This window comes from Passer montanus, unplaced genomic scaffold, assembly GCF_014805655.1.
Source record: "Passer montanus isolate IOZ18808 unplaced genomic scaffold, ASM1480565v1 scaffold108, whole genome shotgun sequence".
Taxonomy (NCBI): Eukaryota; Metazoa; Chordata; class Aves; order Passeriformes; family Passeridae; genus Passer; species Passer montanus.
In genome coordinates, this window is record NW_024357392.1 from 562,951 (window position 1) to 635,039 (window position 72,089).

Consider the following 72,089-nt stretch of genomic DNA (forward strand, 5'->3'; position numbering starts at 1 on the left):
CATCCTCACATCTCCTTTAAATGTTCACACTGCCTCTATTTCTGGCAAAAATAAGCTGTTCAACCTTCATAGCCAAAGGAAATTCATATAATTTAGTCAGAATCCAAACTTCTACTCTTGCCCAGCAATGTACCTCGTTGTATTTGCCTCTATTCATCTAATAAAGTGGAGGTGTAATAAGGGAAAATATAACTTTGGTAGGGAGTAATATTTTGAAATATGAAATGCCTGTACATTTCTTGAGTACTTGAGTAATTTTTCTTGAATAGTTATAAACCAAACTTCAGAATCTGTGTCTCAAACTTTTTCAAAACACTTTGTTCACACCTTAAAGCAAAAAGGGATAAAACAAAAGGGATGGGGAGGAAAGAAGGAGGAGAAGAAGAAGGATATACCAATGGAATTGAACAGCTGGATAAGTTGTTCTCATCTGGATCTGAGTATATCCAGATACTCCAAGTGCCAATTATGCAGTAAGCTTGGTAATAAATCTAGCACAGAAGCACAAGAGCTAATACAAGAACTAAGACTTCTTCCCTCAAGAAGTGGACTGTAAGCACTAAGAACTTTCCTAAAACCACTAAGTAAATAACAAGCACATAGTTCTATGAGCAAGTCTACAGAACTGAGCACAGCTCTTGCAGGTTATACCTCTCTGCTTTCACCCAACTGTTATTTTTTTATTACTTTCTACCGTTGTCTGAGGGAATTAACTGAATTAGCCTGGGGGGTGGGGGTGTGCTACATCCCACTTGTATAAAAGACCCATTGCCCTCTTGTGGCTCCCCCACTTGGGAGCAGACTATGTCCACAAGGAAACTGAGAGTAGTCCAACACAGTCTTTGTGTACCTTTTAAGATTTGCCTCACAGAAGAAAACATTGGCTTATGTCCAGGCCCATGATTTACTGTAACCTTCCAAAGGAACATCCAGTTGACTGGAGCGATTTATTAGCCATGCCAAAAAACAAAGGCAGGCAATATTTCTGGCATGTTCTGTTTCCAAAGGCCCAAGCATAATAGGAAGGGTTACGCCTCTGTCTGCTATTTCTACATTCAGAACCTTAGACAAGTTGTTCAGTTCTCTTAAGATTATTTGTAGTTCAGCATTTTTGATGTGACTCGCTGATGCGTCAGAAATTGAAACCCCATCATTGGGAGGAAATTGTTATTATTCTCCCAAGTAAGAAATGCAACTACCTTTGGTCATACAAGCCTTATTGTACACGCTTTCTCAATGACAGAAATCATGTTATATTTTTGTAGAACCAAACATGAAGCCTCCAAAGACTGGGAAAGTTACCTCTTAAAAACCAAATCAGAATACTTGGAAATACTGACTAATTCAGTATACAGGCACATGTGTAAGTGTGTAAGTACAGCAACATGAGAAGCTGGAATCTTGCTTTTAAGTATGTCAGGGTTATTTGCTATTCTGTGGGTTCTGATCAGCACAAAGATTTGTGTCAACTGGCATGAAAAATTGTTTCTGTTTATCTCTTCTCTCCTCCTCCCTCATGTCTCATCAAGGAACTCTTCATACTTTGCTTGGCACACCTAGATTCTCTGCAGCTGTCCCCCACACAGAATTACCCACCTTGCAAAAGTATTTTCCAAGTGATAGCCACGAAAACAGCAAGATGAAGTGGAAAACAGCAACATGAAGTGAAAGACAATCAAACACATTATTTTTCCATACCAATGCTGAATTCACACAGTAGACAAGTATAACTAAGAACTACTTTATATTATCTCCATAGTAAAATTTCCCAAAATATTGTGACACCAAACATATTGTTTATCAGATTTCATGTCATCTTATTCATTTACAAGTTGGTCATGCTTAATCACCATGACCTTCCGGAGATCAGAACTTACTCATCTAAGTTGCTTCACTTCCATTAGCTGACCATATTAATAATATGTACAAAAGCACCATTGAAATGCCTGGATTAATCTGTGGGGCCAAGCTAAAAACACTTCAAATCCATCCTCTTACATCAACTGAAAAGTCTGAGCTGAAAAATAAAAAAGCTTGGCGTTTACAATGTGTCAAAAGAATCAACAATTAATTTTTGCTTCTTAAATTTGTGCTCATCACTGCGTCAAAACTTTAGATGTAGAAATCTGTCAGATGAAAAAAAAGTTTGGTTTAGACATACTGAGTTCAAGAATGTGAATAATCCCACAAAGTAAGAAATTAAAATAATAACAACAACTAAAAAAATTTAAATTTTAAAAAGAGATAGACAATTGATAGCACACAAGTCAGGCTTGGTTTGCAGGGTACTTAGGATACAGAACATGCTGCTCGATCTCACTGTTTGTGATTGCAAACCTTAACATCTGGCACTCAGAGTAGATGCAAATTTGATGGCAGATGTTTGCAAGAATCACAGAGGACTGTTTTTGCAGTTAAAAGTGATTAAGGCAAGTTGTTCATTTTGCCACATTTCTGTCACCCTTCCATTTTGAACTATCACCCTCCTGCCTCTTATCTGTCAGTCTTGGACAGGACAAGCCATTTGGCAATGGCTAACTCAATTAAACCTACCTCAAATGTGCCTTCATCATCCCAAATTCCTGATCCTTCCATCCATTCTCCAGTTCCAATTCAGAGGTCACAGATTACAGCCAAGGCCACCTCACATATTCTGCCCATGTAGGCTCAGCCCAGATGTGACCATGGAGATTGAACCTCCACATGGCATTTTTCCCTCCCATTTTGCCCTGGTGGCTGCCTCAAGCTCTGCAGAGTGACCCCAGAAGAGTGGTACATTCCTCCATCACACCTTAACACCATCCAGAACCTACAAAATGGGAAGCTACTAATGCTTAGCTAAGAAGAAGAAGGGTGTCAATAACCTCTTCTCTGTTCCCATCCCAATGAATCCACACCCAGGATATAAACCACTCAATGTGACATTTCCCATCTCATTCTGTTGGTGTTAATGTGTTAATGTTCTCTTTCCCTCCTTGTTCTGGGAATACAGCCTTTGGAGAGACAGCCCCTGCACTCAAAAGTCAGTTGCTAGCACCACAACATTCTTCCAGTCTCAACCCTCCTTTCATTTATGAATATACATCTGTTTCTAGGCAAGAAAAAGTTTAATTTCACACAGTATAAAATAGATCAAGGCAAGGTTGGATGGGGCATTAAACAACCTGGTCTAGCAGAAGGTGTCCTTGCCCATGGCAGAGGGTTGGAACCAGATGATCCTTAAGGTCCCTTCCAACCCAAACTATTCTGTGATTCATTCTCTGACCAAGAGCTTGTCTCAATTTTAGGAGCCTGATTATAACCATTTCCTACATTCCAGCCTTAAAGAAGGGGAAGAGCACACTCTGTGCTAAAAATGTCCCAGCTCATACATTTCACTCTTGAATGAAGCTTTTGACACAGGAATCAAAGTATGCTAGATGCTAGTTGGTGCTAGTAAATCAGGATGACCTCTTTCCCCAGCCTTTTTTTTTGTTTGTTTGCTTTTGTCAGCGTCCACCTTCACTCCCTAAACAAGCAAACCAATATGCAAAACACTCTGTACCAAAGGGGCTGCAGACAACCATAAATTTTAGCCAGCTTAACATCCTGAGCTGCACTTGAATTCATAACCTGCAGGCAGATGACTTCACACACTTTACCAACCCCGCACACCATCTGGCCCCCGCTTGGCACTGCCTTCTAGGAGCTCCCAGCCCTGTGGCTCTCACACAGCTGTTGTATTCATAGCCTCAGAACTAAACAGAATTGCTGCTTCTGCTGTGATTACCCCTAACTTTCTGTTGCTACTCAATATGCCTCCTGACATTTCCAGGCACCATGACTCAGTCAGTTTCAACAATGTCCTATAGACATATGGCAATAAATAGCAAATTTTCCAGAAAGTAACAAAGAGCACCAGATTCCCGAATGCCCTTTTCAGCTGCAGCTAGAAATGAGGGCTGTTCAAGAGACTCTTAATTTTGTGGAAACATGCATTGAACTCCTCTGGATTTCAGATCTGGTCACGCTGTCTCTAAAGTGCTCACCTGAACTTCGCAGGATCATCTCCCAGGCTAAAGTCACAAGACCTTTTTCCTTCAGCAGGAGGCTGAGACAGCTCTTATTCTCCCCAGAAAATGGCCTGAGGCACATCTTGGAGCAGTACCTGTTCCATGCAGGAGAGGGCAGCGATATACACGTGTGCACGCTTGGCAAATAAATTGACAAACATCTGGACACACTTCCTTTGAGTGTCTGACTCCCCTGGAGCTTCAGATGCTGCTCAGGATCACGCACTTAAGGAAAAATTCCATTATGGCATCTGACAACCTCAAAATTAATGCAGGTAGATTGATAAGGAATCAAAAGTGTGAGGTGGAAAAGCAACTGCAAAAGGCACAGGATATGCTGGTGGGAGAAAGAGGTTGAGCTTAGGAGAGATCCACAGCAATTTACCTTTTCTTTAAGAGCTGACAGCACAAAATTTTATTTAAATATAGGTTACTACAAACATTAGATGGGAGACGGGGGGGCAGGTGGGAAAAGGAGGTTCCTAAAGCATCCAAAGCTGAAATCTGCAAGCCACTTTGTCATTGGACACTGTAGCACCTTGACATCTAAACACCAGCACGTATTCAGAGCTGGAGTATGTTTCAATAGGAAGTTAGTGACACTTGAAAAACCTGAAAATACTTCCTCCTAAAACTCTGTTTACTAAACTTTTATGAACACCTTTGCTTTTATTTTTGGAAAATATCCCAATTTCTTCCCATAGCAGAATTATTTCCTGAAGACATTCCTGTGGATTATGGCTTTTTTTCCTTTTTACATGGAACTCACAGAGAAAACTTGAAGACAAAAATAATATACCTCAATATAAAATGCCAGAAATTTAACAAGCACGATTTCAAGTGGACTACTTCACAAATAGAAAGGAGCCAAGATGAGCTAAAACCAAGGAAACGCTCTCCAGGCACCTCTAGTGTGCTTAGTACAAGCACTACCAAGATATATTTAATACACACCTTATGGAAAATTTAATAACAAATTAGTTTAACAACAAATTTTTACTCAGCCAGTTTATAGGGGAACCCTCACAGGTGCACTGAGAAGCCCGGCACATCCCACAAAACCTTGTTAGGGGTGAAGCTTCCAAGCTGGGGGAGGCAGGAAAACCCATCACCAGGAATGCTCACCTCATTGCTAGAACAAATGCAGCCCTTGAGGCAAACATGTTCTGCACAACTCCAAAAACTGCTGCTCAGAAGTAAAGGAAGGAAAACTGGAGCTGTGTTGATGTTCACCTGCCTTGTACATGGTCACGAAGCTGAATGGCATAAAGCTAAGTGAATGTTTAAGCTAATGTTCACAGCCTACTCATTTAAAACAAAAATACAGTAAAACAAAAACCAAAAACAACTACCAGTAAAAGGATACAATGAAAGAGCAGCTCAAATATGCAAAGAGTACACAGAAAGATCTCTATTTCAGGAACTAAACTGTGGTAACTAGAGCTGTATCAACAGTACCTCTTAGTGGCCACAGTAATCCGCTACCAAAAAGAGGGAGGAAGGGAGGAAAAAAAAAAAACAACAACAAAAAGAAGAAAAGCAAGTCATGAGTGGAAACATAAGGGAGCTAGAGGAAACAACAACAAAAAAAAAGTAGAATGATTTGGTACCCTATCCCAGAATAATCTTGCAGACATTGATCTAAAGACAGTGCCTTTTCCCCTTCATCTTTAAAGAGATGTACGTGAACAGATATCACTCAGCCAGTGTTCTGTGTGCCACATGCCTGCGCTTTCCAGAAGCCCTACTAACAAAAAACCCTTGGCCTTGAAAACTCATATTAAATATGCTTAAAAGTATAAAACCCACTGGAAACATTTCAGATATGTAAAGTGAGATCCAAACCAAGGTAAAAAAACTTTGTATTTCTTTCCATGTGGGCTAGGGAAGGGGTAAATGGGGAATGGGATACATCTATCCATTTACAGTGTATCTAGACACTTAAAAATAACAAAGCATATTTTTGATATCCCTGTGCTTCACTTCTGCAAGCTGTGAAAGGTTGCCAGGGAGCTGGAGCAATGACTTGTGGCCAGAAAAAGGTGGAATCTGAAGATGACAGAGGCAGGGGTAAAGGAACACTTTTCCTTGTCCTGCCTGGGCATCAGTATACGGGTCATGAAGCAGGAGGCATGGCCTCCAGAGCACAGTGCTAAGGCAGAGCTTGTAGGCACAAGGGATAAAGAACACTGTGGCTATTTTGGGAAGATCATGAGTGTACACTACATGACAATTAAAGTAATGAAGAGGGGAAACAGTAAGAACCCCAAGTAAAATCTTCCCAGATGTAGCCACATAATTAGTGGAAGACATGGAATTTAAAATCAAGACTTCTGCCACTCTCCACCTCATCAAGACAACTGAGGACACCCTTTCCAAAGGGCAATGTTCTCGTCTGACATCTTCCAAACTTGACAAGCTTAGAATTTAAATTGAACATATTTGGATTTGTTCAATTTAATATAGAAATAAACATGTTGACCACTAGCAAAGTTTAAATTAGTATTTCTTTGGAAAATTGGAGCATTCAAATGCCCTCTACCTATCATTTAACTGCAGGCTGGAGTGCTAAATTTGCTCTGACTCTACCTCATGCCTGTAAATCTTCCAGCCAGTCATTAACTGCCTGGTAAAGGACTGGCACCTCATATATTGTCACTTAATTATGCTATGCTACATTGGGCTTCCTAGGAGGCACTCATTTAGCACAAAAACACCTCTAAAGAAAATGATGCAGACAGACTGCCCGAGCCAGAGACGATGTAGAATGCTGCTGACAGGGGAATAGAAATGACAACTAAAACAGCCTTTGGAACAGAAGGAGAAACCGTAGTGACGGGGAAAAAGAAACCAAGCATGGACATTTGAACCGTCAGATAAACAGCAGCTGACAGGACATTTTAGATCTGGAAGGAGGGGGCAGAGGAGGAGGAGGAGAAGTGCACCAAAGTGGAAATAGAAAATTACTCTCCTGAATGAACGAGATGTGTTTGGAATGAGTCACAGGGGAAGGCGAGTGCAAGCATCAGCAAGTTGAGAAGCTGACTGCGCGGTACCTTGCTCCTGAACCCCGTCCTCAGAAACGAGAGACGGCTGAATAAACACAATGAGAAAAACAGCCTGTTCTCACTTCCTACCTTTGCCTGCTGAAATGAAAACACTCTCTGGGCACAGCCCTACGAGCACAAGGTAGGCACTGCCACTGCTGACTTCAACACAGGCAAAGGACATTCAGGACCTCAGAACTGCCCTTCCTTCTTCTCACTCCAAAGAGATGCTTGGATCACTCCTGCTATGGAAGGAAAACCAGCCCTGCTCTTGTACAATACACACTGGCTTCAGGACCTATTGCCAAAAAAATCCAGACCAGAACTGAACATAAAAGAGCCAGATTGGGATATGAAACAATACCAACGCTGCCACGTGGCAGTAACACACACACACTTCCCTCAGCCCCTAGAGCCACTGTGGATGCTGCCATGGATGGAGCATTTACAAGGAAGTGTATGGGAAGGCACAATTGGATCTTTGGCTGCTCCACAGTGGAGAAAGATTTGGAGTATTTATGATAACAAATGGCTGCAGCAGAAGCTTTCCTCCCCTCCCCTGGCTAAGCTTTATTTCTCCTCCCCTTTGTAAACATCAGCATTTCTCAGCCCCAGTGACATCTCCCAAACTGGAAGCCACCACTCTTCAAAGCACAGTTGCTACTGCTGTGCTTGGCAGCTTTACACTTAACTCTGCTGCCATTGAGCTACATCAAGTCACTGGACAAAGTCAGGAATTACATGGAAATTGCCAGTGATTGCTAACATTCAAGTAAGATTTTTCCTCCCCTCACAAATTTGATATTACCAAATTTAGGGCGGTGCAAATTAAGGTGGAAATTTAGGCTTAGGAATCTAAGGTGCATACACCCATATCCCTAATTGGACTGAAAGAACTGTCTCAATCTTTTCCCCCCATTTGTCATTGATAAATTCATAGTTTCTACTTGGGAAGAAATCCCACTTCTTAAGAAACCACAAATAATGTGGCGGGCAGTGAGAAATTTGGCTTGCTCCATATTTTTCTTTGATTCATCTCCCAAAGACTGCTCAGGAAAAGTCTGCTTTGAGTCCATGGATAGTAAGGAATTAGGGACACAGCTTGTCCATATAAAACTGTATGGTTACTAATATCACTGCAGATAAGGAGCCTCCTCAGTACTGAAGGTGTTTGCTGAATGACTTTGTGTTGGTACCTGTGCAATGAAGCAGGCACTGCTGGACATGCAATTGTCTTATGGGCTACTGAAATAATTACTACAAACGGTGCTTAAAGGATTTCTAAAACAAGAGGCAGCACCCGTGTGTGTTCCTCCGAGCTGGAGAAGTGACTTGAAATCTATCCTTTCCCTTTCCTTATCTCCACATCACTTTGCCAGCAAAGGTCAATTACATGCTCACAAACAACCAGCTCATAGAATTTGCACTATTAGCGAAACCTTAGTCACCAGTTCCGGCTGCCTGCAAGTATAAAAAGCAGCAGCACTGCAAGTCTGTGTTAGAGCTGGTCAGGAAATTATACCCCCACTTCCCAACCCACACAAAAGCATTTTAGGAAAATGAACAATTTCCAATTTAATCGGAGTTTCCAGTTTACATGCAGAGTTAAATTTTGTTTGGTTTTGGCAACTAAGCCCTTTCCTCAGTTCAGTAAGTTTTAGTGTTTTTTGAAGACAGGCTAGAAATTCAACCCAAGTGGAAAGTTTTCATTTAAGTATTTCATTTCATCAGAAAGTTTTATTTCTCCCATCCCACAGATTTTTGACCAAATTAACCAACCGGCCTCACAGGAAAAGTCCCTTTCAGCACACAGGACTTCTGCCTTCTTACTTATTATTACATAGTCGGTTCACATTCTACTGCTCACATCCAAGAATCAAAACCCTAAATATTTATCCTGGGCTTCTTTACATAGTATTACTTGCAAAGGTTGAAATCAATTTGTGCAACTTATTCTAAACTAGTGCAAATATGTTTTGAAACTTTCATTGTAAATGTCATGGAACAATGCAGATACCAACATTTTGGACAGCTTTTTACATGTACTAACAGTACACAAAATCTGAGGAGATTAGCATCTCACTGCAAAACTAAAAGCAGATGACAAGGCTTCAAATAAATTACAGCAGCATAAATCTGTTCTGTTTTCAGGTCACTGAGATCTCTGGACACACCCAAGCATTGTCTTTGTTTTTTTATTATAGGGAAAGAAAAATTCACACAAAGGTGCTTAATACAGGAGTTTCCAGATCTTAGAGTCTTAGAGTAGTTCCACTTTTAAAGAAGGTGAATATATATATACATATATATACATATATATATACACACACACACACATATATATTTATTTATTTATTTAGGATGCAAACACAGTAATTGCCAGTTGGACTTGTCTATCAGAAGATATTTGTGTTCCTCCTTCAGGGGACAGAAATGTCCTTTAGTACCTGGTAGTTTTCAAACATAACTGTCAAAAACTGTGCAAAGCAGAATCTACAAGTTTTAACAGATTAAAATAAGATTTGTCTGATCCACTCACTGCAACTTTTACCTCCATTTTGCTCACAACCCCAGCCTACAAAATGAAAATGGAGTAAGATAATAAAAGTCAGAGCAAGAAACTGTTCTGTGTCTACTCCCTGACATGGATCCCAATTTCATGGATCCCTATTCTTTTTCCATAAATTAATGTCCCCGACACCCCAAACTGCAGTTGAGTGTTGGAGGTAGCCAAATGTTTTGGCCCAGCAACTTCACAGCAGGATGGGATCTTCAGAGCAAGCACATGCTGGGCTGGGACTTACTGTTAATGGAACAAATCCTCAGTGGTCAAATCCCACCATCCCTAATGGAGCTACGTCACTAAGGATTTGGCTACATTATTTTTATGTTCTTCCTCTGTTGCTTCCTTAACCACAGTTTAAGTCTCACCTTTTGGTAGAAAATTTCTACTTGGAGAAAATCCAGGCCCTGTTTCTAAGGAAAGATAAGGACTGTGGCCTTAAATGGTGTGAAAATAAATCATTTTCTGCAGTACTTCCCTCAAAGTCCCACTGTGCCCGTTAAAAGTCCAAATGACACCTGTGGTATATATCTGAACTCAACTGTTGCCTGTGATGGATACACATAAAGCAGTTTATGCAGTTTTTATAGAAGGCAAAAAATTATATATTTAAAAGAGATTTAACAGCGCCATGCCAAGTTATATGTTCTGTAAAATACTGTTGTATGGAATATGCTCAGGTCATCCCAATGGGGAGAAAATCATAACTATTTTTCCTTGCTTTGTTTTGAAACAATAAATATTTTCACCCTGGAAGTCATTAAAGTGCTCACTATATATAGATTACTTATTTCAGCAGCCATAGTTAAGGCACATATATATTGTACTTTATCCTTGTATTTATCAATCCTCTAGAGAAAGTTGCACGTTCCTATGTAAGATGACATTTTATTAACCTGTGCTGGAAAATATGCACTTCATGTTTGGCAAAAAATTAGCCAGGTAATCACTTAACAAATTGCACCATATTTCAGAATGGTCACAGATATCACAAATACACTTTATCTCTAAACATGGTTTAGCCCAAGTCTCCTTGTCTCAGCAATGATTTATTAGGTACTTCCAAAAGGGTTTCTCTATCACAAATCCTAATCAAACACACCAGGAGGATAATACATTTAATGTTATCACTCAGGAAATATCATGCCTTATACCAGTAAACCAGGACTCTCGGGGACAAAAGGAAGGAGGGAAGAGCCCTTAAACCTTTAAAGATATGGTAAATAAATCTCATTATTATAAGAAACATGGCATCGCAAATGAGCCTTTGATAGAAGCAATATTTCACTATGGATACTTGCAAACTCTGTAATAAGAATCAATTTTGACTTTCCAAAAGATTACTATAGAGTGGATATGAATGAGAATTAAGGACAGCAGACTATTAAATCCTGTCTCTAATACATTCTAAAGAGCAGAATGTTGTAAGTTGAGTGTAAAGCAAGTGCATAATGGATTTATCATCCAATAACTACTTAACTACTCACAGCATCAAACTGCTTGGAGAAGAAGTCCTCTTGGAACCCAGATCAACCAAGAAAACTGCACACATAGAAGTATTTTAGTGAAAGGACAGAGTAATTGCATTGCATTCTTCCAGAAATCATAGTGGCACTTGGGCAACAGAGATTTTTTTTTACAGCATATACTCAGTGGCCTCAGGATAAACATGCTAACCAAGGTTCTTTAATCTGTTTGAGGAGTCTTTGTTTCATCATCAAAATAAAAATAATAGTAATAAATCACTGTTTTGTGGCGATATTCCTACTTGCTCATGGCAGAGGATGTTTTATCTGGCAAAAAAACTAAAATAACCCACATTGAGTAGAATGTATAGGCTTGTATAAAGTATCACAACACAAAAGCAGAAATGTCTCTGTGCTCGGGTTCAAACTGAACCTCTGTGGGAGGTCAAGTGCAAATTATGTAAAATACATTGGTTAAGGTCTACATTCCCACATTACTACACAAAGCACAAGCGAAAACAAACTTGCACTATCAACTCAGCACCACAACTTTCCAAGGCTGGGGTCCTCCTCAGTCCTTGCATCAGGAACTATAGGAAACAACAAGGTACTGTGGATTACAGAACCATTATCCTAGAACCATGTGATTGGAAAATACTGTGCTTCAGCTAAGGTCTTGCCAAATCCCAGATTGACACATGCCCAAGGGGCTAGATCAGTTAGCACAGATTTAGCAAACCACCTGGAGACATCTTCATGACTATGAATTTTTTCTTCAGAAACCACCAAGGCCACATTTGAAAGATCCCTACCGTGATTAAACTCCATGGTACAACCTGGACCAACAGAATTTGAACATGTCTAAGCAGAGAATTCTGCTCTGGTTTTCCCTTACCTATTCCTCAGGTATCGAGTATCATGCCTTGCTTTGTGCCTCAAGGCTTCAAGTAAAGTTTCAAATCTAGCCTGGGAATCAGTCCTTCCTCTGCTAGGAGAAAATTCAGAGCCTGTATTTGCATACAACCTGGAAGGATACAGTCCAGACCAGGGTATCTCCACAGCATCCCCTACTATGTGATGTATGCTAGATCCTTCCCTGAGACCAACAGTCAGGAGACAACCTTGGAAAAACTGTCAGAAGGAATCTGGTATACCCGAGTCCGTTTTGGAGAAGCAGCAGCCCAGGTCACTCGCTGCAGGTCAAAGCTTCCAGCCATGATTGCTCTAAGTCCAAGATATGCAACAAAATGCACGAAAAGTGTTCTCATATGAAGTCTGTAGAAATAGGGGTGTTTGAAATGTTCATGTCAAAATCAAAACCGAGCTTCTCTAGTTTAAAGTTCTTCTCCACAGCCAAATAGAAATATAAGCATATCATGTGTGAATGAATTCTGAATTAATTAAACTGGCTTACAAATTTAAAATAAAAATCAACCACCCCTGTGCAAAAACTAATAGCATCTAAAGTTTCACAGGAGAAAAAGCTTTACTTCCGGAAACTTGGAAACAGCCTTTGGTATTTTTGGTTCTTTTTATCACTTCATGACAAACAAATCCCTTTGATTTTTAATAAGCCCAGTTGTATTTTCCACAGTTTGCATGACTGACAATTCTTTGAAAAGAAAAAATCAACTTCAAATACACCAAGCTCAAAATAGAATTTTGGAGAAGATCATTTTTATATGGAAGTCATCAAATCACATAGAAGACTGTTTTTGCAGCCTGTTGTTCTCCAGGGCTTGTTCTTTGAGCAGCTTTTCCAAGAGCAACATTGGTTCTGTTTGCAATTCGTCTCTCCAATGAGCATTTTTAAACTTGAAGAAGTGGCAGTGGGGAGGGGGGTTGGGGAAACAAGAGGCCAGAAGACAAAAATGTGGACATGTTTAAAGCAGGGTTCCTACAGGAACGAGAGGGTTCAGCTTTGCGTGCATGCGAATGTATTTTAGATTTAAAGGAAGTCTCGCTTACAAGGCAAAACCGCTGGCGGTGTGAATTATACAAGCACAACTTCCTCCAGTTTGGCAGGGTGGTGAGAGCAGCCACTGTGGTTTGACTCTCACTGATAATAGCCGACCCTCCCTCCACCCCCTGAAAACTCAGTGCTCTAAAAATAAGAAGGAAGCAAAAGGAGAGCCATTTCCTTGCCAACACCAGTAGCTGGGAGGCCTGGAATGATGCCATTAGATACCCTGCTATTTATTGCCCATTTCCACCCCATAGGAAGCTTGGGGAAGTAGTTGCCAAAAGGAAAAAAAAAAAAAAAAAAAAAAAAAGGGGAGAAAAATAAACCTTCCTGTTTGGCTTAACATTTGACAGGACAAAGTCAGATAATTCTAGCTCTACATTTTGCACGTTCTTGCCCACAGTTGTTTTCCTCCAGAGGCTCCTTCTGAAAACAAACAAGGATTTTTATACATCACTGCTTTCAAAGCAAACACAGGAAGTATCTTCTCCAGTCTCCTTTGCTGCTTCACTCCCTCTTCACTGCGCACTTGCATTCTGGACAGCACAAAACCAAGAGTATTAAGATAGATATGCTCATTAGTTCAGTTTCCTTCAGAAATTACTTCTTCATCAATACCAAAAGTTTTGCAAGTTAGTTGTAGTTTTAACAAGTCTCAAATCAGAGATATGAATTAAGGATTAATTAAAAGGACCAAGACAAACTATCACCTTGTAGTGTTAAGCTAGTCACCCAGCTCAGGCTCTGCTCCTTTGAGGAGTTACAACTTACATCAGAAATGACAATAAAATAGAAAAGCTGTCAAAGCTGAGATTAGGTGAGTGTCTAGGGACCTATTTTAAGTGTCTGGTCCTGATAGAGCCCAGTTCCCAGCGCAGAGGCAGTCCAAGCAGTGATGTAGAAGGATAACCACTCACCTTCTCCAGCCAGGCCACCAGTCTGAGTGATCAGGACTGGGCAGATTGAATCCTGCCTGACCCACAGCCTACAAACATGCCACAGGACAGTAGAAGCTGCATATGGTGGGAACATGTGAAAATGCATCGCTAGGACAGGGTGGGAAGCGTGTTTATTGTCCTGCTAACATTTTTAGGATTACAATAACAAATTCTTCTGCACTGGGACACAAAAGAGGAGACAGAGTGGGAGACGTAGACTCCAACCCCTCCTCTGAAAAAGAGGCATCCATACAGGACAGCCAAAAGCCCAGTAGTCAGAGCTTGTAACAGTGAAGGAAAAGGAACCTGAGAATCAAGACCTCATGTTTGGCAGGCACATCTCCCACATTCCCAGGAAAAGCTTTACCCTCCGGGGTATTGGCTATTCTGAGCTCTCTGCTCTGGCTTTCTACAGGAACTCGGTGCCAGATCACAGAAATTTTTCCACGTGAAAGTTTCATCCAAAGCGACAAGTTTCCATTAAAAGTTTTGATGAAAAAAATGTTTTCTTGGAAAATTCCTAGCAAGCTCTAATCTTCATGTTAAATCATGGCCATGGATTTACAGCAGTGTGCTGCACACATGCTGACTGGAGCCTAGTAAAACTGTACTGAGCTCTGGTTCCTCCTCCAGCCCTCCTCTGGGACATATAAAATCTTGCATCCTCTGGGTCCTATATAACATCCTGGTCAAAATTGCAGTACTTTTTCTGTTCTTTTTTTATTATTAATCAAACTCCTGTTATTTCTCAGGAGCAAAGCATCAAGACCTGAGTTTTTGTAACTTTCCCTTTTGTTTTCACCTAGTCACACCAAGCAATTCCCCCAGCAGGGATCATCTCAGATGTCCTTCCTGAATGGTGTGGCACAGACTTTACAGGCACAGAAGGTTTTCTGTTACTTGCAAAGGGTTGCAAGCAGCTGAAGATTCTTCCCTTGCTCCCTGCTGTTTTGGAAGAGAAATGCCATCCTCAAAATAAGCAGGGACAGCTGAAAACAGTGATGAATCTCCCTCTAGTGCAGGGCACAATATCATGGAAGCTGCCTTTGTAAATGCAAGTGTTTGAATTGTAATTCTCAGCTTTAGTAGGATTTCTGCTTGCACAGAAATTAAGTTATATTCTCTTGGCAGCTTTCAGTTTCAAGAGGAAATGACATCTTTCTTTCATAAGCAGTAAAGATCAGGAGGCAGTTTAGCCCCCCACACTTCAGGTTTTTAGAAGGATTTTCTTCTGTTCTTTCCAAAAAGCCTGCAACCTTGCCACTCACAGTCCCATTATTTCCTTCTTTCAAAGGACAGCACTGGGGACTCAGCACAAAGGTACCTCTGATTGAGTGTCATCCATATTAGAAACTGCAGATCCAAGTTAAATTTGGGCTGAGGTACAACACAGTTGTCATATTGGCAACTAAAAAACTTATGAAAATCATACATTTCTACGTGCAACAGACAAAGAACAGACACTGATGGCTAATCTGGCTTGAATTATCTCATATTTGGTACAGGCCAAGTGCAAGCACGTGGACAGTTCCCCTGCAGCAAGTGCTGTGCAGTAAAATGTTGTTTCACAGCAACTCATCTGCATACTAAACCTTTTCACTTGGAGCTATGGCTCAGGCAACACACAGAGTCGACCTGACCTTGACAAGAAGGAGCTGAAGGAATTGTGAGCCCTCAGTCTCTGAGCAGAGATTTCTCCCTGGCTAGGTATTAAATCCAGGAATGTTCATTTTTATGCATATCTCTGAACAATCAGTGTGCATGTGAAACATACCTAGGAGGGGAATATACATGAGAGCTGTTCAAGTTTCACGTAAAGCCAACACCACTGACTCCACACAGTTTCCTCTTACTTGAAAATAATCAAGGTTTGTGATAACAAAGCTTCAATCCCCGTTCTCTCCCAGCACTAAATCTTAGGAAATGAGTGTCAGTAAAGAGCTACTACAATATACATGTTGCAGATGTATATGGTGATTGCCAATGGGCTGTGGCACCTCCCAATTTCTGTGCAGTACTATAGAATATGGAAAAGAAAATAATATTTTCCTCTAAGCCTCTTTTCCTTATGCTGTCAAAACATGAACTACTCTGCTGTCTCACCCTCCCTAGCTGATAGCACCCTGCACTTTTACACTGTTTGTACTTGCTCTGCTTAGAATTCAATTTCCTCTGGTGATCTGCATGCAGGCAAATATTGCCCAGGGCACTAATGTATATTTGTTCTTCTTGAATTGCACACAGAAATATTGTTGCTATGCGGCGAGCACAAAACAATCCAGAAGTCACCTGACATCCTCCATCAAACATTTAGGAGTCATCAAACTTAATTTCCCCTTTGTGCCATAAAACACCGAGAGGAAGCTTTAATAGATTGTATTATGTAACGGTTCTATAAAAATAGCAGGCCAGCACTGGAGCACTTCCTTCCTGAGGCCCAATAACCTATGCTGAAAGGATACACACTGGTTTCCCTGGCAACCATGAGAGATGACACTAGGAGAAAAACAGCAACAAAAGGACCATTTTTTGCTTAGTAAAATAAGGTCTGGCTTCAAGCTTGTGATACAGTGAATACAGAGTGCCTGACAGAGAGAGAACCAGTTAATAATTCTGCTCAGGTCCCAGCGACCTTGCAAGGCTGTTAATGCTTTTCATTTCTTCTTCTACTGCCTATGAAAAAAAATAAAAAAAAATAAAAAAAAAATCAAAACCACAACAGCAAACTCACTTCAGCAACTATTAAAGTTTTAAATCTTTTTAAATTAAAAAGGAAAAAAAAACTAAAATAAAAAATAATACATTTGATGCAGGACTGTGTCAGAGATTGATCCCACCTCCTACATTTCCACATTTCTCCTGTCCACTAGCACAGACCTCAGGATTTCCACTTTTTGGTTCAAAAGACTCCACACTTAGTACTCCATTGTCCAGCAGACAGCTGTTTTCAAGACAGGGCTTTTGCAAGTAACCAAAAAAACAAACTCCCTCCCCCAAAAAAACTCATGGTGATACAACACCACACTAAAGACACAACCCAATGAGCTAGAACACTTAACAAAATCATCTCTCTCGCCTTATTCAGCCCTTCCACAGCCCCACAGTCCCACAGGGAGCCAGAGAGAAAAGTGACAAAAATGTTTTTTGTTTCAGTCCAACCATAAGGGCTGGAAGTTTCCTTGTGGCATAACCACATGAGCTTATTCATGTCGCCTTCAGCTTTCCCTGGGCAATTTTTAACCCTTGCTTGTTGCAAGAGTTCCTGCTGAGGCAGCTCCCACACCAAGTTGCATTCTTCACTTGCCCCTCAGAAACCTCTGGCACATTAGGGCATTACACAGTGCGGTGTCAGTGGGCAAATGCATGTTTTTGAGAAGACTTAAAAAAAAAAAAAAAAAATCAGTTGTTTTCTCTACAATCTGGAAAGCAGCTGTCTAAGGCTCATTTCCAGCCTTTCTGAAAAATTCCCTTCCTCCTCCTTGTCAGTCAGTAACAGGAGGCAACACATTTGAGCAGGAAATGTAGTGGCACATAACTCTTCTGCTGAGCGACTCCACCATCTTGAAGCGATCCCGGGCTCCTCACGCAAGCCAGAGAAATGTAACATGTCCTGCTGAGGAGGAAACCCAGGAACAGAGACACTACTCTACAGCAGCAGGTATCCTGGCTGGAAAGCTATTTCTGTCATTATAGATCCCTTGCTAAAAGCGTGTCTTCAGTCTTCAAGTGGATATTTGGATATTGCTCTTCATTTCCTCTTGGAAGGGAAAAGGTGTTTGCTGTGGCTGTATTTCAGCAGGGGATTAAGTCACCCCTATGTGTTACCTACTTCACAGGATCACACACGTTCTTTAGACCCGTTCACACCGGGTGAAACTCTCCCCTTCACACAAGGCCAAGGCATTACACAACTATTTAGGAGGTTAAACAGGATTTGAGGGGTGTGTAAGGCACTGTAGCTGGATAAATTTCCCTCAAGATCATTTAATTCTGACACACTAACCCTTTCAAACACATACATGAGGCCTTTATGAAGTGCCCAGTTTAGGCAGAAACAGATGAGAAACAAATTGTTCTGCCACCTTCAAGGCAGTTTCGTGCAGACACTCTTGTCTACACAAATTCAGCCCAGTTCCCACTGGGAACTCCTCACCAGGGCACTGGTGCAACGCTGTGTGACTCCCAGCCCTAAAGTCAGCAATAACAAGGCACGACAGCAAGGTAGCAACACACCACAAGGACAACTGTCACAGTGAAGTTCAGCTCCATTAAATCCAATGGCCCAATGGGATAGTCCCTGATCTAACATGGAACCCTGAATGGTGCAGAAGCAGCAGCAGCGAGGGAACCTGGCACAGAGTCCCAAGAAGTGAAGAGCCCAACACCAGCACACTGCCTGTGTGTCCCCGTGCTCGTCGCACAGCTGGTAGGTAGGGAGGCAGATGGAGTGAACCCTCAGGTGTCCTACAGCTCCTGCTCCTCCCTGGGAGCTGCCAGCCCAGCAGCCACATTTGCTGGCCGTGTTGCAGTCTGCTTTACCTTGGAGAGAAAACCCTGTCTCTGTCAGAAATGCCTCGCTTGCCGCCAGTCGAGCAGCTGCTAGCAGTGCCCGCTCCTGCCCCCGGCCCGGTGCCAGCTCAGGCACAGTTTACTCGCAGCCCAGTTACTTAGTTACTATGCTAATTAGGCACCTAAGTAGGTAGTGCATTAACGTGTCAGGATTTCAAAAGTTAGTATGAGCTCACTGGGCATTTCCACTTCCGAGTCACAGCAATAATTAAACCAGCTATAAATGCCTCCAAATGTAAGGCTCATGTAAGACAGACTGAATTTTAAGGGCAAAAGCAAACAACATATCCTCCTCAGAATATTTTAAAACAATAAAAGAGACTTCACAGACGGAGAGAGTTAAGCCTACAAAATTACCCCCAATATACATCAGACAACAAAACTACAGGGAACATGCAGCAGTCCTGAAGCAAGCTGCAACGAGGTGAAACAGACACCTGAGAGCATGCCAAGGCAGGTTAGTGCTGCCAATTACAGCACGCTGAACTTGCAGCCACTAGTACCTGCTCACTGCCCTGCAGACACACTGCTGGCAGCAGGCTGTTAACATTTAACCAGGGCCCTGGGGCCACTGCAGTGCCTTGGTGAGCCTGTGGAAACCTACACAAGCTCCCCGGCTTCAGGCTGCATCTATGGGTTCAACACACAACCATGGCACTCTTGGAAGATGACACCAGCAGCTTCCTACAGGATCTGTCCAGCCAGGAGCTAGGCCTGGATTAGTTAGGCTAGTACTGATCCTGGAAATCACAGTAAGAATTAAGGACAAATATTTTTTATTCTCAAATTAGCCATTTTCCCAGTTTACCTATGTAAATTTTATCATTTCACCACACCAGGAGGCCCAAAGGCAGGTGAAGTTTTTAATACTGTTAGGTTTTAGAGAGAGCAAGCTACCAAAATATAGTGCATGTCAGGATCAGGTCCTTCAGATTTACATCTCAATCCTTCCAGTAACAAGGTCCCAGCTATTTAAAACAGGTACCCATGCTATAATATTTTCCCTTGTGGAGAAACAGGTTATGTATGAAAACCTAAGAGTGTCTCAGAAGAAATCACCCATCCCAACAGCCTGTCCCCCAGTAGTGGTAGAGAGCAGATCTCTCACAAGGAGCAGAAGAACTGGGTGAGCACACACGATACCTCCTGGCAGTCTCCCAGCAGCCAACCATTTGAGGATCAGAGACTTCCTGTGCCAGACTCCTTTTTATCTATTTAGTCACCCTCAATTAATTTCTCTTTCATGAACCTGTCCAGTTGACCTTTGTACCCATAAAGCACACTATCTGGTTGCTCTAAGTGGATAGACAGGTATCCCTGGTATGTGAGGCAGCAGCATTTTACTGCTACTGAAGGGAGGAAACTACAAACCAAGAGCTTTTGCAAGGCTGCCTGCTTAACACAGCTCGTGATTTCCCCAGAACTGCCCCCCCCACTCCACCACACAGGCTACGTGATGGAATCAGTGAGGTGGGATAAAGCTGGACGTCTCAGTGCTACCAGGTTTGTAGGGACAATTAGAAGCTGGGAAACAATTCAGGATTCAAGGGGGTTTTCTGATGGCTGAACTTAGCCTCTGAAGTATCTTAAAGCAAGCAGGAGTTTGCAGGAGCATTCCTATTTAAAGCACTATAAAGGTGCCTCTGCAAGATGCGTCAGAGGATAACATGGAGAAATTCATTTCTTAGCTCCAAATCGACAAGGAAGAAACCAGTGACTGAAGTCATCAAATAGCAATCTTTAATTAGTGCCTCACTAAAAGCCTGTTGTGATGACACATTAAATGAAGACAGGGAAAGAAATGAAGCAGTATAGAAACACTTCAGACACGCTACCATGACTTTGAAGCCAAAGTTCCATCAATTCTCATCACAGCAAGAAAGATCTCATAAGACAAAAATAAACCCACCAGAACCATCAAAGCAAAAGTTACTGTCTCTTGGCACTACTGAAATATTAATCCATAACCCTTCCTCACTGGTGGGCCAGCAAGAACTGCAGTACTTAAGTCCTACTTGAGCACTGAAAACAGCCTTTAAGTGACATTGAAGTGAAGCAAAGCAACCATGCAGACCCCTTGGACGGGAGGGAATTCTGCCATCTGTGCTCAGCATCTGCTCAATGGATCATCGTCTGTTACTGTGTGCAGCAGCTGAGCAAAGCACCTTTCCCTCTGGAGGCTTTTTCCATGGTGAAACCTCTGATCACAAAGAGTCTCTATCCCCGTTAAACAGATTCAAAATTAACACAAGAAGAAGGTGGAACTTGAAGACGCTTTTTAAAAAAAGCTTGGAAGATCTCTAAAGGGAAGCCCACAGGAGGACAGATTCTTGAAGGTCTCTATTTTATTCATTCTGCATTGAGCAACTTTGAGTGTAAACCAGAAATGCACCAACCAGGTCCCAGAACAAATACATTGCTAAAAAAAAAAATATATCAACAAAAAACCACTTCACAGACACTTAACAAGAATCTCCTGAGAATAAAACCATGGAAAATTGCCTAGCATCTTCAGTCTCTCGCCTGGAACACAGGCAGAGAATGCTTTTGCAGCCTGCAAAAACTGCAAAAGGACAGAGAAGGAAAGGTCATGATCTCACCCTTGCTCTGTACCAGTGCACACACTTCATTCTTGGTAAGGATGCTTTTGCTGTCTCTGATTTATACTCTCCAGAGACTCCTGGAAGGAGTGGAGTCTCTGGAATCCTGTCTGAGCCAACCCAAGCACTGTAAAGGATTCCTAGAGCATGTACTCCAGGAATACTATCCCCTACCATGCCTCCAAAAGCCATGGACAAGCCTTCTACATGCAGATATTCACACTCTCTAAAAATAGAAATCCTTATGCCTGCAAGCACATCTCACCACCAAATATTAGTTTCTATCACTGAAAGCGCTGAGGAGCCTGCCAGTTACAAGGCACACTATGAATCAAATCTGAAATATGCAGAGAAGATAATGTAAATTTGTTTTTAAAAGGCAAAATGAGAGCTTATGTGTCCAGCACTGAGAACTAGGTCTACCTAAATCACAAAAAAGTTCCATGTTCCTTGCTGCTCCCAAGGATAAGCTGTACTCCAAGCAGATCCTGTGCTGTTAGCTGTCACTTCCTTCAGGCAACTACTGCAGGGAAGTTAATTCTGTTTCCAAGTCACATCTTCAGGGCTCCTTTTGCATGTTGGCTGTCAGGCATCCAGCACATCAAGGCAAACATTTGGAATAAAGCCTTGGGTGCAAGCCACATTTGTTGCTAAATAAACAAAGCCAATGCTACAAAAAACCAATCATGCCTCAAGGTATAAAGCAACAGGGTTTTTTGGCCAAAGAAACACCCACCCCCTCATTGCATCCCCCATCTGGGAAGATACCTGGGCAAGTGATCCCACTGCTGCCTGAAGCACTGATAAAGGCCAAAGGCTGGGAGTGGCCAGGAGAGGAGATAAGCCATTGGACTGACCTAGCAAATCACACCCTTTGTTCAGCTCGTTTCCTGGGGATTTGAAACAGCTCTTCCCATTCTCTCTAAACCCAGATAAATAAAGAGTGATGGCTTTAGAGCTTTTCAAGTGACAAGAGCAGGAGGAAAGACAGGCCTATAGTAACGGGCTTTAACGAGGGCACTAACAGCTGACACAGGGACCTGTGTATTGGCTTATTGAGCAGATTCCTCCCACGAACAGTGACAATAGCTTGTTCCCTCACATACAACTCCAGTAAAGCTTTAGTACTTCCTGTATCCATGTTCCTGACTAATTAAAACAAAACAAAACCAACCCTACCACAACCAAAAAAAGCCAACACCATCCTGAAAAGGCCAAACTGCAGGACTGGGGGGGAAGAGATTAATTTTCAGTGCTGTAACCCCCTCATGAGTCTTATCTGGTCTCAAGTATCTGATAAGTATCTGACACCCCATGACAATAGCCAAGTACTGAAATTTCAGTAGAACAATGAAAAAAAGGCAATAATAATGTTGCAGGTTGCATGAGACAAATAGTGTGCAATTAGAGACGAGGAAAGAGCTGGCACAGAGCACCACAACCCTCTCCATGGCGCCTGGTCTTACTGGTGCTACACCACCAGAAAAACAGTGGTGCTACCTGAGCATTCCGAAGGCCTGGAAATGGCATAATTGAGCTGCAACATATTCACAGAAATATTATTGGCACTTTTTCTTCCAGATGTTCCCACACCCTCTATCTAAGCCGAACAGAACACCCACAAAAAGGTTTGTGGTTAGGGCAAAAGTAAAGCCATTATCAAATTTCTCTGAGACTGTTCGGGAAGTTTACATTGTGAGAGGAAAATCAAATTTTATGCACCTGATTATCAATACCACACATCTCAAAGTAAACATGGCCAGCATGATTTGGGATGATCCAGGACAGAAAATGAAGTTCAACAACTCTAGGAAGAAATGTATTTAACATGGGGAGTATCGTAAATGAACTCTAAATTCTATCAGATATTTTTACAGTTCTTACTCACTAGAAACAGCCCTTGTCTTTAGTTTGGTTCCTTTAAGTTCAGCTCTTGTCTGAATGTTTTGTGCTCAAATATAGCTGTACTGACAAAAGTGGGTGCAAAGTTCCATAATTCTCTACAGATGGATAGGGAATTCTCTCTCTGTCATGCCTCTGACTGTCCCTCTGTGTAATTGAACAGGTGTATCAAATATTTCCAGTTATCCTCTTACAGTCATAAAAGCAGAAAAGAAAATTAAGGGCAAAAAATTAAATACTACAGCTGGAATACATAAAGCTGAAGTTATTAATAGATTTTGGACAAAGTATATAAAATGTGTTTTGTAAAGGTGTGAAAGAAATGAAGTCAGCTCTAGACCAAAAGGTGTGTGTTTTGGGATTTGATGGGTTTTTTCCTTCTAGGACTCAAAAAAGACTTCTTACTGTAAAAGAGGTTTCACAGCTTCAGAGAAGATCAGTCAAGCAGACAAATACATACACGATGGCTACCAGAATATATAACAGCAAATGGTGTCCAAGATTGCAAGACAAATGGATTTGAGTCGCAACAGTGAATAGCTGGTTCCAAAAAAACCACAAACCTCCCTCCCTTCAGAGTTTGACCAGGAATACAGTCAGTGGAGAAAAGGTGTCCCATTCAGTCTATTTGTCTACATTGGAAGGTCTGAAACCAATGAGCATCTCAACAATTATTCTAAGAAATAGGTATTTTCTCCAAGCACTTTTGTTGGTTTAAACAAAATCGTTAATTTTGCTCAACTTTGACATTCAAGTAAACTAAAAACCTCAGAATTATTCTCAGGTCAAACCCATGAGATCCAAAGAAAAAGGGCTAATTTCACATAGTTTGGTGCTGAATCATGTGGTAAAGCTGGGCTCACACTGTAGTTTTTAGGACAACTTGTTTACACAAAATTGGATAAACAAAATCTGTGAGGAATTCACCCACAAGTGCATTTTAAAAGAGTTTATTATTGGCACAGATGGGGACAACTCCCATCAGCTAGAATGGAAAATTCACCTGTTTATGCCAGGACTGACTTTGTTCTCCAGCACCTGCAAACATGAGGCAGAGGAGCAGCATCCCCACAGCAAACTGAAGCTTCATACCTTTGTGAGGTCACTCTGTTTGATGAGGTGGACAGCAGTGGGCAACCAGGATGTGGGCTGCTGTGTTTTCAGAGATATTCAGCAGCCATATTTAAGGAAAAAAAAAAAGCACACTCCTTCTGTCCATCTTAAGGACTTGTTTGGAATTATAAAGACATATGGTATTTTTAGAGGCTGAAACAAACTGACTCACACTCACCACTGCCAACTGAGAGTAAGGCACATTTACTGATGTAACCAATGTTCCACTTCAATCTGCTTTCCCATCAAACCTCAACATTTTATTTTAGCTGCAAAAAGGTTTATTAAAACCCTGTGGCCACATGATAATTTTCTCAACTGAGAAATACGATGCAAGGCTCAAAAAACACAAACCTATTCAGCTGCACTCATTTTAAAAATCACCTTAAGTTGCATAGCATTCCACAGAGTTCATATTTTATTGTGCTGTTTAAATGAAAAGAAACAGTTGTTCCTCTGATTTTTTTTAACACACCCAAAATCAAGGAAGTATGGGGTAATATCCCCAACTCTGTCACCAAACCCACTTTGTGGATTCCTTTTGCTGTCCTTAACTGGCAGAAAATAATGATTTGTATTTGTCTTACAATAGCACCTTTGCCCTCTTCCCCAAAAGCTCAGGTTTTCTGTTATATGAGCTAGACATAGCTGCTTACCCACCCATTTCAGCAAGAGCTGCAAGTTTAAATCCTGGAACCTGAGCTGCATGGGGGGTTTAAAACTTGTTAGATGGAAGATGATGAATATGTTGCATTTATCAGTTGGTTGCAAAGATACCTCTTACACATGAAGCAAGAATATCTTTGCAAGAAGATGCCCAAGATAGGGTATTTTAATTTTCTCTGTGTTCTGCTCCCAAGAAAGCAGCTGAGTGAATGACACACCACTTTTCTCCTAGATGACAGCAAACAAAAAGCACAGGAAAAAATTTATACTGTAGTGAATCACATGCATATTTTGACTGGTGGAAGCTCTGCCAGAGAATGGAAAGAAAGATTAGTTTAGTTGGTTTATCCCTTCCTTCGACTTCCACGCAGACTGACACAGTGCCTCCTCACAAAGGCTGCCCACAGGCTGGCAGGGCTCCAGGCAGGCACTGGTGTGTGCCGGCTGTGGATCAGACAGCACTTTGTCCTGGCCAGGATGTGGTCTGCCTTTGTAACGAGGCCCATGCAAACGGGCGCCCATCGGCCCCTGCAGCCGGCTCTGGCAAACACCACTTGTCCCTTCACTAGACATAAATGAACTGTAACTACCTCAAAGGAGAACAAACAATATAAGAAAAGAAGGGGAAACATCCAGATTTAACCAGATTAACGATAACGGCTCTCCCGAGGGAAGGCTCCCTGAAGAGGAGAATTCAGGGACTTATTAGCAGCCATTAACCACGTTTCTGGTTTGTGATGTGCCACGCAGTGAAAAGTACAAATCTGTGACTTCCCCTGTAGAAGAATTTAGGGGGGATTATTAGCTTCACAGAGGACAGATTAGTCATAGCATAAACTGCTGCCCTAAACATTTCATATTTGTTTTGCATCCCCAGCATCCTGCTAAAAATAAGTGACAGGAAAAAATATCTGTGCTGGGCTTAGAAACAAATGCACATCACACTACGATCATCACCATTCCTCTGCTGCACTATATACTTGTTATTCATCTTAAGCCCTTATTTTTGTCATTTCGCTTAAGCCTGGAACTTCATGGGCTTCAAAAAAACTGCCTCTTTTCAGAAATTGGTATATATTCTTTTCAGAAATTGCTATATATTTGTATTATTAATTGCTAATATTTGTATTAAGAAAAGGAGAACGATGAACAGCTAGGAACTCAGGGATTTTCCTCAAACTTTCTTACCTTAGTCCTGCCAGAATGCTGTTAATGCATGATCTTGGGAAGAAAGAACAACAGAATTTCCGCTGCGTCTCATTTTCAGGGATGCAGGACTCCATTTCTGAAAGCAGAGAGATTAGGGTGACTGAAATCTGAAGTACTGATACTGTGCTGGGAGAATGGGTGCTGACAGCAAGCTCTTAACTCATCAGCAAATGCAGGTCTTGTTGACTGTATTTGAAGTCGGTCACAGAAGCAAAAACCCCACAAAAGCAGCAAGAAACAAGGAGCAGCCAGACTGGCCTCTATCATAACTAACACAAGATAACCACCTCTACAGACTCCAGTGCTTTGACTAGAGAAAACAGTTTTCTGGGGACTATTGGACCCAGATATATCATGTTTGGAGAGTGGTGCACTTGCACCAAATTAAAGCAAAGATGTGCCTAGGCAGGTGCAGCTGACACAGAAATAAAAACTCCTGCTGTCAGAACTGTGAGCTGAACTCTTCAGCAACTTAAATATCAGTACCCAAGTGTGAAAGACCACAGCTCTCCCTCCACTTTCTTCACAGGTCTCAGGCCCAGGACAAACTATGCGGATAATAAAAAGTAGAATAGTGAAGTATGTTGGACCCACCACATTTGCAGCATCCTCAGGCAAATGGATTGCTATTCCATCCTGACCTCATTACAGATGTTTGAGACCACTTCCACTAAGCCTCTTCACCAAACTTCAAATCAGCAAGGTGATACAGCCACTTTTTATGTGCCAAGCAATAAAACAGAAACTAATACAATTTGGGCTATTCCAGAAAAAAAGCCCATGCTGTTTCCAACTCTATCCTTACAGAATACCATCAGTAAGAGCTCCCATCATTAAGCAGAGATCAGTTAGCAAACCCTGTGCCAATAATTTAATTGAATTTGAACCTGTGGTCAGCTATTCCTTCTTTGGGAAAACTGAAGACCCTTCACCTTCCACAGTTTTTTTAATGGAGGTTCCCCAGCTGCCAGACAGAGACATACTGCAAACTGCACACAAACTACACTGAAAAGATCTACCAACAGGTGCTTGGCACAAGGCAGCTCCCTGCTCCTGGTTTGGGAAAGAGTTTCTCCAACCAGGAAAGAGCTCTAGGGCAATGAGAGGCCCTTCCCTCCAGGTGGCTCAGTACAGAAGGGGCTCAACAGTGCTTCCCTTGCTGCTCAGTCAATGATTTGAGGCCTCTTTATGTACTGAAACCTCATTGCTTGCACTGCTGTTGCAGCTGAGGGTCAAGTCAGGAACGGATCCAGCAAAGGCTGACGTTATTCCAGGGCACTCTGAATTGGTGCACTAAGAACTGTTGTGACAGAACACCTAGCCAAACCTCTTTTTCAGTTTCAGTTATATCAACACTGGGGTCATACAATATACTAGAACAGCCTTCCAGAAAAAAATTATCTTTGGGGTTTATAAATCTTACTTACACACTTACAAATCACAAAGACTCCAGTTTGGCAATAACACTTGTCTCTGTTATTGCTCAGTCTCCAGGTACTTCTTGCTTCTTGTTCTCTTTCAAATGTTTTTGTCTCCCTGGAGCACCACCCTCTTCCCCAGCCAGTTCCACTCTGCTCCTAATGGAGATAGGGTTAAATTTACAAAGTGTTTTTGTCCTAATTACAAGCCTTTCAGCTAGTACCTTGGTCTCAGCCTCAGCAGGAAATGATATGCAAAATATACTTTCATGCATCTGACAGTCCCCAAAACTACCGGTCATATAAATTCTGGCAATTTACTCTAATTAAAGCTAAGCAGCGTCGTGTGTGCTTAAACGGTCAATCTGTCTTGAAGTAATTACACCTGAAAGCAGGAATACATCAGTTTCCTTCTCCTGGAATTAAACTCAGATGGGGCAGCCGAGAAACAGTCAAGGGACATTTGCTAATGATTAAATCCAAATCACATCTCCTTGCAGTGCTCTTAGCAAGTACAAGCTGCTGCATGGATGCTGATGGATTTGTGGAGGAAGGAAGCAGATGGTACAAGGCACTTGTCAACACAGCGCTGCCTACACAAGACTCTCTCTCTCACACCCAGTGCTGCAGAGGCTCGTGCTCTGAAGCAGTGCAGCAGGGAGGCAAAGCGAGACTCTGGGAGAATGTAAAATATATGCTATGCTTGCAATCAGAAGAGCCAGCAGGCAGAGCTCCTGGTGTGCCAGAGAACTCCCACCTTCCACACGGCCATGTCAACGATGTCTCTCATCTCTTGATGGTCCTTTAGAGAAGACCAAAGATGACTTTCTAGAAATAGCAACAATATTGACTCACTTAGGAAAAGATGAACAGGCTGCATTGCTCCATCCAAAGCCTCCTTCCTGCTCTTGTGTACAGAGCAAGGAGCACAGAAGGCAGTGAAGGAAAGACAAAAAAAGAAATCATTAACCACTAACCACACTTACACAACCATATTTTGCTGTGCCACTCAACAGCAGCACGTAACTCCAAATTCCCATAACTCCTGACACAGTGCTCAAAGACTGCTGTTAGTCAGAAGGATGCTTACTTTGGCCCCCTAGGAGCTGACAAATTCCGCTTTATCTCCCTGGGATCTGACGAGCCCATCCTGTCACACGGGAAGACGATTATGAATGACAATGCAATGAGTAACTTCTTAAACAGGCAAAAAAAAATCTGACTTGAATATTCTGCTTAGATTCTCATCCTTTGCTAGTTCACTGATATGTGCTAAGTTTCCCAAAAGGAGGACACATCACTAGAGGACAAGCAGGAACCAAGTTTACTCCCATATCAATATATAAAAGCTTATATAGATGCATCACTGAAAGATTAACCCAAATCCACGTTCAGCCTCTGAAACCTTAGTTTGAAAGATGCAGTGAACAATGAAAAGACAGACCAAGGACCTGTGCAGCTCTTTAAGCTATCTGTGATTTGTCCATCCTCAAAACAAACTCAAAAAGCAGTTTTTTGTCAAGTTTATGCTTGCACTCCTTTTACAAGAAGTGAAACTCTGTTCCCTCCCATTATCCCATTAATCATCTTCCTTTTTTAAACACAAACATGGTTTTATTCAGGTTAAACTAAAATATACTGAAGGATACCTATTTAGGAGTCAGAATTCTTTATTCCTTAATTATGACACAATCCAGCCATACTCATCAGAACAGGCCAGTTCTTTCTATCCCTCCGAACTGGGACCTTTCCAAAATGCCAAAACCAGATCTCTTCTGTTGTACCTGAAATAATCTACTGGTACTTATCTAGAAATATTCTGGATTTTCAAAAAGCAAGCATAAACATGGGAGAAATCACTCCGTGACTGAATGTCATAGTTTGTGTTTTGTTAAAATATTCCAGAACATTAACCTGCTAAAACACTTGGGAGTGGAGGGGGTGCCTTTAAAATCTGCTTTGGCATTAAAAAGCGAGCAGCATTGGATACAGAATAGAAGGGAAGAGGCAAAACCAAAGAACACAGTTTTCCATTATCAGAACCAGGCAAAGCGGGATCAGCTGCTTTTTGAAGATTTGTTGTTGTGAGAGACCTCACATAGTCCCCAAGGCTGCATTTTCCATTCCAGTCTCGCCGTGGAGTATTGGTTGCAGCAGGACTGTTAATCACTGCTAATTGTGAGGACAGCACTGGGGCAGGAACAACTGTCCCCAGCGAACCAGTAAGTTCATTTTAGCTTCCTTAAGGGCTTTGGATGTTAGTGATTTCAGGTCACTAACAGGAGTGGGTAGGTAAGTCCCTGCCCTGGCAGTGAAGGATGTTAGGAGTGTAATCCTAATTTTTTATTTTAGCCCAGCTAACAACAGAATAAATTAACTTTTACCATTAAACCTGAACCAAATAGCCTATTCCAAGTGTAAGGCTTCTCAGCCACAGCTGTCTCGCCCTTTAAAAAAAGGAAAGGAAGAAAAGCCAAGTAAATATTCTCTACGGAGACATTTAAGATTCCCTTCCTTCTCCCCAGCAGCAGTAATGTATGTATCTTCATCTTCTGGACTTTTTCCAAAGTGCTTAACTTTGGAATCTACATATTATGCTTGCCACAGCAAGTGTCTCTTTAGACTACTGCTTCTCTCCCATACAGGTCTAAATTCTGTCACTCCTTTTCCCCAGAGCTTGCAGTAATGAGTGGACAGCTTCTCTGCAGCAATTGTGGTCTGTCAGAAAAAACAAAGCAGAGGAAGTATGTATCATTTGGCTGTCTCCTTAATTTTAGTGTAACAATTCCATTTTTAGGTACAGAGAGTCCATAATAGAACGGGCATATCCGAGTTTAGCACACAAAGCTCTAAATAAGACTGCTGCTTTACAAAACCACAGCACAGAATGGCAATTGTTTCTAGCGTGGTAACCGCAGTGATTGAGAGATGCCCAAAGTAACTTGTTTTTTAAAGGGGAAACTTCAGTGTGTGGTGGCAAGCTCTGAAACCACCGATATAAATGGATTAGGCTGTGAGCACAGCAAACAATAGTCCCATTACTTTGGCTTAGGTCTGTTTTAAGAGAGCTAGAGAGTACTTAAAAAAAAACCTCCTTGGTCTTTCCAATATCACTGGAGGGCTGGGCAGGGGCAGAGATGCTTTCTGCAGGCGCACACCAGGATGTGCTAATATTATCAAGCCTTTTGCTTTGTTGTCGTGCTATTCTTACTTAGCTTCTAATGCTCCATGAATGCATGACTGCTCTTTCCAGTCCACATAACAGCTATATTACTGGAGGTTCCAGCCTGTTGTTTTTCTTCGAAGCTAGGCTTCAGCCTTGGTTAATGTTTGCCCAGAAATATGTAATTGCGGACTTCCTCCTCATAAACCGTTCCAGAGCACAGGCTGCCATCCTTCCATGTTATTATTATCTGTGTGCCTGCAGGCTAGAGCAGGGTGTGCTCTCACATTTGAGAGGAGAGATAACCCTTTCCTTGCAGGAAAGGCACTCAATGCCTCGGATTGAGGCAGCTGCTGCTAAAAGGAGGAAACCTGAAAGCTTTACTGGTGTTATTTTCTACCCTCAGATTATAGAATAAAAATACTTTTATCACAGGCCTACTAGGTCCCAAATAAGTGTAAGGGAAGCCGAGTATAAAATCAGAATAACTGGAGTTGGAAGTGGCCTTAAAGATCATTTAGTTCCAACCCCTCTGCCAGGGGCAGGGGCACCTTCACTATCCCAGGTTGCTCCAAACCCCATCCAGCCTGGCCTTGGACACTGCCAAGGATGGGGCAGCCACAGCTTCTCTGGGAAACCTGTGCCAGTGCCTCACCACCCTCACAGTAAATGGACCTTTTAATCCATTTAATTCATAGCATATACTGCATATACTTACTTGTGCTTCTTAATTTTTTATTTCTGATTATCCGCTCATTTTTTAAAATCTAAGTTAAAAAAAATACCCTTATTTTCTATATTTTCCCCATATCATTAAATATTGTCACCTACAGAAGAAAATAGAAAACCTGGAGTAATTTTTGTATAAAACTCAGATTTTCAAACAGACTGGGATGTTAATTCAGCACAAGCATTTTCTGGAGAAACAATCAGCAAACTGAATACATATTAATTTTGGGCATAGGTCTTCAGTGCCAGAAACACAGTATCAGCAATGACAGCAAAGCCCCAGGCACTAGCAAAAGGTAGGTAATGTTCAGGATTTACAGTGGTAAACATGCCCCTGTAAAGAAAGCTGCCTGATTTTAAGCTACTGAAATAAATTTAAGAATCTCTCCTCTCCTAGGAATTGCCCACATCTTCCATGGATACCGTGAAGAATCCAGGTCACAGTCTTTGTAACATTATGTTGAATGACCAAAAGGTTTGCAATGAAACACTCAAGAAACATGAGAAATTAAGCAGATGAAATCTCTCCAGATACTTTGCAGGCAGCAGGTCTTCTAAGGTCTTGCCCAGATCCCTGCTGGAGATAGCCTGGCATGCTTTCCAATCTTGACATTCCCTCTTTGCCCTCAAACCATCCAGATCTGGGACCTGTCAGAGTGTGTTAAAGCTCACATCCAGTCTATTCACCTGGATTGCCTCTAAGGAGAAACAAGGGTAAAATGGAAGCCACTTTGAGCCCAGAATCTCACCCTGATTCAGGGTATAGATTCAGGGTACATCTGGCACACTCACCTAGTTCAGGAATTGGGAAGACCTCCTGGGTCATGTAATCAGGCGTGGTCTAAGGGGTTTCACTGTCCTTGAATACACAGATCACAGGAAACAGGGTGGATCAGGCAGAACCAGCACACTAAACTAAACAAACCCGTGTCCAGCTCCTCTGCTCAGAAAGATTAGTGAATATCTCGAGTGCAGTGAACTAAAGCAGTACCTCAGGTGGAGGAGTAGTGCAGTGAAAAGCCTTCACTTCCTCCCAGATTTAAATTCTTTAACAAGAGCAACAGCTGGAAAAAGTTTAGCCATCACTTAAACCAAAAGGTATCTTTATTTCTGACAACTGCTGGGTTTGAAACACGATGTTTTTAGTAGCTTTCAGATGCCTCTTCTTCCTGAGCTCACTACAAACTGCAGGACAGTTCAGAGAAGGGCTATGTTCCACATAAAAATGAGATACAGCAGAAAGATATTTTAAAACAGAACAGAAAAGCAGTGACAGCTTAGAGAACAGACTTACAGCTATTAGGTTATTTTTGGAAGGAATGGGCTAAGCAAGTCTCAGGATAACAAGCCAGAGCTCCAGACACATTGAGGACAGATTCTCACAGAGAAATTAGTGAAGGGCCAAGAGTTTACTCTCAAGCCAATTGCGATCTGCCGTGCAAAGGAAGTCACCTAGTCAGGCTGAAAGCACACATGAAATGGAAATTATCTTCTGAACCAGGAGTACCTTTCCATGACTGACAAACCCATTGTCAGTTCAGACTAACCCATGTGACAGTCATCCACATGTTGTTAGCCTGCCCTAAGACATCCCCCTATAAACAGGAATACTTGGTTTAGCAAAATACTCAAAAAAGGCCAATAGAAGTTTGCTTCAGTAAGGAAGCACTCAAAACTGGAAGACAAGCTACAGGACTGGGCCCTGGCAATCGCAATATTAAAAAGTCACTAGAGTGAGATCATTTTTGAGCATGAATTCCAACAAAGCCAGCTTGTTGCTAGAAGGTTGTTCAGCTACTGAAGATTTGTCCTTGGATTCCTGTTGAAATCAATCCATAAAAATCATATTAAAGGATTAGGTATCAAGCATTTGTGTGTTGATGTGCATAAGAAATTCTTCACTCAGAGACTGCTGACCTTACATTCTTAAGAGGATCTTTTGCCCCATAATAAAGTGTTCACTGTCAACAGTAATTCTTGCGCTTCATGCATCTGTTGACAAAGCCTGAACAGGAAGCTATTCTGTAGGTAAAAAGTTTAAATGCTGAGCTTCCACAAAGTCTTTGTCCAAAGAATGAGGGAGGATTTGGACATTTTGGCAAACAGCAAGGTACCAGTCATGATATTCACACCACAAGTGAACTGTGAAACAAAGAGATGCCACACATTTACTTCAGAAGCCTGGTAGTTCAGGAATTAAACAGCTCTCCTTGCACATCTATCCTTCTGTTATCATCTGTATTCCTTTTGGGCACAGACACACTTCTAGCACAATTATGCAACTCATGAGCAAACAAGAGTGCTTATATTATATCAACAATCCTTGCACTCATTTTTATTAAAATGCACCATTTCAAGTATCTGCAACACTGATTTCACAAAGCACTGAAATCATCCCTGTGCATAAACTATGCACAACACTGAAGGATCAAAATGACATGTCCAACATATGCCACCTGTGTTAGCAGGGAGCTCCAAGCAAAGAGATTTAATAGAGACCCAAAAAAAATATATTCTACAATTGGCTGACCAATTCCCAACCCCATAAATCCAGGGAAGAACTGTGCACAAAGGTGACCCACAACTGCCTTGTAGGCTGCAGCTACTTGGCCAGAGGAGGAACAAATCAAATTCTCTCACTGCAGACAGGACTGCACTCTCTGCCTTCTTTCTCTTCAGTCATGCAGGAGTATTGGTGGCCTGGAAGGACTGAAACCCCTGCAGAAACCCCTGGGGCAAGCAAGGTCTGCTGTGGTCCCCCTCTCTCCCACTCTCTTCCATGGGGACAAGATATCTGATGTATTTAATCTTCCCTGTCCCTTCTGTCTGCTTAAAAAATACATCTCTACTCTGATTTCTTATTGCTGGCATCTCCAGATGTTTCTTTGCTCAGGAAAGTTGCATCAGTTCATGCTAAAGCTCTCTGCAGATGTGCATCAATTTGCATGCCAAAGATTTGCTTTCTGCCTGCAATTAAACTAAATGCACTCAGCTACAGAAGTTACATCCATTGAATTGGAACTGCTGTTAGGAAAGGCCAACTTAACACAACTTGCCAGCTAGAAATTCTATCTCCAGTCCTCTGCAGATAATTTCCTAGCCAGCCCCTTGTGAAAAAGTCCTGCTCGCTGGTAATTGAATTTACTGCAAGATGGAAATGACAAATACAGGAAAATAACAGAGCTTCATATCTTTGGGTAAAATGGAGTGCTTGTGGCTTCCCCAGCTCCACAGCTTGCTCTGTTATACCTCATCTATCAGTCCCAAAAGCATCTTTTGCTTTTCACAGAATAGTTTATATTGGAAAGGACTCCTGGGAGGCCATCTAATCCAACTCCCAGCTCTGAGCAGGTCCAGTTAGATCAAGTTGCTCAGGGACTTGTCCAGGAAATAAGAGATTCAGTATTTAAGTACTGGGAAAACCATGAAACATTTCAAGGAAATCACATAGAAAAGTAATTAAAGTTAACATATGGAGCCTAAAGAGAGAGGCCCCAAGTTTGAGTCCAGTTCCTAGATCCCACTCCTACCTTAGACCACAGGTGCTGAAACCAGGAGTTTCTGTTCTACATACAGTGTTAAAAGATTGAGGAAAGATAACAATCACAACCACCCCAGCATGGCACAGTGTGGTTTCAGCAACAACTGCTTTTACATTTTGGGAAATGAACTTTTAGGACAGCTGTCCTGTAAGTAGAGAGATCAGGTCCTAGCCTGATGCAAACCAATGCTTTCCAGCTGACACCAACTGGGAAACTGCCTCACCATTTGATTCTGTCAAGAAAATTGTCTATAAGAAAATCTTGCATTTTCTGTTGAAATGCAAGAGACAAGCAGATTCTACCAGACACCCCCTGGTTCATACTGAATCACTGCTAGCACATACATTGGAGCCTTAGTCAAAAACAAAGGACAGAATACAGGGTAACAAGCGATCAGTCACGTCTGACACGCACACTGTTTCCACAGAATTACTCATCTCTGTGAGGTCTGATAGATGTTAAAGGATTTTTCCTAATTCACACACAGATGCCTTGTAAATAAATGGCAACTATTCATATGACTAAATAGTTACTTTGTAGGTATTTTGACAGAAAGAGCTCATGGAGTTTCCAATAATGCCATCCTCAAAACATAAACTGCGCACTTCCCCTCCTTTCACTTGTTTTTCAGGAAATCATATTTTCAGACTTCCTGTGGCTGACACAGCCTGGGTAGGTCAGGCTGTGCCGTATCACATCCCACAGCATGTGGCAGAGTGAGAGCTTCCCACGGTGACACTCCACGGTGCAGCAGGTGAGAGAGTCAGACTGGGAAATGCAGAGCAGCTTTGATTTGTTTCAGTTTTTTCATTGCTGGCATGACGTACAGTTAAACAAACTGGCTGCCAAGGGAAATAGGAAAGGGATGCTCTGACCTTAACTGTGTGGTTAGCACATTGCATCTTTCTAGGAGTTAACCTACAAAGTTAAATCCAAAGGATGGATTTGGGGATCTCTCACTGGTAGCACCATCTGCTTTCACACCCTGACCTAGCTAATCCTAATCCTGCAGGGCTCTAGATTTTCATCAGCAAATAAATTCAGAATTTGATTCCTAGGACACTGCTTTTCTCAGCTCCTTTTTTAAAATTTATTTTGGTGGGATTTTCAGGCTAACTTTTCTTCTGCCTACTGCACTTGCAAGCCTTGCTCCAAGAAAACATGCTGGGTGTGATCACAGGGTAAGAAATCTTTCAAAAAGACTTCTTGGCAGCAGGTAGGGAAAGCAGACATCCCCAGCATAGCCAACAGCTGTTTTCCTACAGTTTCCATATCCCCAAAGACTGGCGATAGGGGAAGAAAAGTGCATACAGCATGACAAGAGAAGAAAGATGAGGTGAGAAATTAATATTCCAAATGTTCACTAGAGCAAGGAGCTGGTGTCCCCCTCCAGACAGCTCAGTGTCCTAGACACCAGATCACTGTATTATCTCTTTAGCTTCCCTAATCTTCACTATGCACATTACAACAATCTCCAAAAGAACAAGCTATAAGCCAACACTACCCCATGTTTCTGACTCTGTAAGCAACACTGCAATCTGATCTGTTCATCCCCCCTTAACAGCCATAACCATGCAAATGCAACTCTAAACATTCTTGTATTGCAAATAATTTTAGCAGAACCATACAGCTAATAGATTGATTCCATTATTAGAGACAGCTGGGGATTGTGAACTAATCAATATCCCAGGCTGCTGAGGGGACAGCAGATCTAATCAAGACCCTACAGAACTTACACCTAGAATCCTAATTTACAATTAAAAGCTTTGAGAATAGTAATTTGCAATCAAAAGCTTTGATTCCTGATGGCCATTTTTCTACCTTTCAAGCAACAACAATATATCACATTATACACATAATCAAATTATGATTTTACTGCTCTACAGAACTCTACATCCATCAGCACCACTTTCTCCCTAGAAGGGTAAACAAATGAGAAAGGCAATTCAGAATCATTTTGCACCTATGTTTTGACATCCATACCTTTGTGTGTTAGACAATAAAGGAGGTGGTGACAAAGGGATTACAGCCAGATATCACTAAGTTAGGTTCCATTTATATGCATATCCCATTCCTATTAATTACTCTACTGTAAAAGTCAGTGTGCCCAAGGTCAGTGCTGTTCCAATACTCAGATCCGGCACCCAGAAAGGATGCTCTCCACCTGCTCATTAAATGCCCTCCCAACTGGCTACTAACACTACTTATCTGGACCTTGTCTTCCAACACACTGGGAGAGTTGTTCCACTTCTTTCTCTAGCCCTGTATTTGCCAAAAAGGCACCCATGCAAGTGGAAGCTGTTGCTACACCCATGCACTGCACAGCTCTGAACCGGGCTACACCCAGGACTCTGCATTTTTCACCCACATCCATGCTGCGGAACAAATAATCTGCTCCTTCGCTTAGGAGTCCTTTGGTTCAACATACAAAAAAAATAGTGTTCCTTGTGAAGCCTAGAGCAGAAAAGGCAAAAGAAATGCAAGGAAAACTGAGCTTTCCATCTGTTTATGTAGCTATCTGTCACACAAAGCCAGAACGCCCGGCCGGAGCTGGAGAGACACACGACTGTGGCACACAAAGCAATCCACTTTCCGGGCTAGTTCAGTCCTGCTTGCTTCTCCCCAGTTGTGCTCATGGATTCCTGCAAAGGGAAAAACTCCAAGCTCCTCTGTGCACACACTCAGGCTGGACTTGCACAGCGAGAGAAGAGAGGTAAGTGATCTTCTCTTTCCCTTTCTCACCTTTCTCCCCTTTTCTCCACATATTTCTCCCAAGTAACTGCTGGGATATAGTACAGCAGAGTTTTGTTTAAACCTTCCTAACACCATGACTGTGATTTAGGCAGCAAAAGGATTAAGCCTACATGCCTTAGGAGGAGGCAGGACAAGTTCTTCCTCAGCCATATGATTTATTTGAACGGTAGCAGACCTGGAAAAAATGTTAAAAGGTAACATGGGCAGACATTATACACAAAGGCACTTCAAAAAACTAAGAGTGCAATATTAAACAAACATGGAAAAGGGCACATTTGCCTTCTTATAAGGATTCTCTCCTGTATCTCTCTGCACCTGCATCTCACTGGCCTCAAACTAAACACCACTGGCACAACCATGGGCATTACAGTTTGCCAAGCAGGATGTGCTTCAAAATCCCAGAATTAGCTCGAAACACTGCAACTCCATTTCTTCCAGAACATGAAATATTAGCAGTCAAGCTGCTCTTAGCACTGAATAAAATGCATAAGGCACTTGGCTTTTGTTAACAATGCTTATTTTGGATGTGCAACTCAAGCAGTGGTTTAGATCTAAATTCACAGTAATCCTCAGTACAAAACTAGGCTTAAAAAAAGTTACTGAAGTCCAGATGCTAAAATAAAGCCTTAAGGAACAGCCCTGATTAGCTGGTGGGGTGTAAGTGCTCTACCCTTGGAACAGCTTGGCAAGGAATTGTCGGAATTCCTCCCTCCTCTTTCCGGGGGGGAGCGGATGCAGTAACAGCTCCCAAGGGGACGACACTCCCTTCCTTTCGCCTGGGCTCCCTGCGGGGAATGGGTCTGGATTTGTTAGGCAGGACTGCGAGGAGAAAGGGGGGGGGGGGGGGGGGGGGGGAGGGGGGGATGTAATCCTCACTCCTCACCGGATATGGACACAATCCGAGCTCAAGTTATTGACTTGTAACCTCACCACAAAAGGAACCATTTGAATTTTTGCTGCACTGCAAGGCTTGTGCAAAGGGCTGTTACTGAATTGTCAGGGCTTGCAGTGCCCCATGAGGCCAAGATCTGAGAGCAGTCTCAAAGACATGCCCACTTTCCACTACAAAATCACTTTTTAAGGGCAAAAATCCATGTATGCAAATAACCCAAAGGGGTTGTGAAAAACTCCAAAAAAGTACCCATTTATGGATTGTGGGGTTTGGTGGGGAGCATTTGTTGAATGCCTTAGGAACTTCTGCCCTCATTCCCCAGTGTGACACAAACCTTCATCACCCCACCACGGCCGGTCTCATCTTCTTTTGGCACCTACTGTTTCAGGTCCTGGAGCCTGAAGTACGCCTCACCCAAAGCCTTGGCATCACAGCTGTGACTTCAGAAGGGAGAGATGCTGAGCTCAAGGCAGGTAACAAGGAGCACTTGTACACCTTTATCTTGTTCTGACACCACACAGACAAAGCCTGACAGCACCGGTCCTCCCAGGCTAATCAGTGCAACCTTTGGCTCAAGTCCACAGGCGTTTTGCTCATCCAAGCACCCTCAGGAGGTTACTCATTAGGGCCCTTTGATTACAGTGCTGCATTCACCTCCACACCATCTCACAGAGCACGCAGAAAAACCAGGAAAGATTAAGGGAGAAGGCACCATGGAAAATAACAAAAAAAGGACAAATTCCGGACAAGAAGAAACTAAATAAATTAGAACATGCCAGCTGGCTAAGAGGGGACAGAATCAACATCTGAAAAATAATGAAATGGAATGATGTGGTAAAAAAGGGAATTATTTACTGTATGTAATAAAGGAAGTCGGGAAGCCTGTTTTAAACTGGCAGCAATTTAGAAACAAAAGGAAATGCTTTTTCATAAAACAATTACAGTGTGGAACTCAGTGCCCACAGGGGCTGGTCGAGGCAAAGCAGCACACAGGTTCAAATGGAGATCAGAGGAATGAACAACAAATACATCCAAGAGAAGCTACCAAACACATGTCAGCCTCAGAAGCTGCTACACAACTCTTTGTTAGAAGCTGACAAGATAGAGCAGGGAAAGATAATTCTAAATATACATCTATTTTCTGAGGCCCTTTCCCCATCCCACTCTCACCAACCTCTGCTGGAGGCAGGATACTTACTCACAATAATCTTTGATCTAATCTAGTGTGACAGCTGCTGTGTTCTCATAAATTTCACTGAGCTTCACAGATCATTGAATAATTTTCCATGTTTATTGTTACAGTGAACAACAGGACACGTTCCTTCCTTCACAGCTTCTTGTTTTGCACAGATGATCTCAAAGGACAAACCCAACTCCCTCGGTACAATTCACATTCAAGCAAATATTATGGAACCCAAACACAGCCTCTAGAATATTATTCTCATTTCATATATCAACAATGAAGACACAAGGGACTACATAGAAAACTTCCTGTGGGATCTAGCGAGCCCTGCATCTTCCTCAACAGAGTTAGACTGCAGTTTCAGGGTCGTAACCCTTCACTGTAACATCTCTGGTGCTTCTCCTGCGCAAGAAACCACTAAGCAACAAAGTTCACTGCAATGCTCCAAGTTTACGAGGAGTTATTTCATTTGAACACAGCATGCTCCCTCTGTTTACCTGCTGTTTGGTCTCATGATGCAACCCAACATTCTCTGATCAGTTCAGGGTGCTTGTAACGCAGCCAGAGGCTTTGTCACCCACAGGAAACTGTGGGCTTAACAAACTTACGCAGCCAGGCGTCGGTGAGTTATTCTTGTACAAAATTAATTAAATGATAATTAATAAAACAAAACCCCCAACACATGGACCAGGTTGCAGCCTTCTCCCTTCCACATCTCTCTGGCTAAAAATCCACAGAGAGGGAGGCCAGGGCCCTGCAGCTGGTTATGGAAGAGGGCTGAGCATCCGGCAGGGGAGCACAGCTGCCGGCCACATGACACACGGCCTGGTACCAGCGACGCACGGCGCTCGTGGGCAAATCAGCTCCCACCACAGAGCATCTTGCGATTATTTGCCTCTCTGTGCCTTCTCCCACTGCCCCTCCAGAGGATTTTGGACTAAACATCAGGCAAAAAGGCACTAATCACGAATAATGCAGTTCCAGTTACAGTGCTTGAAGCGTTCAGCTCAGAAATATGTACTCACTGTTTCCTTCTACTTGCTGCTTAGGCAGGCCCGTGGATGTCACTGCATGGACACACTGGAGTGGATGTGATCAGCACAAGTATAAAGATCAGAATTAACTCCAAATTCCTCTGCTTTCAAGGAACTGTTTAGTTTAATGATTAAAACCTCATGAGTGCCTGGATTGTGTGAACACCTGTCAGTGCTCTCTGGAAGAAAAGGTATTTGCTTGCTTATTTATTTGAAAGCTGAAGCTATATACTAGTCAGAGGAATTTTATTTGGTTTTGAAAACAGAAGTTAGATGACAGTTTCAGCTGAAAAGTGAAGCTTCAGTGCAAAACCAGCACATGTTTCAACACCCAGCTTTTGTTCCTGTGAGCACTGACATTGCTGCAGGAGGGCAGTTACAACTGAACTCTGCACCCTTAAACTTCTTACCACTCTGCTTTTGTGGGTAGCTGTACTGGGACCCCCACACCCTTGCAGACATAGGAAGTCTGCAGACTTAAGCTGTAAAAAAAAAGGAGAATTAGGATTTTAAGCATTGAAGCCTGACCTCCCAACCTCATCTCTGCTCTTACACAGCCCATCTGCATTACCTTTTGCACAAATGTGGATTATTCAGTAATTAAAAGAGCATTCCCCAAAAGCTCATCAATGGTCACAGCCTTCCTACTTAAAGCTCATTTGGACTCTGGATCTAATTTTCAAAAAAGTCAAGAGCTGTTTTCAACTGGGCAAGAAAAGTCCATTTCCTCAGCTCTCTCCAACATTTGCATCCCTGCTTGGAAAATAAATAATTAAGTTGTAACATGGCAAAGAACAAGCCAGGAAAACATCGGCCCAAAAGAGGCAAGTCTTGGAGAGCTGAAAACAAAGGATTACAATGGGAATGCTTATATAATCTTAATTACAGAGGATGCTTCTTCCATAACCACAATGGCATACACATGGCCTACAAATGCACATGCTAGAGAGAATAGTAGTTATTCCACTGGCTTCTCCCTGTGCTTACCTCCCTCTTACCACAGTCAACAGGGCAAAGGAAATTCATTTCCATGCCCTTCCCCCAAAATGGAAAGGTTAACCATAATTCTGAGGCGAGATGAAAGCGTTATCACTACTCCAGAAGGATATCAATCTAAATAACCCTCACACTCAGTAAATCAATAGGATTCTTCTGGTTGCATCAGACCAGCCACACAGTGTTTGCATAGGGAAACAATCAATATGAATGCCATCCAAATACGGAACTGACAACAGCAGGGAATGCAAGCAAAGGGAGGAGATGGGGGGAGGGAAGGGGGCTCAAGAGGAGAAAAGGAAAGCGTCGAAGGTGTTGGAGTCAGGAAAACCCTTCTGAGTTTTAGTGCCTCAGCAACCTCCATTCATATCTTGAGAAATGTCAGAAATCAGGAAATATTACTTCGGGTTGCATGCTTCTGTCCTGGCCTATCAAATACGCGGAGTAGTAACAGCAAATTACTGGAAACTGCACTTTGAACTTAGCCACTGGCAAGGATCCCAGTCAAACAGAAATGTAAAAGTTCCTTTCCTCCGTGGGGCCTCTTGTGTGGGGGTGTCCCCATAGATGTTCAATAGCTGGTTGCAACAGGTTGGAATGAGGCCCTGAGCCAGAAAAACAAGCCCTGACCAGTATTATTTCCTACTGCCTACGTTGTTTATTAAAAGATATTTTGACGCATCACTCTCAGCTTTGTTGGGCTGCACTGGAGGCTCGAGGCCCATCGAGGAAAAACTGGCACCATTTTCACTAAGTGCTCACGCCTCCTTTTCTTCCAGCATTCCACCTCATGCCTCCCTGTGTGCACGGCTATAGGTGCAGCACAAAGATATACTTAAAGAAGAATTGGAGATATACTTAAAGATATACTTAAAAAAAAAGATATACTTAAAGAAGACCAGGCAGACTGGTTGCTAAGCAAAGGCTCTGTATTTCCTACAAATAGAGAAGTAATTAGATTCTAAACCCTATCAATATTCCTAGCATAGACAGAAGAAACAACATTTTTCTGCACACCAGACTTTTGTAACACAGTTTGAAAAAAAAAAAAAATCCAACCACAGAGTGTTCAGGAACAGTAACTTAATGTTATTAACAACCCAGGGAGTGCCCAGTGAGTGCAGAAAGGCACTGTAGCCTTCCCCCTTCCAGAGGTGAAATGATCAAAAGACTAGCCTCTTTACAGTCTGTTATATTTCTGTCTAAGAAAACCCAATTTGCACAAGCAAATAAACTAGCTAGTTATAAAACTGAGGGGTCAGCCTGAGTCAGATAAACTCCGAAGTCAGACAGCTGAAGAAACAAACTTTTATTTAAGCCACAGCACAGGTGATCCTAAGAGGAAACAGTAAATCCCCATAGAGCCACAACTTCCACATTGGGCAACTGAGAGCACGAGGAATGGAGGTGCAGGGAGTGCAATTTTCTAACACCACAACAAGGCTCAGCACACGTTTAATCAGAAACAACAGATCCCAGCCTTGCATTCAAAGGGGGGAAAGCAAATAGAAAAATCAAACAGTGTCGTCACAATGCAGCGAGTCAAACATTATTGAAATCATAAGGACTAATCAGTTTCTTGCCTTTTCGTTTTTAAGAGACCAAAATTATTTCTTATTCTTTCCCCTCCAGGGAAGAAAAAACAAACAAACCCCTACCCCCCAAAAAAAAATCCTAACCAAGCCTGTTCTTCTTTTGGAGATTGACTAGTTACCAATACACCATCAAGCACAGGTTCCATTTTTCCCTTCCTGATGAAAGGAATTAAGCCTGACCGCATCAGGACTAGTCAAGAGAAATTACTTTTAAAAAAAGAAAAAAAAAAGCAGAATGCCTTACCAGGCATCTTGATTTTTTTTTCCCTAGGTAAGTTTAAACATAACCTTCCTGGTGGAAAATCAATAACATTTTGTCTGTTTTATAAGCGTGATAGGCATTTCATTTTCAAAAAGAAACATACTTTTTATAAGAAAATAATACACTGAACCTCACAGGTGTTTCTAAGAGATTCCAGATCAATAAATCCTGATTCCACTGAGACTTGCAAAGACACACCTATCCATACCTTAGGGAAATAAAGAATGTTTATGACAGTTTCAGCCTGTTATTGTATGTCCTAAGGACAGACAGTTCTGTTCATGCTGTACTCCAGGCCACTTTCTTGTTTCCTTGTTGGTTCTGCTCCCCCACCAAGTAGAGTTACAATGCAGGTTGCTAAGAGAGATTTATCCCACTGCACTTTCTTCTATGGAAACTTAATAGTCATTGTTTAACTTAAAATTTGCCACAACTTCCGCGGGAGAAAGTACTTTACTGTGTATTACCACATAGTCTAATTTTGGTCTGAAAATACATCTCTTTCTTCTGTACTTGCAAACTCAACACATGGAAAAAATTTAACATTTGAACTACCACAGGTGTTTCTGTAGGAAAAAAAAATTTAGGCACCCTGTCTCTGACACTTAATGTTATTATTCCATGGCACCTGCTCCAATGAAACAACATCACGTATCAAAATAAAGGTAAATATTTTGTAATGCCTGTACAATAGAGAACAGACACATTTAGACATTTCATAAATAAACAGACAGAAGGCTAAATAAACAAATACGTTGAGGCACTTGCTGGCGTTCATAAATGCAAGAGACGTGCCACAGCTGGCAGGAACATGCCTTGTCTCAGGTGTTAACCATGTTTTCCCAATTTTCTGCATCCACTTGCTTCAGTGGAGCAGGATTTTGTAACTCTGTAATCCAGAATCTTTGTACAGAATGCCCTTACGGCAAGCAAAAGATTTTTAATTTCCCCAAATGCTTTCTCATGCGTAAAGTCTTGCCAGTGATTTTCACATTACACACCAGCAAATTGTATTTCATGCTGTATTCTGCAGAAGGGCTCCAAGTAGTTGATGCCAGTTTGAGGTGTGCTTGGTTTTAAACCATGCTAGTGGTCTGTGCTAAATTATGTGGATTTATTGACAATAAACAGAAAGCAAAAGCTGAACCCTGAGCTATTCCGACAGTGCTGAATGATGTATCCATGAATCAGCCCTGGTGCTGCAGGTGAGCACGTAAAGCAGAAGGAGCAGACAGGAATTTAGAGAAGCACAGTTTTACTAAAAGAACTTTTGAAGTGTTGCCCACCTCCTGCACTGCTTGGACTTTGTGAATCGCTACTTTTATCCTGGAGAGCAACATTAGATGTCACCACAAATTCCACTGCTTAGCTCTTTGCAGCATACAGTAGAGAAGTCACAGCTGACACATTGTCAAATGAGGACACCCACTGAAATCAGGAGCAAGAACTGTTCTAGAGAATTAAAGAAGAAACAGATTACCACAAATAAAACCCCAGGGCTGGGGCACTATCCGAAATTGTGTTACTAAACATTTTTCATTATTAATAATACCATGGTACTGATTTAGCACTTTCATCGTGGAGATTGTACTTCATGCATCATGCAAGGACATACTGGTTTTGTGGGCTTTTCCTCACTTTTCCCCCTTCAAGAAAACCCAAAAGCTCATGCTGAGATCAAATGCACAGAGCAGAGTGGGGTGAGCAATATTAAGTCGAGTGCTTGATAGAAGTTGCTCTGTCATGATCATGTTTTATTGTCCCTGCTATCAGGCTCAGACTTAAGAGGACTCATTGGTTAATCCCACCTTAGCTTTCTCCATTTTAAATTTATAGCACTAATTTTTTCTAATGTTATATTTTAGAAGATTTACCAGATTAATGTTCCCTGTCCACCACATCATTTTGGTTCCTACCATCAAAATTAGGTCTGACTCCATGCAAAAACATTCCTGTTGGAATGGGTAATTTGTCTTTCTTTTTTTTCTTTCTGTTTAAGCACTAGGTATATATCTCACTTGTTCCCTAATTTCCTGGGTATGATATATATTTCCTCACTGAAGTCACATGATGACACAGGCCTACACTACAGCTTTGCTCTATCCTGTCAGAGGCATCAAGTTACCAGGAATGTCAATGGACTGCTAAGGAGAAATGGGTTAGGGGAGAAAGACAAATATATTTAGTAAGATTTTTCCAGAGAACACATGTTGCCCTGAAGCAAACACCTTAGTATGCAGCTGATTGTGTCTGTGTAGATAATAAAAGAAAAACTAAAAGGAAGTATTATTTTTGTCTGAAAATTTCCATTTCTTGAACACAATCTAGAGCAGTAGAGTAGAAAATCTCCCCAAAGCAAACATGGAAGAGCCATGCTGGAAAACTACATGTTAACAGCATGGACCGTGCCACACAACTTTCCAATTGTTTTAATTTTCATGCAAGGTCAAGGGATCAAATTCTGTTCTTAGTGGCACACTGCAAAGCAGATAATGGGCCCCTGAGCTGGCTAGGGCTAATCTCAGATCTGAAGGGGAACACGAGAGGCTGATTCCCTTCCAGAAGAAAACATTCTCTTCTCCACCAGCAGAGCAGGCCCTGTATGCTATGCAACATGCCAACAGGAATGGAAGGAGAATACAGTCAAAGGAAAAACAACTGAGCAGGCAGGGTGGGGAGGGAGAATGTATAAAAATCACAGCTGATACCATTTCTCCCATACACTAATACCTTTAGGAGTTCAAAGGTTTTCCATGCCTATGGCATTTGGCAATTATAATCGCACAGTAAAATACCTAAGGTTAATGAGTAACCTCTAAAGGAAGTTACTTCACATAATGACAGCAATTTCTCTGAACTAAATGTTAATAATCAGGCCTGTAATACGGTGAGAAGGAAATAGTGGGCAATTGGCAAATGGAACTCTGTTACCTAGTAACAAGTCCTTGAGGTATGAGCCGAAAAAATTTGAGCAGACAAAACATTTCCAGGCAGGCAGAGCAGCTTGACAAACACAAAACATTTTGCAAAGCCGGCAACTGTCCACGACATGGAAAGTGGAAGCAGATGCGGCAAATTACCTCGTTAACAGGCAGTCTGAGGGACAATTAGCTAATGGCACCGCAAAGGGAACGCTGTCACGTAACCAGCAGCAAGGGCAGGGCAGAAAAGTTCGGGTTACTCTGAAGATAAATGGGAATCCTGCTCCTTACGCTGGCACTGTCCATTGGCAGCTCTGCCGCTCCTGAGGCCTTTCCCTGCCCACCGGGAGAGAAGGGGAGCGCTGCCGGAATTCCAGGCACGGTGTGAAGCAGCCCCGCTGCTGACTCAGCAGATCCACCCCCGGTAGGTACCAGGCTGGAGGCGCTGCGGCACGGAGGGTTTCGACACCTTTGTCATGAATGGGGCAGTGCCCGCTCTGCTGCCAGGCAGGGTTACTTGCAATCTGCCACGAGGGAGAGCATCGGGGTGATTGCCTTACTCAAACACACTAAACAGGATTTCCTAAATGTTCCCTTACAGCAACAAATGCGCTGTCAAAATCATCTTAACAAATCCATCTCCTTTCAGGCACAGTGCAGGAAGCCACGTACCTACCTCGCTCTCCATCTCGTAAAATCCTTTTGACAGGTACAGGAAACACACAGAAAAAAAAAAAAAAAAAGGTTTTGTCAACCTCCTTTATGCATTTTTTTTTGCCACAAGCAAATGGTGTGTTTTATCTGTAAAGCTGGACAAACCAGCTCTTCACAGAAGATTGGTAAATCCTGTGTAAGCCACGACTGAAAAGCATTTCCTACAGCAGCCAAACCCTCCCAAAGCCAGCCCAGCCCCTACCATGCTCAAAAGTGTGTCCAGAGCCATGCAAAGGCTTGGATTCGTGCACTCCATCATGACTCCTCATCAATATCACCAACTGGAGCACCACAAAGGACACAAGTGATGCCTCATTCCATCCTACCTCATCACAACACACACAACTTTTACTTCCCGGCTGAAGCTGTTCATCTACAAATAACAAGTGTGGCCAGTGTATGTCCTGTTCCTGACTTTTCCCCCTTATCTTAAACAAGGAAATTTGATTTTTAGATGTGATGTTAATGTAAAAGTAAATTTGATTTTTAAGATGCACAAAGCCCAGGGAAGTCACATTGAAGCTCAGCTCTAAGCCATGAGTAAAACCAGCATTTTCATTCCATGACTACGATTCTGGACAACACAAGACACTCCCCCTATTTGCATAAATTCAGATCCAAACTAATCCCTGCAGGAGATGACTCCACAAAAAGAAGCCCCAGTAAAGCAAACACACCAGCTGAAGGACTGGGGAAAGATGGGACCACTCTTGCTTTGGTGATACACCATAGAACAAAGCATCCCCTGGCTCCCCTCAATTTCATTTCTCTCCTTGCAGAATTCCTCGAAAAAGGCAGATCATACCCTGTAGCCTAAAGATAGCAACAAGGCAGAGCTCAATATTTAGACAATCCTGATACTGAAAACCTGGGATTGATCAGAATTCCAAGTGCCTCGGTAAGAACATTTCTCAGGAGGTAACAGCTGGTTGGCTTTCAGGCACTGTACTTGCCACACATGCCCTTAATCAATTTGGTCTAATTTCACTAGCTTGAAGCACTTAAATCAGCTATGTGGCCTCCTCACCATAGTTGGACTCAGAATAGAGCGTAGACAGAAGTGACTGAAGAAAACCATTCCAGCAGGAGTCACATGGAAGCCTTTTAAAACTATCAGATCTTGCTATAGTCATACAAAAAAAAAAAGATCAAATTTGGCAGAACTCTGTGTTCTAACTAGTTTCCACTATCAGACAGAGAATACATGTGCTCATTTAGACAGCAAAGCATATCCCTAAATCCTGAAGGACAGACACAGCTGCAAGGATTGCTAAAAGCTGTGGGCCAAGTCTGATGGTAGTGCTGCAGCGTAGCTTCTAATACTTGAGCAGGTTCACTTTGTGACTTTATCCTGTGTCAACAAGCCCAACTTTATCCTGTGTCAACACATATGGGCAGGATGTTATTTGGTGAACAAAAGCCACCAGTGACCAACAGCACAGAGGTAAAGCATTGGCTATAAATCCAGGGGTTGATACAGAAATAATTAGTGATTTGGCACTTGGCGTTGCTCAGATATCTGACTCCAGGAACAGGGGAGCTGACTGCTTTCCAGGAACAGCCAGGCACCCACTGGGGGCCCCTTCACAGCACCCAAAAGCAGCAGCAATCAGAGCCACAAAGCACATCCTAACCTGTCCTGACAGAAGCCAATATACAGCATGGCACATTCTAGATGAATGCCTTCAAGGAAGGCGAGATGATGGCCGAGAATTAGGAAGCCCCACGTGGCCCATGAGAAAGAAGCCTGCTCCCTGTGCCAGGGCTGCACGGAGGTGTCTGGCAGCGGGGCTGGGTTGGCACTGCGGCCACAGGCCAATCGGAGCCCGTGCCTGCGCAAGGCAGCGGAGCTGCTGGAGCCAGCGCCACCAGGTCATCCTGGGACACAGCCACATCCGCGCTTTTGTTCCTTTCCATAACGGCCTGAGCCACGAAGCTCCTGTTGAGCTGCTGGCAAAGCCACCTGCGAGTCATTCCTGGGACGAGTGCTCTGAGGTGCGAGGTTTGTAGCCCGAGGCATCTGGCAACATATCGGCTTTGGGAGGCGGCTGGGAAGTCAGGGAAGCTGGCTGCCCCTCACCCAGGGCTTCACCCAGGCAGGCTGGAGCAGCTGGGGGGCCTTGGCTGCAGACAGTGTCTCTTTGCACTGCCAAACTCACGAGATGCACAGCTATTTGGAAAAGATAAACGAGGTCACTGATTTTTATTTATTTATTTTCACAACAACCAAAGGCGGCTGCTGCTAGAAACCTTTCCTCTCTCTAGTACGTGCCCTAAGAAGGCTTCACCCTGGAGGCTGGCAATAAAGATGTTTGAAACAAACTCGACACTGGGCTCATCATCTGCACCTTGGCCTGATCCTCCCGCCTTTGCATCCACCACTTGTACAGTAGAAGAACTCTTATCGCCGACCAATCTCAAGTGACTCATTCTGCACTTGTGCTAGGGAGATCAGAAGGAAGCCTCGTGACTTATAATCCATAGTTAAAACTCCAAGAGCATAAAGACAAGTTATCTGGCAAAATGAAAGTTAAATAAATACAGGTGCCTTGTGGTTGCTACTTGCTGATCTGGCAGCAGTTGTTAGTCATTTCATCAGAAGGCCCATCTGCGAGGATCTAAGAGTCAAAAGCTTTGATTGCCTGCCCTTTATGTTGTCTGGCTCTTCTTCACTCATTCTCGACAGCCAATGAAGGCTCGGAGTAGTAACAGAAACCTATCCAAGCCATGCTGTTCTGCAGATGTTAAAAAGATAAATGCACAAACTGTGAAGGAGCTCACACAATACATGGCAAACGTTTTGATTAACTGCTCTAACTGGAAGTCACAGACTCCAGGCTCTCCTAGCGTGTGTTTTGGCTTTTAAGAAAGGAAGTCTGTAATGGGTTTTCTGTGAGTGTCTGTCATCCTGAGGTTGCTCAGAGCCAGGCTCAGCCCACTGCTCTGCAAGTCGGAGAAGGCTGCACTGCAGTGGAACTGGTGTGGCTGCACTGCAGGGAGCAGCGGGAATCAGATCCTTTCCAGGGAGGCAGCGACAGGAGCATGGGACACTGCACCCACCACGGGGCTCCAGTCAGCTACTGGGGAGCAGCTCCACAACTTCAAAGGAATTCCTCCTCCTTCCTTCAGTCTGCCCAGTGGCCTGGATATGGGGGTCAGGCACACAGCCCTGCATCTGGCCCTTTGGGAATCACAAGCGGAAAGAACCACAGGGAACAAGCAGAGCATGAGGCGGCACACGGGACTTTCTTCACAGCCCACCAGGGGCTGGAGCCTTGCAGGAAGCCAAGTGACATTTCTCAGGCTTAAAAACCAGAACAACACCTGCCATAAAATATTTTGTGTCAAAAGAGAGAAACCAGCATCACATTCACAAAATGTCTCAGGTGTCCAAGCGGCAAAACTGGCCCGTACACCAGGGAAAGCATCACATCCACATTGTAACTTTGGAGCTTGCTGCTGAACTTGTGTCTCTCAAATTTCCTGTCCTAACAATATAGGACAGCCCCAGAGACTCAGTGTGCATTGCAAGGGGTGTTGGCACAAACTGACCGAAACCAAAAGAAATTCAAATTCAAGGCTGAATCCCTTTCCTTACCTCATCCCATTGTATTTAGTTATTTCAGCACATAATTGCTAACATCCTTCATTGATCTGAAATTCCTGCGGATACAATAAGGCCAGCCACGGATGGATGCTAGCCTTCACTCTGGGTATACAGGCCTTTGTCACAGCCCCTGGGCTCAGAAAGTATAAAGCTTTCAGAGTGTCAGTGACCTAAATACATCCCTGACAGCCCCGAGTGCATCTGTGGGCGCCCCTCATGATGCATTCAGCCCATTTCCTGCAACCACGCCAGAAGCCTGAGGCTCCCTGCACACGGCAGCTCCTCTTCCCAGCCCTGTTCCCTTGTCCTTTTTCCACTTTCAGTCATAAAATCATTTCCTCTTCCTCCTGGGCTCCGCATTAGCTACGATTAACTGCCACAGGGCATCCTACTTTTAAATTCCCTGTGCAGCCCCATCTGAGGAGTCTGGTGTGGGTGTTTGGAGAAGAAAATTCACTGGCACATAAAGGTTGTATTATTGTGAGAGTGGGGACAGATGTGCAGGTGATTTTTTTCTCTCCCAAGGTGAAAGGGAGAGATTACTGTAACAAACAAGAGCATAACATAAAAATATTGTAATGCAAGAGGAGCAAATTGGGTAAATTATATACACTGATATCAACAGTGTACATAATTTACATATAGATATGTAAAATTTCAATTACTTTCAATTACTAAGGGGAAACATCACATAATAGATATTTCTCACACCTAAAAAAATTATGAGCATCATTCTTTTAAAAAACCATTGAAATTATTTGAAAATCATTTGAACTCATCTACAAGTATACTCCAAGAAAGCCTTTAAGATTATTTCTCATGGTTCAGTAGAAATAAATGCTCTATTGAGCCCGTGTTTGAAAATATTCAGTCCCAATACACATATCAGATACATACCACCCTTGAGGTGAGAAATCTATTTTAGGGTTTTCCTGTCACTTTCCAAAAACAGCTTAGAAGACAGTGGTGAAATCAGCGCGAAAGTGACCATCTGGGGTTTGTCTGAGTAAGCAATAAGATGTAAAAGAGAAAGAGAAAAAAAATACATGGAAACAAGAGGTCCACCTTCCCGTACAAATCTACATCCAAGAAAAGGTAATGTTAAAACAAAGCAAACCTCTGATTTTCACAGACACTGCAAGAGGCTCTTTTTAAATAGCTGTTCATCCCCTCCTTCCAGCAGGGTCAGTCTTGGATATTTTTGAAATGTCCCTCTAAAATTACCTAAACTGTGATGGTCCCTACCGTGAGGAAAAAAATACTGGGGAAGTACATTTTGACTCCAGAACTAGATTTTGATTTTACCGTAATTTTTTACCACCCATCTTAACTTTCCTTTGCTTTTCAGATATTACTGGCCACGACACGAGATTCCCCTGCTAAAACTCTTATTTTCTCTTCACACATCGCCACTTTTTTGGGGGGCAGGGCCGCAGCTCGAAGCCCCCGGGGCTGCCCTGGAGGCTGAGCGCGCTTGGCAGCAGCTGGAAAAGTGGGTCACTGGCTGGCAGCTGAGTGACCCCGCTCCGGGCGGCACCGCGGGACGTGTCCCAGCCTCTGGGGAACGGCAGGGTTTGTTTGCTGTCGGGGAGGTGCGGGTTATCAGCTCGGCGGGGAGCGGAAACAACCCAGCGGGGCAGCTTTCCTGAGGATAAGCAAAGCTCCAGCAGCCCTGGGCCGGCCTCTCCCCTTCCCGCGGGAGGCTGTCTCGGCGCAGGTATAAAACCTTATTAACCTGCGGCAAAACAGTGACCAAGCCTTCTGGCCCATCTGGAAATAAATATGTGAAGTCTGGGGCGCCATCCTCCCCACAGGGACAACTGGAGTTGGGGGGGGGGGACTCTGCACATCACCTCAGCCCTGAGCACGGCTGGGCACCATGACCCCGAAATGGCACGGCAGACAAAGCCGCAGCCGGGCTTTTCGCGCCTCCCGGTGCGGTGCCGGCGAAGAAGGCTGCTGGAAAACACCGGACTGCAGCCATTTCTGCACCGCCAGGCCCTCCGCGGGTCGCCTCAGGGAGCCGAGCGGCAGGAGCCCCTCAGGGCCCCGGGGCGGGCGGGCGCCGTGAGGGCGCCCCTGGGGCGGCAGGGCCCGGCAGCAGCGCCCTCCGTGCCCTCAGCGCCTGCGAGAGCCACCTCCGCACCCTGAGCGGGGAGCCGTGAGGGGGAGAACCGCTGTGTCACCTCCGCGTCCCCCCATCACATCTGCGGTGAGGTGGGCTCGGCCCTTCAGACAGAAAGCGGGCAAAGAATCCGCCGAGTGCAGCCGCTGACTCCGATTTGTATTATTTCAACACCCACTTTGTTCGCCGTGGCCATCGCTTTCTGAAAACTGGGACAATAAATCTCTCCAAGAGGCTGGCGGGTGATTCTGGCACATCTGGGCAGTGCCAGGGCTCCATTCCAGCCTCGCACGGCATCAGCCACATAGAAGTGTGCTTCCTACAGATTTCCGTGTGCTTAAAATCACCTCAGACCACTTAACTTCACACAGACAAAATCTCTCCACAAATGGCACTATGTGCAGCATTAGACCTTACTGCCTCGAAAGGGAACTTTAACATGAAAACAAACCCCTTCAAGTTATCCTTAAAAAAAAAATAAAAAATTAAAGTCTTAAAAAAGCCCAAAAGTGCAATTCAAGCATTGAGAGATCACCACTTAATGTGCACACTGTGCTGCAGCGTGTGATACTGGGTTGTGTCCTCAGTGACTCGCAGCATCATTTCAAACCCATCCTCACGCCAGGAGCTGCTTTAGGGGAGATGCTGATGATTTTCACCATCGTTCTTTCCTCTTTTCCCTTCCCCACCCTGCCCCAAAGAGCCAGCTTTCACACAAACCCCATTTTTCTTCAGGTCGCTCTGAAGAAGACGCTGTTTTGACAGCATCGTGCATTTTCCCTCTTGCGAGTCCATGGAAGCCCTGCCAAAAAAAGAGATGTATGGCCAGAAAGAGACCCTCAACCTCACCCTAATTAGAAGCCTTCACTATTCAGCAGGGTTTCAAGAGGACAGAAGCCCGAGGCAGCTGGATGGGAATACGAACCATACCATGCTCCAGCAGCTTTCTCATATTCATCCAGTGACCGAGATCCATCTGTTTATCATCAGCTGCAATACAGTCGGAGACAAAGTGCATTGTTAATAGGGTGTGTTTGAGAGAAAAGTCATAAGGAAGTGCCCTAAACTAAGTGATTTCTGAAAGTAATGGCTATGAAGCATATACCACACAGTAGCACTGTGCTAATGGATATTTTTCTTTAGTCATGGACATTAACTGTGTGGTTTTGCCAGAAAGACCCAAAAATAAAATAGAAGGTGTGAATATCTTACAGAGATAAGATATTTCCGTTTCTAACTAGTTCTAACTTTGATTCCTTTTTCTTGTAAGGATTTGCCATACATTATCAGTACAACAGCTCCTTTTGGCCACAAGCTTGTCACTGACAGTAACCCTGAACAATGCTTCAGAGCATGCTGAATGTTCTCCAAGGAACATGATTACATATACCAATTCCAAAGCATTAATTAGCTTGCTTCATCACCCTCGCTCAAGTTCCTGTCTCTAAAATAACAAGTCATATATTACCACATATGACTGTTATATGTGATAATATACTATTATCACACACTGCATGCTGTTGAGAAGCTGAAGATTGTGCTTTTAAGGCCATAATCCTGTTGTGTTCAGCACTGTGTGGAGAGGAGAAGCAACCAGGAGACACCACCACATTTTCACGAAGGCAGTGTGAAAACGCAACTGACCTGATGCCACTGAGGGACGTCCCACTCAGAGTTTGGATATTGGATCCATGGACACCAACAGATTCTCTGCTGCTGAAAAAGCACTCAATGGCCACCAAAAGTAAGTTTTTTTGTTTGTTATTTTTTTAATCAATGACAATGTAAGAGGATGTCAGAGCTCTTCCTAGTCCCGGCCTTCACATAGCCACTTGAACTTTTATTGATTAGGTATGGTGCCCCTTGGAGATGGAATGAAAAGCTGGACACTGTGGAGCACGCAAAATGCAGTCAGATCAGCAGAAGCTTTCAGTCCCTGAAGCCTCTAAAATTCAGAAATAGAGACACCTTGCAAGCAACACACCCAGGGTTATTTTAAAACCAAAGGTTATAGGGTGGATCTCTTTTTTTTTCCTGTTGCCTTTGCTTCAGCTTTCAGAAATTTAACGACGTGCCACACTATCAAAGCATTCATTCATCATCTTGATTTCTTGCCCCTCCCATTGTAAACTTTATTCTACCACCTTTTGCTCGCTTCCATGCAGTCACTGTTCTTAGCAGGCTCACAGAGAAGGTTGTCTGGAGGCAAACAGACACACTGGGGTAACTCGAGCAGATCAGCTCATCTGGTACCAGGGGATTTATAAGGATGCTTGTTTTATGAATGTTTGTGCGCTTATTTCAGAAAAGGTAACTATAGTAAAAAACAGCAGTTTTCTAATAAAAAAAAAAAGATGGTTTTGTTTGCTGATAGATGTTTGAGTGTCTGAGTTTGAAATCAGGGTAGAAGTAAAAGCTTGAGCTGGACCTTTTCCAAGAGGACCTAAAACCGGAAGAACTGCAGTAGCCTCATGATCCAGCAAGGAGTTATGTAACACTTGCCGTGTGGAGTTATTTCTAAGGATGATTTTTGCTCTGTGGCCCTGTCCTGTGAGGTGATTTTCACAGCAGGTTCGGGCTGCCATCTACTATTGGAATGGACTGCACTCACAACCCTGTACAAGAGGTCCTTTAATCACAGTGACCTCTCTGCTCATCCCAGCAGCTCATGTTTGGTTGAAGCACCGCTTCCAAGCAGGGCTGCAGCCCTGACCTGAATAAATCAGGAGCTGGGGAATTTATCACTTTCCTCAGTGGTTTATTATAGTGGTTATTAAACATCCCTGCTAAAGATACATGCCTGTGCTCTGAGTTTTCTGGTTTCAAGTTCAGTCTTGTGACTTCGCCAGCTAAATTGCAGAGCCCTTTAGTACATATTTCCTCTCCACAAAGGTGTTTAAAAGTGCTGTAATCAACTCACTCCTCAGCCTTTCTTTCTGATAAGCTAAATACGTGCAATTCTTCATCTCTTTCTCCACATGCAAAACACAAGCCTTTAAACCAGCTCACAAGCCTTCTGCAATCTCCCATCTTTCAGCACCCTCTTAAAAGCACGGGCAGCTAGAGGGAATGCTGTACTCCAGTGCAATAAGTGCACTTGTGTCCCCTCTGAGCTCCAAATCCTTTCCCAGGTGCTTTATGAGGTATAGGTCCCTTTCAGGAAGCTTGAATCTGGCTCCAGACTATGCACCCCTTAAATCTGTGTATCTTGTTTTCTAACAACCAAGGAGTCTCCTCCACACCCCTTCCAACAGCACAGCACTGCACATGTGTGGCATGGCCCAAAAAGGACCTTTGAGCTCTCTGCCTTGTGACAGTCTTGACACTTTTCCCTTCAGCTTCCAGCGGGATTGCCACCAAAACCACCGTTAAATGGCAACGCACTTCAGATTAAAGGAAATAATCTCTGATTCAGTTTGTGCTGCAGATGACTTTGGGAGGAAAAGCACATTCTGACAGCTGCTTCCATTTCATTGTGCTTTTTTGTTTTTGAAAGAGAGAAGACCATTTGTTTTCAATTTGTCTATAAATAATAGAGGAAAACACAGCTGAGGGGCCCAGTGTGATTTTTATAGAACATTCATTTTTAGAAATCCGATAAGCTTAACCACATATGTTTGAAATCACACTAATATAAAATAGAGAAATCTAAAAAAAAAACTACCCTACTTGTCATGCAATCTATTATTTATTTTATCTAGTACTTAGCAGGATTTGTCAAATATTTGTGTGTTGGGGGCAACTTTGGACCTAAATTCTGAACACATGGAGAAGTATCTTGCGGATGGAATTAACAGATTAGGATTTAAACCTTTATGAGGTCAGAACTGGGCAGTTTTTCCCTGGATGGAGAGTGACCTCACAGGCCAGCATGACAATTAATTAGCTTCTGTTTTTCCAAATGAGCCAGGAAGACAATGGACTACACCTGAATTCCACTCACGCTGTGTTGGTGCAGGTCAGATCTCAGAGATTACTGGTGACATTGGTGATGTGTGTTCCTCGGCCAGGGCACAGCAACAAGCCCCTTATTTCTAGTCCCCCTATTTCCTCAGAAAGACCATATTTATAAATAAATAAATAAATAAATAAAGGAGGTAAATTATTCCACTCGTGTACCAGGAGAAATGCTGATCTATGGTACGGCAGTCTCAGGAGACCAGAGTAAAGGGGAGTGGGACATATCTGTAGCTCAAACGTAATATTATGCCTTAGAATGTTAAATTCTCTCTTCCCATTCCCAGCACTATAAAAATTGTTTATGACCCTATTTGTCTTTTGCTTTCCTGAGGTACAATCATGTCATGTCACACCCATGCCATTTAACTGATATATCATGAAGTGTTTGTTACTAATGAGGCATTAAAGAATATCTCTGATCTGACTTGAATTTTTAATGCCAGTGGGCGAAGCCACTGGAAACAGTGTTGTTGAAGGGCTGTTTTCTGCTGGATCATAGTGTGTGAAAGCTGCAGGAAGCCAATAATAAGCAGAAGGGTTTTATTACAGAGGCTCTGGCCACTACCTTGTAAGGTCTCCACAGCATCAGAATCCCAGCCTGTTTGTATCAGCACAGTGCCTGGAAGAGATACAGCAGCCTGGAGAGGCTCCTAAATCTTCACAGGAGGTTGCACTTCTAAGTGCAACTTCCTATTTAAGGAAGCAGGCTCTGTGTTAAAGGAAAAGCAAGGCTTATGGGAAGATTTGAGGACGTGAGAACACTTCCCATGAGACCAGTTGGCTGGAGCCATCTGTCCAACGTGGGGAATGCTCCTAAGAGCTCATAGGAATGACCAGGCAGTAAAGAGAAGTTCACCAAGGGGCTCAGGGCACTACAGCAATCATCCCTGTCCCCTCACCCATGTCAGATCCCTCCTGAAGCAGCACTGTGGGATACCAGAGGTGCTTATGAGGGAGTTTGAGGGGAAGAGAAGGGGACTGCAGCCGTTCCACTGCTGGCTGTGAAGGGTAAGCTCAGCTTTCAAGCCTTTAAGAATTCCTTTCTCCTCTGTTCCACAGAAAGGCCTGACAAACTAACAGTGATATACTGTTAGATTGTAGATTCCTGCTTTTAAAAGAGTGTATTTCGTACAGTTTTAATGAGCTGGTGTTTGCCCAGTACACTCAGCTATGGTGTGTGCTGGCCTGTCTAGCTGATGGCACAAATTGCAGATATATCACATCCAGACGTTCAGAGAGACAGAAGGGGAATTGCCATGTCCACAGCCTTCTCAGACTTCCCTCCAGGTGCTGTGCTGGCAGCAGGCCCTGCTGCTCCCTGGAGAGGCAAGCAGCGCTCTTGACTCAGAAACTGTTAGCAGACAATAACTAGTCATTTCAAGAATATGTTCTGTTTTCAGATAAACACACACACAGAACATGATGAAACAAGACTTTTTTCGCAAAGGAAGCTGCCCTGCTCTCACTGGACTCAGTCCTGACTGTGCTTGCTTAGACATCCAGCCATTACTGGAACCTACGGGGAGTGTTTAGCCAAGTGCATTAGGGCTGGAGGTCACTTAAAGACCTTGGCTTCAGCCCTCAGTGATTTCGGAGCACTGAGTTTAAAACCACCCACCACGATGTCCGTGTTTGTAATATATTGATTCACATTGCCCACGTACACACCCTGGGAGGACATGACAGATTTGTTCCTGTCATCTTTTACCACTCCTTAAGGAAAATATGTAACCAGCATCCCACCTGTCACATACTGAGTCACCTCCCGGTTAAATACATTTCTTACTCGTATTTCTTTCTATTCAGCAGATAAACATGCTTCATTTGTCAGTACAGTCACTTCCTCAGGAAAGGCACTGAAGGTTATGCTGTACCAGGAGGCAGATCACCCACCAAAACACTTGCTGTAAGACAAATGCTCAGGCTGGGGGAACAGTAAAGGTGCTGGGACCGACTTCAGTCAGGTGCTGCAGGAAGGGGATCCTCTCAGGCTGGAAGGGGAATAGCTGAGCTGGCCTGGTGGCCGGTTTGGTCACCCAGAGTGACCATGCTGCTGTCACGCAGAGAGTGGAGCATGGTGGTGTTACAGCGCAGTGTAAGCTGTGCATGGAAAGCTGTCCGTGAGCCATGGGAGCAGGTAGGCTCCCTGTGGACCCCAGCAGCTCTCAGCATCCCACAGGCACCAGGTCCCCCCCAGGCCAGGAGGTCCAAACCAGGAGCAGGAGTGGGCTGCACGAGTCCCCAGCAGCATTACACAAGCCACTGCTGAATTTTATTTGCAATGTTAATTTTTTTCCCTCCTAAGAATCTCACCAAGCCTCCTCCACACATTACAGGGAATTATTGTCAATTCATAGAGGGGTGTAAAGTTTAGGGATTATAAATGGGTTGTTTGCCTCAGCTCGTGGGGCAGTCTGGCAGCAGAATCATGAGCAAGTTTGGCATTCCCACTATCTTGGGTTTGTGCTTTAATCAAACTTTATGTAAGATGCAGGAGGCCCAGGAACTCGCCATACTATTTCTAATGTCAGGAACTGATTACGAAGGCACCAGTGCTTCTTGTTTTGCCAATGCAGCTCCAGTCTGATAGAAAATTATTTGACTGAGGGCTGGTTCAGAAAGGAGCCATAAACAGATAATACCCACATGACTACAGGAACCAAGAACTTAATCTCTGATGGTTATTTCCCAAAGTAAATATTTAAATAAACTAACATCTAAAAAATAATAAAATGTAATTGGAGATAAGCAAAGTTATAAAAGTTATTTTCCTGTAGGCTGCAGGAAATTTTACTTCCAATCCCCTCAGCATACAACGGGATTAAAAAGTCACTGCGATAGAAGTAGACATTATAACCCAAGAGCAGATTTCCTCTGAATATCAAAAAGCACTTCCTGTAATGGGAAATTTGCAACAGACCCACGTAGTGGCAAAGCAAGGGTTAGTTTATTACATGTGGATATCCTGCCAATAGATTTGCACCTGCTTACAGCCTCTAGATTGATTTACAACCACAAGGGAAGGCTTCAACTCCCTCATCATGAGAGGTGCGTCTCTTATCCACTACGAACCTTCATACAGCTTTACTCTTGCCTTTTTTCTCTCTTAACGTGAAAAAAAAAGTCTTATTTTTCTGCCCTAAAATTTCCAAATCACCATTCTTGTATTTCAAAAGTCACCATTAATCTGTCTGCCGCGTCTTTCCTTTATGTTCTTTAAACCCTCCAAAAACAACATGCCGACAAGGGGAGGAAACAAAAAATAAAAATAAAAAAATGAAGAAATTCGTAGCAAGGCATTTTATCCCCATAACTGGGGAGCAGAGATCGCAGCGAAGGGCAGCCAGGCCGAGCATCAGCCGGGCTCTGCGGGCTGCCAGCTCCGTCATCTGAGCTCCGGGAGGAAGAGGAGGAGCCGAGGCTGCGGCAGGTGCTGTGCTTGAATTCACAAGCACAGTGACCCTCCCTAGGAGCATGGCAGGAATTTCAAATGGGATTAGCCACCCGGACAAGGGAAAGGTCATACTTGACATTTCCACTGGAAATTCTAATGCAAATAGACCTCTGATACTCATGACATTTTTTCACACACGTCTAACAGCCATACATATGTAAAAGGAAAATGATAAAATGTGATGACTAATTTATGTAAATCTCATAAAGGCAATAAGACCGAGGGCTGAGCACATAGAAACATTAGTCAGGCGAAGGAGCACATGATTGTATCCCTCTTTTATTTGCTACCATTTTAAATTGGTTTATTTTGATAGGGTTATTATTTGTTTAGCTTTCAACAAGTGTTCAGTGCCTGTGCAAGGAGTATAGGACACAGAGCCCTTGCTCGTGGTAAGGAGCACAGTGATCTCTTGGCTTTATTTGGGATGATTTTGGTTATTGCCATGAGGGTGGGAGCTGAGCAAGGCAGAGAGGCTCTCTAGGAAGCCAGGGATTTTTACAGCCTACCTCAGGCTTGAATATTTACACACTGAGAAATCCTGGCTGAGCACCCAAGGAAAACCTGAATTTTTGGAATTAGATCCCAATGCAATTCAAGCAGGATACTTACAACATGAAGATTATGTGGAAAGTAGTTCTACAGCAAAGCTTTTCTCACCTCAAAGAGCCTTAACAAGAGCATGAGCATTGCAACACATTCTCACACTTACAGCTATTTCCACCGTACATCTTGATAAGCAAATTTCCTTATCTGTTGTGTTCTGAGGTCACCAAATTAGACAGAAATGGAGTGTTTTGGCTAATCTACCCAAAGAAGAAAAGTAAAGCGATCAGGCTGAACGACAACAGAGTGGCTGGAAATTTTGGCTGTCGAGCTTTGCTGTTGCTTTGCACAGCAGAATACACACTCAGCGAACCTGTGGTCAGCAGAGCTCTGAGGTATCTGCAGGTCCCCCAGTACAGGCAGGAAAATAAGTCAAAGCTAAATATAAACTAAGTAGAGAAAACCCAATTCTCTCAGCATCCTATTCAAAGTTTTGCTTTCAACACAACCAGGAGCAGTTTTACACCATCGTTGCCCATTTTATTTCAATATGTCTATTTCTGCACTTCTGTATTATTCCAAAGGACAGTGCCTCATTTTCCTCAGTTGGAGGGTTGAGGAAAACATTTATTAAACTCCTTAAAGCTTGTTTATTTTTCTTAAGCCTAATTACCTGCCCGCAATGACTTAATTTTGTTTATTACGGGTTTTAAAATGACAAGTTCATCTGCCACCGGAAAGCAGCGCTGCTTTAGCGACAATGAAAGGCCGCAGTCCTGCGAGCACTTATGCATATGCTTCACGTTTTGCATGTAAATAGTCCCATTTACTAAATCCCCGTTCTTTGAAAGGGAAGAAAAGGCTGAAAGGCAATCATTGTTTTCCCAGGCAAACAGTGCTGGGGAAGAAAGGAACAAGTTAGGAATATAGAAAATTAACTCATTTCCCATTGCCCACCACATGCACGCATATCCTGAAACTCCTGAATTCACTTCAAGTATCTAAAGTATCTCTTCTGTATGCAGCCTAGTTTTTCAGCGTCTTAATGCTTTGTTAGTTTTCCAAGGCAATTTATTTAAGCAAATCTAACATGACATACACACACACAAAAAAAACCCCCAAAACTTTTAAAAGATAATTCAAGAGAAAACATTATGAGCAAGCAAAGACCAGCTCTGATATTCAACCTCCTCTAGAAGTATAAAAAAAAGGGAGGGGTGGAATTCAAACAACAGTCTAGGAAGGAAAAATGTATTCATGCACTGTAGAAATTAAATAATTCAATGCACTCTTCCCCTGAGCTTCCCAGTTAGCTCTATCACCCTTTCATCTGAGCTGGATAACAGCAGGTGTATTGCTTCAAGTTAAAGTCACCCTAGGCTAGACATGGCAGGACTGATCATAGAATCACAGAATGGCTTGGTTTGGAAAGGATCATGTAATTCCAACCCCCTGCCATGGGCAGGGACACCTTCCACTGTCCCAGGTTACTCAGAACCCCATCCAACCTGACCTTGAACCCTTCCAGGGCTGGGGCAGCCACAGTTTCTCTGGGCACCCTGTTCCAGGGCCTCAGCATCCTCACAGGGGAGAATTTCTTCCTTGTGTCCAATCTAAACACACCCTCTTTCAGTTTACAGCCATTCCCCCCTGTCTGTGGGGACACGTGCTGGGAGGGGTCTCAGACCTGGCGGCATCTTAGAGGATAAGAAATCTCCTGGCTTCCCTCTCTGACTGAGGAGGAGGAGCAGCTCACAGCCTTGACCCGAAGCCCCCTACAGAAAAGAGAAAGGAGAAGACCAAGCCTTTTTTCCCTGCCTCTGCCCTGCAGCAGCCCAGCCAGAAGTGCTGAGGTCCATTTGAGACCCTGACACTCAGGGACAGCCTGAGAGCCCCGGGCTGCAGCCCAGCACAGCATCCCACCAGGCACAGTCTGGGGGAAAAGAGGAGTGGAAATCTGAAATCAACGTTTCTGAGGGCTGTGGGCAGCTCATTAACAGCAGCACTGACATCAGCAAGTGGAAATAGTCCCCCGTTACAGACACACACACACATCACACACGTGGGTTCCTACACCAAAAAACAGATCTGCTGCTCTGCCTCAGACTGGCTCATGTTTTTTCCGCTTGATAAAGAATCATGAGTTACTCTGAAGTTTCTTCTATCACAGACTTCTTTCAAACCTGAGTAGCTGTCGTACCACCATCACTGAACCCACATAAGAGATTGGGCAAATGGAAAGAATTAAAATAAATTTGCTAGTATGAATTTTCCTATAGCTGTTCTTCATCAATTCTCATTAAAAAAAAAAAAAAGTATCCTTAACTTGCACAAACTAAAACCTATATAAAACCAAATTAGGCCGGAACTACTGCTTTGAGGTTCCTTCCAACCTAAAACATTCTAAGATATAAATTGCTTATCACAGCAATAACTTTGGCACAGGGAAGAAGACAGAGCAGCAGTCATTGCTGTGATTACAGCCAACAGATATGGGGACAGATATGGGTTCAATTAACACAGCCTGTGTTAATTGAAGAGTTCTCGTAGCCTGGAGAGCTACAGCTGATACAACCTGTGCCTCTCAAGTTACCATTGCCACCTGACAAATGTTCCAAGCAGTACAACTGAATCTACACAATTTTTTCTTACTGCCCAAAGATAACACTTCAGTGGCTAAAAGAGGGGCATGAGGGAAAGAAAATGCATGGAATTAATTAAGAATCATGAGCAAACTCCTCCTCACAGAGAAGTCCTGTGACATCTACCAGTGGTGAAACCAACAGGCGTGTGGAACAGATTGCTCTAAGAGCCAGGAGAACCCAGGTGAGGGTCCCTGCTCTGGTGGCCACTTGGCTGGACACCATTCCTCACTGGGCCCAGGACTCCAGCAGCTGGAGCCCAGGCAGACAGGAACAGAGCTCCCGAGCTGCCTTTGTGACACAGAATGTGTCCAATTCACACCACACACATTCGTGCTATTCGCCAGATGAAGGGGTGGCCTTGACGGAATTAAAAGCTGCTGATGAATCACTGAGGCCAAGAGAGCTGACGCTTCTAAAGGTTACTATTCAAGGAAGCAGTGTAGTGCACAGCAGTAACAAAAGGATTGTGGCAACCAGCAAATTATTCCCTGGAGAAAATTCCTCCAAAATTGGGTCGTGACAGAATCCAATCAGGTAAAAAAAAAACCAAAAAACAACCACCAACAAAAACACCCACCAGACCCAAACACAAGGAATAAGATCCTTGTTCTGCATGAATTTTTCTCCTTTCCTGGACTGGAAACCAGATGTACTTTTTTTTTTTTAAACTTATTATTTTTTATTTTTTCAGACTGCCAAAGACTAAGCTGTCTTGAACACTGAAAATCTAACTCCAAAAATACTCCAAAACCAGCTTTCCTGATTTTAGCTTACAGATTATTGAATAACCCACAGGCCACCAGCTTCTCTCCTGCTATTTCTAAGTCAGTCCAGACCAAGCTGGATGGGGAGGGGAAAGGCAGGTTTGAGCTTTGTTTGATTTGGTTTTAGGCTAAAGCTCAAGGTCCGTTTATTTAGGAAAGGGATTCCCACCCCCCAGTGCAGTGTATTTTATGTTCAATAGCAAATAATACAGGAGCATATAATCCCTATGCCAAGTGAGGTGTAATGCACGCTCAGTTCTAGATTTTGGGGTCAAAATTTCTCAAGAAAAAAATTTATTTTCCTCTTTCACTATATTTTACAGAATTTCCATTACTTTCCTTATATACTGATTTTTTTATTTTTGTCTAGAGGTACCTAAGATCCCCCTTTCTAAAGCTATCAGAGGTGCTTTTTGGAGAAGGATCAGTTATTTCCTCCAGGGCCTGAGAGCCTCTCCCTGAAATAACTCTCCTCCATCCACCCCATGAGTAAAACACTGAGCTGGAAGATTTGGGGGCCGGTTTCAGCTCACCTGCCTGAGCAGCCAGGCACGAAAACCCCGTAGGAGAGGAACAAGAAGGAGCAGTTTTGCCCCTTTGCCTCCGACGGGGATCCAAGGGCTCGGAGAGGAGCGCGCAGCGGTTCGCATCAGTGCGCGAGATGAATATAAAACCCAAAGCAAAACACGATTTGTTTTTCAGTTTATTAAAGGAAATGTTTTCATATAATTAATCATGGTCCGCGAGGCCGCTTTATCCAACGCCGTCCCTCCCTACCCCCGCCATCCCACATGGAGCCTTAGTCGGACTAAAATTTTGCAAAGCCTTGCATTGTTCTCCCTGACACCGGATCAGCGGACACAAAAAAGCAACTGCCGGCTCAAAAGCAATCCGGCGATAGAGCCTGGTGCTATCTAATCAAGGGCAAAAGGTCACTTCCGAACAACTGGGCAATAAAAGATTATTTCCAGGCGCAGAACAGAAAGGCCCAGTGGTGGATGCTTGAAAGGGGGGGGTGGAAGGAGGGCAAAAGGGCTCCCGTCTGTGGGAGGAAGTGCATTGAATAAAGCCAGCAGACGGGAACCATCTGGCTTTGTGCGTGGTCTGTTCTTCAGAGGAGAGAGAAAGCCCCCTCAGCGGGGCCAGTGACTCCATGCAATGATTCAAACTTTTCTTCTTCTCTCTTTCGTTTTTTTTTTTTTCCCCTTTCTCTCCCCCTTGTCCCCATCAATTTTAAAGCAGTTTTCCCAGGCACCAAAAAATTGGAGATGGGAACTTTCCTAATGGGTGGATGGACATGCCTTATCAAGTGCAAGCTGCAAGATGGAGCCCGTGTTTTAATTTGGCCATTAGAGATGGCTCTTATCAGAGAGCAAGGCCTGTGGATGACCAGACAGGGCTTTTTCTGTTTGCTTTGTTTTTAAGGATAGCTTAAAGAAGAAGCCTCCCAGGGACCCAGTGGACTGAAATTCCCAACCCATCCAACACACTGGGGTTTAGTTGCATTTTTAAACAGCAAACAGCATTTCCAGCAGCATCACCTTTATTATGTATACTTCATGCATTTCCCCCTTTCCTCTCTCTCCCCACTTGTTATATGGCCTCACTTGAATGAAAGCAAGAAAATAAAAGGGCCAGATTACATTCAGTCCAGTTGCCATGGCCTGTGGGAGGGCAGAATTGCAAACACTCCAGTACAAATGGTACAATCCCTCCTCCCTCCCCTCAGCCCTGCAGTTGTCCTCCATGTCCTCACTTTCCCTCGCTCCGTGGCTCGCACCGGAGGCCTTTGGCACTCGGCGGCGAGGAGCTGAGTCTATTCAAGCGCCCAGACACCTCCTCCGTTCACCAGTGAATTAACTTTAAGCATGCAAATCACACTAATCCAGAATTCACAGGAGAGGAAGTCAGGAGGGTTCCCAGTGGTCTGGGAAATATTTTTCCTTTCGGGAAGGGAAGGGGGGCGGGGGGGGGGTCATTGCACTCTTCTTTAGAGCTCGCTGCAGGTCACTCTGGCTCATCTCAAAGAAAGTTTAGTTCAGAGGCTCAGCTTGACATTCATTGGTTTCTAAATCGGAACCTCTTGAGCGATTGTCCCAGCAATCCCAGGGATTGGGGCCTGAGCAAATAGCCCCCGACTAATTCTGCTGTAGTAGGGGGGAAACGAAGCAGTTAAATGTCCAGTTTATCAACAGAAAACAACAACTGAGCCTTTGTCCTAACAGGGTGCAGGAGGAAACCGTTTTGCAGGGCTCATCTGCATGAGAAACCCGGGCAGCTGGGAAACACCGACATAGGGCTCTCCTGGGGGGAGATCCACCCAGACACTGGAGGAGAAAAATAATCCATACATCGGCTGTCTGTACCACCACCTTCGAAAAGGTAGGAAACCTCAGGAATTCTGAGTGAGTCGGATGCAGCTTGACAATCGAGGGGCTTTGTTTTAAAGGGAAAAAAAAACAAAACACAACACCAAAAAAACCCACAAAGCAAAAGTTTAAATTGAGAACCTACACAGCAGGTCCTCTGCCACAGCCTACTTGCTAGAGAATGAAAAAAAAAACCCACTATCAACAGCAAGGTGACCAAATGGCCAAGGCAACTGCTCTGCTATTTCTTCTCTACAGTTCTGCAAGCTGAGGCAGTGCAAAGATAGCAGAGTTTCTACTATAGTCTCACCAGATACAGAAATGCAGGATGCAGTTTGGGAATGCAAGGCCAAAATGCAAAACCACAGAGTTGAAATGGACCTACAATAAAGTGGGTTAAAAAACCCCAATGTCACTCCTCCTGCTCCTCACTTTTTTTTTTTTTTTTTTTTTTTTTTTTTTTTGGCCACTCAGTACTGATCCATTCTCAGTTTTCTTAGCTAAGGGTTTCTTGGCAGTCACAGACATTTTTCTCTAAGGATTTTTAGACACCCAGAAGTGGTTGGAAAAGCACAGGCGAACTACTTGCCCCCACATTCCCCGTCTCTCTGAGAGCTGAGCAAAAAGCCTTGCCCTATTGCTGCCCAGGGTGAGGTCTATAACCCGTATAGCAGACACGGAAACTGCATTCCACTTGCTCATCAAACCCAGTGGGAAAACAGCTTGAAGGTGTAGGGGAAAAAATCCCAAATGTAAAGCAGGTGAGCCCCAGGTTAAGGCAGCTGCTGCTTTAACAGCCACTTTCAACACTTCAGAAAGTGAAACCACTTACTGGAACAACAAAGCTGTGTGCAAGGAGGAGGGGATGGCTGGGAAAATGTGTCCCTGGAACAGACCCTTTAGGGACAGGCCAAGGCGAGATGATGAGGTTATCACCAGGAAGATCACAGCCCCAAACTGCAAGGTCACAACCTGCAGGAACTTAGACAAAGCTTTTAAAGAGAAGCAAATCCAGCCTTTTTTTGGAGTGCCCCAAAAGAGAAACCCATCCAAAGGGACGCTTCCATGGCCCAGCAGTACAATATTCACATTCCACCCACAAAGGAGCCAAACAGCTTCACTGCAGTGGGGGCAGCTCCTACTCCCACGTACCATGATTAAAAACCTGGAGACTCACAGTTGCTTCAGAGCTCCACTGGCATTCTTTGAGGCCAGAGCATGCCCTACGCTGAGCAGCCACCCTGCTTTCCACTCCACTTAGCATTAATTACAAGCCTCTTTCTTGGATAGCTTGGCAGCTTTGTGGTTCAAGGGGGAAAGGGGGAAAAAAAAAATAAATCTCATCCTATTAAGTGTAGCCCAGCGACCAAAAGACTCTGAAAGATAGGAAACCCTTCTCAGCGTGAACAAGCAGCAGAACTGCACTTTAAAATACAGGTTTTAATTGCAAATGGCATTTCCAAGCTACCCTGCTCCTGGGGCCGCCTCGATGAGGGCCGGGCGTGCTACCAGACAGTTAATACCCTCAAACAGCTTCCCACTCCCAGCCACAAACAGGGCTTTAAACACACCCCATTTGTATCACAAAAGGCAGCCAAAGCGCCTGTCCTTGCAGGAGGCTTAGCTCTAGTTAGGCACCCAACAAAGACTAAGTTGGTAAGAACCTCCATTTGGTCTCTCTGGCTGACTCAAACCCAGCGTTTTGCTGGGAGCAGATTCTCTAATTCTCATACCAAGCTCCTGTAGCTTGATCACAGATCACAGACCAATTTTAGCTGATACCCTTAGCACCAAATCCACCGGAGCTCCAGAAGGGATGCAGGAGAACAGCACAGCTCTCCTGTCATAAACCCTTGGGTTTAAGGCTGCAGGTCTTGGGGCAAGCCTGAAGGAGATCAAGACCATACTGTGAGCTGCCTCAAGAAGAGCAGGCCTGCTTAAGACCTCTCTACATAACCAAAGGCTCGTGTCCTGGGTGTCCCCTCAGCTGTGGGGTGTTTGGGCTTTCTAATTCTGTGGAGCATCCCAGGTGTTCTCAAGGGGCAGAAAGGAGTTTGCCACTACCTGAGTTGCTCAGAGCTTTCTAGGTAGATTTTTTTTTTCTTTTTACCCTGAATTTACAGACCCTGGAGCATTGGTCTGCCATGTTCTCAGCATCCTAACTGGCTTAGCCAACAACACACCCTGCCAGTGTCTTGCTGATGTGGGATCCTTTAGGTTTGTAACCTAAGGGAAATACATGCCAGCAATCTACTGTGGATGAGGTAAGCAATCCCTATTCCTTACATCCAGTTGTAAATCAAAGGGTTTCCTGCCTAAGTCTAGATAAGAATATAACCCCCAGGCCGTGGACCACCTGACAGCACGAGTCCTTTTGTTAAGAAAATGATTGCAGATGACTCAGTACTTTCTCCTGCTCTCCTTTGCCAGGTAGCACCTCCTCTGGATGGCTGAACTGAGCTGAGACTCCTTAGATGAGAAATTCCATCTGGGGTCTGGCTATACAGGCCATCCCTGCATTTCCAGCACAGGAGGGCAATGGATACAGAGCCACCTCCACCATATCCTGGTGAGATCTGGCTCCTTCACTTGGGGAAGTGCTTAACTCCAGGTTTTGCTGAGCCTGACAGCCTTAAGCCTCCAGCCCTTGCCACGGCCTGTGGTGGTCCTGTTGTGAGAGACTGCTTTGAACGCAAGCTGATGGCAGAAGAAGGACGTAGGGAATTTTAAAAAGCATTTTCCATTCTGACTCTGGTGTATTACTGTACAGCCATGTCAAACTCCTCCACTGCATTGTGGCTGTTGTCCCTCACACTTCTCCTGTCTCACTGCTGCCCTGTCTACCCAGGCAGTGGGCTGGCTCCATGGGATGCTTCCCACCAGCACTGCAAGCACAAACCGAGAACTCTGATGTCATGTCTCGTGAGCCATCAAAAAGCGCCTTGTTTGAAACAGGGAGATGGGATGAGGTCATCAGGAGTTGTAACCATTCTCTTTCTTTGGCACACCACCTCCTTATCTGGGAGGCATTGCGGGGAGGGCATTGTAAAGGTTACATAAAATCAAAACAGAATTGTCAGGCGTTCCTCTCCCTGACATTTGTTTTGGCAAATTTACATCCTCCAAAAAACACGAGGGAGGTATCGTTTTCCCCAGCAGAACATCACTTAGGAGTGGGGCTGACACAAAGAACAGCCTGCCCAAGGGCACTGGGGAGGCCTTAGAGGCAGGAGGGGGAAACCTTTGGTGTACACTGAATGCATGTGCAAATACCCCCAGATGTCCCTCTGCCCACAGAATGCAGGAGGAGGAGAGGATTATCCATCATACAGCTCCTGTCATGGGAGGCATTTTCATTATTGCTTTACTATATTATATAGTTGCATTGCCCATAAGCACAGGACAGCCAGAAAAACCATTTGTGTTGCCATCTCACAGAAGCACTGCTGCAGACTCACAGGTGGGAAGGGTGGTGGGCACATACCTTGTTCATTCAGATCTCCTCCTAAATTATCTGCAAGGAACTGGAGAAAGGGGGAAATATTCATAATTTCCTAACAAACCTACCAGTGAGGCAGTTTTACAGCTTGGCTCCAAGCCTCTGCTCAGAATCTCTTCCTCCTCTTTTTCAGAGCTCAGTGAGGATGAGCAACAGAGGGCATGGGCATCCTCCCATCTGCTCCCACTCTGGAGCAAAGATACATCCAAAATGCTGCAACTCTGCAATCCTCCTCTCTTTCTGGGATGGTTTCAATGGTAAGATTTACAGCCTAAAAGATATCACTGAAGTCATGGCAGTAAGAGGGGCAGCTACAACAGCAAGGAGGAGAAACAGAAGTATTTTACTGAGTCCAAGCCTTGCAGATGGTGAGAACAACAAGCAAAAGCCATGCTCACAGTTAAAGCTAATGAAATTCTACAATCCCCATGGGAAACTCAGAAACACAGGTATGAAATGAAGTACTGCTTCTTGTTTTCATTTGTTTTTTAGTACTTTGGTTACATGTTGAAATGCAATACATGGATGGAGTGCAGGGGCTGAATTTCCTCAGGTGCTGCTGGACACATCCCGTTTTTGGTTCATAGCCCTGCACCCACATCTGCAGTTCCAGTACCCAGCTACAGTGACGTGCCTTCAGGCAGGGAGGTAAGGAAGGAGAGCACGCTGACACAGAGGCATGAGCATCCAATTCGGACACCGTCCATCTGCCCCAAACCATTTTTTGATAAATTTTAATAACATTGCAAGAGCATCTCTCTGTATCTTCTTTGTAGGCATCCACAGCCCTCTATTAGCAAGATAAGATTAAACAACAGCCACTTCTATCTTTATGTGGTAAAACAAGCTTCTGTATTTAAGATAAACTTTACAGGACGGGTGGTTTCCTAGAATGGAATATCCCCAAGAAAACATTTAACTATCCTACATAAACGTCAACAAGGTATGAGTAGAGCGCACCTAATAAAGGAGATAGAGGCTACAATAAAAAGGGGCCCTAAATCAAAGGGCAGGTTCACACCAGCAAACACTCACACACACTGGGCCGATTGGAACAGGGCCCTCAGCACTGCTGGCAGCCCAGCAGCTCTTCTGGTGTGGCTTTCCCTGCCTCTGCTTGGGGCTTTGACACACACCATCACCTTGCCGGGGCTGTGGCCGGGACTGCATCCACAAAACTGCCCCTGCGGCTTCTGTACTGGGAGCTCGGTGCGGATTTCTACCTTTATCACCTCTTAAAAAAAAAAAAAAAAAAAAAAGGGGGGGGGGGGAGGGCGGCAAACGCAGAGCAAACATTATCTATTGTTAATTACCTGTAAAGTAGGGCTTTTGCCACTTCCCCAGTTTCTAAGAGCTCTGAAGTGAAACCTGAAAGAAGCCACCCATTGTTTCCAATTGTGCAAGAGCCAGGAGCAAATAGGGCTCAAATTGCAGCTCTGAAAGGCAGCAGGAAATTGGCAGCCCGGTAATCTGCTCCCCACCATTCAGGGGAACAAAGGCGACATTCCTCCTCAAGTAGTCACCATTAGAAACCCAAGGCTGATCTATTTAGTAAGGCCCACAGAATAAATCTGTGGAAATAAAGAGTTTTAATTAGAAGGCCATAGGATATGGCTCCAGTTTCCAGCCCCTCAAGTAACATGTATTATTTAGGCCCTTACCTTGTTTCCCACATAACCAAACGCTGACACCCAGGCACCAGCACCGCTGCTATTAAAAAAAACACCCCAACAACTAACAAATGTGGAAACTGTTCATTACAGGTGGATCATACCCTACAGTGTGCTGTCCCAAGAACATTTTAAATTGGTCCCTGTCTTGGGATTATA

At 43.5% G+C, this 72,089-nt stretch overlaps 1 long non-coding RNA gene across 1 annotated transcript; it reads right to left on the bottom strand.

The window, feature by feature from the left end:
• Positions 1-24,122: 24,122 nt before the first annotated feature.
• On the bottom strand, positions 24,123-40,858 carry LOC120508596. Its single transcript, XR_005629025.1, has 3 exons — positions 40,795-40,858; positions 26,068-26,164; positions 24,123-24,252 (listed from the first exon to the last, which is right to left on the bottom strand). It is a non-coding gene; the product is annotated as an uncharacterized LOC120508596 (long non-coding RNA).
• Positions 40,859-72,089: the final 31,231 nt, after the last annotated feature.